The sequence below is a fragment of the Helianthus annuus genome, chromosome 4 (genome assembly GCF_002127325.2).
Source record: "Helianthus annuus cultivar XRQ/B chromosome 4, HanXRQr2.0-SUNRISE, whole genome shotgun sequence".
NCBI classification, from domain to species: Eukaryota; Viridiplantae; Streptophyta; class Magnoliopsida; order Asterales; family Asteraceae; genus Helianthus; species Helianthus annuus.
The window spans coordinates 56,702,632-56,774,720 of NC_035436.2; the positions used below are offsets into that span (position 1 = coordinate 56,702,632).

The following is a 72,089-nucleotide window of genomic DNA, read 5'->3' on the forward strand; positions in this document are numbered from 1 at the left end:
TTGAGCGCTCAATGAAATACCCTTTTGGCAACAATGACCCCCTAATTGAAGATGAAGATGAGCCACCCGATACAAGTGAAAAGATTGACCACTTTGTTGAAGAAGAGGTCGCCACAGAACAAACTTTTAAGGTTCTTGATCAAAATGAGCAACCAAATAAGGAGTCTCCTAAAGAACCACCTCTTGAGCTCAAAGAACTTCCAAAAGGTTTGGAATATGCTTTCTAGACAAAAATGGAAAGTCACCTGTAATTATTTCGTCTAAATTAAGTAGTTTAGAAAAAGAAAAATTAATTAAACTTTTGAAAAAACACAAAAATGCGATCGCTTGGAAGCTTGTAGATATTAAAGGAATAAGTCCTTCCATGTGCATGCACAAAATTTTAATGAACAATTACTACAAATCGGTAATACAACCACAACGTAGAGTAAATCCAAATGTGCAAGAAGTGGTTAAAAACGAAGTCATCAAATTACTTGACACTGGACTTATCTACCCTATCTCAGATAGTCCTTGGGTAAGTCCCGTCCAAGTAGTTCCAAAGAAAGGAGGTATGACGGTAATAACTAATGAAAAGAATGAATTAATACCAACGAGAACCGTCATAGGATGGAGAGTATGTATAGACTATAGACGATTAAATGAAGCAACAAGAAAAGATCACTTTCCTTTGCCCTTCATTGATCAAATGTTAGAAAGATTATCCGATCATAAATTTTATTGTTTCTTGGATGGTTTTTCAGGTTACTTTCAAATCCCGATAGCACCCGAAGACCAAGAAAAGACAACTTTCACATGTCCCTATGAAACTTTTGCTTATCGACTCATGCCATTTGGTCTATGTAATGCCCCCGCAACATTCCAACGTTGCATGGTGGCCATCTTCCATGACATGATAGAAAAAACAATGGAAGTCTTCATGGACGACTTTTCTATCTTTGGAGATTCATACGACCAATGCCTCGATAACCTTGAACGAATGCTATCCCGATGTGAGGAAACTAACCTCGCCCTTAATTGGGAAAAATGCCATTTCATGGTAACAAAGGGAATAGTACTCGGTCACAAGATCTCAAGCGAAGGAATGGAAGTTGATCGATCAAAAATAGACACTATTTCTCGATTACCTCCACCATCCTCCGTTAGAGCAATCAGAAGTTTCTTAGGACATGCCGGATTTTATAGACGATTTATCAAAGACTTTTCTAAAATTTCAAGACCTCTAACGAAATTACTTGAAAAAGATGCCCCTTTCGTCTTTGACAAAGATTGCAATCAAGCATTTCTTACACTCAAGGAAATGCTAGTCAATGCACCTATCATGATAGCGCCTGATTGGAAACTACCTTTCGAAATCATGTGTGATGCAAGTGACTTTGCAGTTGGAGCAGTCTTGGGACAAAGAAAAGAAAAGCATTTTCACCCAATTTATTATGCTAGTAAAACACTTAACGATGCACAAGAGAATTATACAACAACTGAAAAAGAATTACTAGCTGTGGTATTTGCTTTTGATAAATTTCGTTCTTACCTTGTTCTTTCTAAAACAATAGTCTATACAGATCATGCAGCCATTCGATACCTTTTCAAGAAACAAGACGCAAAACCCCGTTTGATCAGGTGGATTCTACTCCTCCAAGAATTTGATATTGAAATCAAAGACAAAAGAGGAGCAGAAAACACAACAGCAGATCATCTTTCGCGCTTAGAAGACCCAGCTTTGGAGGCAACTAGGGACGAGCAAATCAACGAAAAATTTCCAACAGAGTCCCTAGAAATGGTGGAATACAAGGAAGAACCATGGTATGCCGACTATGCTAATTACCTAGCTAGCGGTATAGTCACAAAAAGGATGGCCACATCACCAAAGAAAAAAATTCTTTGCTAATGTGAAGCATTACTTTTGGTAAGATCCTTATCTTTTCAAAATGTGTGCCGACCAACTCATCCGATGATGCGTACATGGTAGCGAAGCAAGGAGGATTCTCCGCCATTGTCATGAAGGACCATACGGAGGACATCATGGTGCCACTAGTACCGCACGAAAGGTATTTGATTCAGGATTTTATTGGCCGACCATTTACAGAGACGCACAAAGTCTAGTTAAGACATGTGATGCTTGCCAACGAGCAGGTAATATTTCTTCCAAAAACGAAATGTCACAAAATGGCATTCTTGTTTGTGAAATTTTTGATGTGTGGGGACTCGACTTTATGGGACCTTTCCCGCCATCAAAAGGAAACAAATATATACTTGTGGCAGTAGATTACTTGTCTAAATGGGCCGAGGCCGAGGCACTTCCAACAAACGACGGAAGAGTCATGGGAAGATTTCTGAAAAACTTATTCTCTCATTTTGGAACACCTAAAGCATTAATAAGTGATAGAGGTACCTATTTTTGTAATCATCAACTTGAAAAAATCTTAACAAGATATGGGGTCTATCACCGGGTCTCAACAGCATATCACCCTCAAACAAACGGACAAGCCGAAGTGACTAATAGAAGTTTTAAAACGAATACTTGAATAAAACCGTAGGATTAAATAAAAAGGAATGGGCCGATAAATTAGATGATGCTTTATGGGCTTTTCGAACTGTTTATAAAACAACAATAGGCACAACCCTATATAAGCTCGTCTATAGAAAAAGTTGTCATTTACCGGTAGAAATAGCTCACAAGGCCTACTGGGCAACAAAAAATGTAAACTTAGATTTAGAATTTGCCGGTAAAAATCGATTTTGTCAAATAAATGAATTAGACGAATTACGGAATTATGCATATTCTAACTCTGAAATTTATAAGGAAAGAATGAAAAATTTGCATGACAAACACATTAAACCTAATGAATTTCGAGTAGGAGATCAAGTTCTATTGTTTAATTCACGACTTCGATTATTTCCGGGTAAACTAAAATCTAGGTGGTCAGGACCTTTTTCCATCACCCATATTTTTTCTCACGGTATAGTAGAAATTAAATCTCGGAATGGGATTCCATTCAAAGTCAATGGCCAACGGCTAAAATTCTACCAAGGATTCATTGAGGATGAGGAGGAAGAAATCTCGCTTCAAACGGTCGAAGAGTAAAAGTATCAACATCATACCTGGTGAGTTACGAACAAGCAGATGAACATCGAGTTTTAGGAAAACAGGACATTCACACGAGCACTTTAATTTCTAAAAAAAATTTCAAAACTTTGCTCGGCACGGGGCCGTGTCCGCTGGACACGGGGCCGTGTCGGCGCAACTGTCGGGATAAAACCCTTTTCAAAATAGTTTCTTCATTTCAACACGCCCCGTTTCCCCATAAAACGCTCTGGTCCAGGCGATTTTCTGCAGAATTTCGACGTCTCCTCTCATTCTAACAAAATCAAGGTATGATTCTATCATCATTAGTAGTTAGATTAGTTACTTACATGTAGTTAAAACATTAAAAATTTGGGGAAAATTCTAGGGTTCTTGAAGTTCATCTGGACCGAACCTCAAATTTTTGTATGAATCTGTTAGCATTAGTATAGATTAGTGTTATGGGAAGTAAACCCACTTGTATTGTTGATAGATTTGCCCGATTTCTCACAAAAACCCCAAACCCTTGTTTTTGAACCGAAAAAGATAAAATCGAAGGGGTAAACGGTTTGTTTTGGGAAAAACGGCACTTGGGGTTTCATTTTCGGGAAAAACCGCACCTACTAGACCAAAAATTTTCAACTTTTTGGGACCGAGTCGAAAAATGAAACTTTTGAGTAACAGCAGCCTGGACACGGGGTCGTGTCCGCTGAACACGGGGTTGTGTCCAGCTAAATGTTTGCAGTTTTCTTTCGAATTCCACTGTTTCGTGCTGATTGTTTGTTGTATTCTTTCAGATGTCAAAGAAGTTCACAAGATTCAACGCCACTGGACTGAATGAAAGGGCTAGATTCGACGTGTTACAAACAAAACCGGAAGAATACCCGAGACAAGCATGTATGGAGCTTTTAACCATGGTGAACCAACTTGACCGGTTTAACAACCTCGTTACCGGCCCACTTAGAGTTGCACTAACTACTCGCCAACGCTCGGTTCACGAGTATAATTTGGAGTTCTATAGCACCTTCGTGTTCAACTCAAGATGCGACCCGTTTGACAATGATGGGGTGCAATTCCGATGCGGAGGGACTAAGTACTCAATTTCAATGGCGCAGTTCGGGTCTATGGGGCTATATCCGGAGGAGGATGCGGGAAATGAAGAAAACACCGGAGGGGTGCGAGAGTTGGATGAGAACGAACGCCAAGCCGCGTGGGCTCAGATTGGTGAAGGTCACTACAACCCAAGCAGCACCAAGAGTACTAAGCTGAGGGACCCACTCTACTGATACATCCATAGAGTCCTCTGTTACTCTCTTAACCAAAGGCATGATAGCGGTGGCGTTGTTGGGTTGAGAGATTTGATAGTCCGTCACTGCATTCACAACCGCAGACACCTCGATGTTCCTTTCCTCCTACTACGCAACATGCATTGGAACAAGCTTGCCACTCCACCCACCCCTATGAAGTGTTTTTATCTTATATAGTGTTTTTAATAAATCATGACGAATAGGATTGTAAATAAATAAAAATAAAACCTAATAAAGAATCTTGGAAATCCCGACACTCTATGACAAGTCCAAAAACCTTCTCTTCTACCCATTCCATTTGGGAGTGAAAAAGCCACATTATAAGGAGTTTTGCTTGAGGAAAAGCAAAGATTCAAGTGTGGGGGTATTTGATGTGCACAAAATGCAACATATAAATTACATCAATTGTGGCATAAAACTAACCCTTTTTTAGTACTAATGTTGGAAAAAGTGTGATTTTGTCTTCCTTTTGTATTTTCAGGATTAAATGAGCTCAAATAAACAAAAGAATAAAAAAGGCAGCTAAATCTAACATAAATACAAGAAAAGGAACAAACGTGGCATGCCCGGCCTCCCGACAGCATCTTCCCAAGCAAAACAAGAAGACAGAAGATTGAACATGCCCCGTGCTCAGTGAGCACGGGGGCGTGCCCAAGTGTCAGCAGAAAAGACAAAGTTGTAGAAGCTTCTATTACCCACCATGGGGCCGTGCTCGGCGGACACGGGGCCGTAGTCAACTATAAGATTCGCACAATCCAGGGACATCTTGATAGTACAGATACCATTCTGCACACGGGGTCGTGCTCAGCGGACACGGGGGCGTGGTCAACTAATGCAGACAAACTGCATTTAATGAAGAAAGAGAGGAGGATGGACACGGGGTCGTGCCTAATGGACACGGGGCCGTGCCCGAGCTTTTGTTCAGCCTATAAATAGGAGTGCTTGGAGCTCTTGCAACTCATCCCTTGGCACACCATCTCACTCACACTTCACCCACCACCCACCACCATCACAACACCATCATCCATTGTCCATCATAGAGTGTGTGAGTCGTCTCGGGATCCAAGATTGATCGTAAGAGTTCTTGACAATCAAATGCCATGTTTGCCTAAGTCTCTTACATCACTTGGTGAAGACATGTGTTTAGTGTAATACTTTTTATTTTTAATCTTTTGCACTTTTTAATTGGTTATGTATTAATGACTTTAATTACTAGTTTCTTATGTTGAAGGTGATTCTTCCTTATCGTTTGTCCGTGGTGTCTTGGCATTATTTTACTGTCTATATAAAATAAAAGATTTTCACCATTCATATCTCCACGGTCTATATGGAGGTATGTTGGCTACCTGGTCGGGGGTTAAGGGAATGGTTTGGTAAGAGTCTTGCCATTGTTCAGTGTATAGATCCTGCAAAGGACCTGGGTCAAATTTAGTAGGACCTCCTTCAATACCCACCGGTATTGGATAGCGGGGGTCCAAACTCTTTGATCCCCTCATAAGTAAACTACTATTAAAACTTTAACCCGGCTACTTAGGACTGTATCCCTGCTGACTCAGACTACTTAGCCGAGGGTAACGTCACCTTCAAAAGAGGGGCCTACCACATTATGCATTAATAACTTAATTAATTATCTTTCGATAATCTGACCCTTTAGGATTGTATCCTTGGTGACTCAAACTACTGGGTTGAGGGTAACGTCACCTTCAAAAGAGGTGCCTACTATAATAACTAAGATAATCTCTTAAACAAGTGCAAAAGTGCGAAAATAATCAAAGGTTACACTACATACGAGTCGGATCCAAGTGATTCATCTTGTCTATCTGTTTTTATTTTTATTTTTATTTTCAGCATTTTAGTTAGTTTTATTTTTCTAGTTTAAAAACCTTTTTTCTAACTTTTGATTTGATTAGACGTTGAGGATAAACCGGTACTAAAAGCTCGTGTGTCCTTGGACGACCTCGGTATCTTACCAACACTATACTACGTCCACGATGGGTGCACTTGCCCATATGTGTGTTTAGTGTTAGTAAATATCGTGTTTTATAAATTTAAAACTTGGCTAGAAAGTGTAAAAGGGCTTAAAATATACACCTAAATTATATACACACTGACACGCATCAAACACGATAACACTAAATTTGAAATAATGCCATATACGATCGTATAGGCCTAGGTTGTATCGTATAACAGCATAATACGAATCGCATAGGCCAATACGATTCGTATTAAAATTTGAATTTTCTCAAAAATACCCCTGAATTATCAAAAAAACCAGGGGTATTTCTGTAAAATCATCGATTAATACGCATCGTATAGGCCTATACGATGCGTATTGAACTATAAATTTCTCAAAAATGTTTTTCAAATCAAGGGTTCCATCATTACAACCACTTGTTTTCAACAGGGATGTAATGCAATGATTCCTCTCAATTGAATAGACAGACACTTGCTTCATAGGACTCACTTGAATTTGTGGATTTCGGTTGGTTCGGAAACTTAACAAGAGAAGCAACTAAAAAAGCGTTTGGTTCAGAAACTTAACAAGAGAAGCAACTAATTCGAAGATCCTTGCGTTAGACACAATTTGTTGGAATTTGTGGATTTCGGTTGGTTCAGATCACGATTCGATCATCTTTTCTCTCAAAGATGGATGAGATATCGTGTGATCTGTGACCGAAGAAAGTCATTGGACTGCCGCTGGTGAAGTCAAATGTGATCAAACTTGGACATCAGACGTAAATCTTGAAGAAACGGAATATAATTCCATATTGTCTAAAGAAGTGCTTATATCATGTGTGATCCAGAGGTCGGTCTCGGGTGGGCATAAGATCCGTGGGCCCTATTGTCGGATCTGTGACTCAAGAAAGTCATTGGACTGCCGCAGATGAAGTTAAATGTGATCAAACTTGGACATCAAACGTAAATCTTGAAGAAACGGAACATAATCCCAGATTGTCTAAAGAAGCGCTTTTATCATGTGTGATACAGAGGTCGGTCTCGGGTGGGCATAAGATCCATGGGCCCTATTGTCGGATCTGTGACTTAAGAAAGTCATTGTACTGCCGCCGATGAAGTCAAATGTGATCAAACTTGCACATCAGACGTAAATCTTGAAGAAACGGAACATAATCCCAGATTGTCTAAAGAAGCGCTTTTATCATGTGTGATACAGAGAAGACGTATCGGGTGAGTTATGGTTGATTTATAGGAGGAGGTTATGAAACGAATATATGTTTATGCGAATCTAAAGGACAATACTGACAGAGGTGCTGGTCTTTTCTCCCACTGTGCAAACTTGAAAAATCTCACCATAACACGTCTAATATGACACATGATAAAAGCGCTTCTTTAGACAATCTGGGATTATGTTCCGCAAATTGGGAACCACATATTCGTGTGTAAAAGCTTGGAAAGATGACCGAATAGAGATCTGTATACACCCTTGGTATTTGTTTACCACATGACACATGATAAAAGCGTTTTTTAGACAATCTGGGATTATGTTCCGCAAATTGGGAACCACGTTGTAGACTGGTTGGCTTGAATGGTTTTAATAATACTTGAAAATGGAAATAATCGTGTCAAGATAAAGATCATATCATCGACCAACTGCTCGAAATCCCTTTCGTTTCTCGGGTTCGCCTTCGACACAACACAACAAAAAATAAATTAGAAAAAAAAACAGTGGCCTGATACGCATCGTATAGTCCTATACGATGCGTATCAAGCCTGCCGCCAGACATAACCTGCACCTATCAGTCTGCCATGTTTTTTACTTTAATTCGATACGCATCGTATAGGCCTATACGATGCGTATTGAATTGAAAAAGTGTACAGGTAGACATCGGGGTGTGCCATTAGAAAACCCCTTAGGTTTTTGGGTGGTGATGGGGTGGGGTGGGGGTGGGTGTTTAGGTTTTGAGTGATGGTGTACTGGGTTTAGGTTTTAAGTTCTTGGAACTTATTACTCTATAATGTCTTCTTACACTTCTTATTTTTAGGAACATTTCTAGAATAACTTAACCCTATAAAATTACAAAATCTTATATAACCTAGTAACTTTTCGAAACGTGGGATTTGATAATCTATATTATGTTGCCAACAACCATGGTAGTATAATATCAAAATAACAATATAGAAGAAAATTAGAGATTTACACATATGATAAACCGAGCCAACGAACTCAACCTACCTTTGAATGTTTATATACGAGCCATCTAGCTCGATTCACACGTTACGAGTCTCGAGTTAGTTGAATCAGTATTTGTAGATATATAGCATTATGATAATTAAAAATATGGATATCTTGAGTTTATAAATAATACAAATGCATAGTAATACTCTGTTACATACCAAAAAAGAAAACGCAACTCAAAAAACTAGTCTGATGAGTGAGAGAGTACATCTGGTATATAATCACACTAGGTTATCACCCGCGAACTTCGCGGGTAGGAAAATTTACTTTATATTAATCAAACTATGTCAGAAAGTTGTTTTATAATTGTTTTGAATTGAAAGTTGTAGTCATTAGGGTTGCGAACAAACTTGTTTTTTAATTGTTTTGAATTGAAAGTTGTAGTCGTTAGGGTTGCGAGTAAGGTTAGAAACTTTGGGCAAGAACCGGAGGCAGGAATTTGCCTCACTGAATGACCCACGACAAAAAAAAAACTTTTATTTATTATAAAGATTATTAGAACTCTATTAATATTTTGTCCGTTCTTTATTATAACACTTAACATGTACAAAAAAATAAAAAAATAAAACTATAATGAATTCTCCAAGCCTTTAACATCACCATTGTCACCAATCTTTGAAACACACAAACACAATATCTTTTGATATGCACAATCACATTGGTTGAGTACCACACATATAGGCCAAACAGGTTGAAAGTTGACTGTAGTGCAATCCAAATTTCAAATGCATAGTTTTCAAATGTATTTATTATTGTTATAATATTATTTACGTAACTATATTTGACCTATTAATTATTATTTACAAAACATACTAAAAGTGGTTTTTGAAACTTTAAAAGTTAAACATATGAGGTTAAATCTTACTTCATAATAATAGATTGTCAATTTGTAGACAAAATTATTAACTCAAAATTATAAAATAAATCTATCTATGGAGTATGTATTGGTAAACATACACGACATTCTCAAAATTACAGAGACAAATTTCAATAGTTTGTTTGATTTGCAAAATATTTTATAAATTGATATTAACAAACGGGAAAAAATAAAGATAAAATATAAATTATTAATGTTTAGTTTATTAACAAATTCGAAACCTTAAATTTTTACCTACTTTGATTTTAAAAATATAAGAAAGTACTCACGGTTACGTTATTGATGGTTTTAAATTCAATTTGTTTGTTTTTAAAAATAAATTAATTTGGAAATTCAAATTGTTTGTGTAAAAAAATATTCATGTATTGATCAAATAAAACGTTGTATCCAAATGACTTGTTTTTGTATAATAAAACATAAATGATATTAGTTTGTATTGATACAAAAATTTCCATGATCACAACATCAAACAGAATTTGATCCATTATACGAAACACCTAGTAAAATGGAAACGTATAATAAAACATAAATGATATTAGTTTGTATTGATACATGAAAAAGAGATTGTGTATTACTTAAAAATTTTGCAAAGTACCTGGTTGAAGAAACCAAAGAATAGATTGAAAGTTGATATGTAATGGAGATGTATGTTGTAATTTATATAAAATGATATTATAAATGGAATGTTCTTTTATGATGAGAAATTTAATAAGATACATTTTTAAATCCTAGACTTAATAAGATACCTTTTTAGGTTTTAACAGCACCAAAATGAACAGATTTGACAACATGGGCTTCAAGATCTTGACTAAGCATGTACGAACACATGTCCTTCGCATAATAATCCCAAAGAGTTAAATCAACCTCAACATCTCTAAAAAAAGAATATGGGCAATTAATTTCAGATTAACAAAATTAGGTAATATTTATAAAATATAAAGAAAAAAAAATGTAAATTGTATTACTCGAGATCTTGAAGCTTAAGATTGAGGCGTTTTCAAATTAACATGAGATTTAACACTTACCTGCATAACCCAACTTTGATCAAAACAAAACCTCATTTTCAAATAGAAAACTGTGACAATAAAAATAAGGATTTTTTTTATTAGTACTCAACAAATGATCGTTAAATAATTAATTAAAAGTGTAATACCATAGAACAAAACAAATATTATATTTATTTTGATAAAAAATAAAATATCTACATCAAAATTATTTGTCATTCTATTGTAGTTTCCATTTTACTTAAAAATGATTGTCAATTAATAAAGAAACAAATTTATCTAAAATTAATTTGGATATGTTATTGCATTATAAATGGAAATATTAATTTACAAAACTTTGGAAATTACGAATAGACAAAATCGACCAAATAATTTAACATAAATAAATTATCATTGTTTTGTTAATTATTATAAATATTTATAAGTTTCCTAAAATAAATAATAAGTTAATAAAAATATAAGATATACATCTAGAAATAAGTCAACTTACAAATTCAAACATCAACTTATTTGGTAATTTAACTGTTATGTTTTATCGTGTGTAAGATATACTCCCTCCGTCCCATTTTAAATGTCCAAATTTCCACTTTTGGTTGTCCCAATTTAATTGTCATTTCCAAAAATGTAAATATAATTTCCAGTTTTGCCCTTACCATTACAAACTTCCATTTTTTGTTGTCCCAATTTAATTGTCATTTCTAAGGACATTATTTCATTTTACAACTCAAAAAATAAAATACTCAAATATTTCTTAAATTGTGTGAATGTGGGTCCCATGACATCTAAAATGGGACGGAGGGAGTATTCAATTGTTATATTTTTTAATAAAAATATATAAAACTAACATTCGTATTGAAAAAAATTATATATTCGTATTAAAATAATATATGTAGAGGTTCAGATGTTTGCGTTGGATACTTGGATATTAAAAAAGTAATATGATTGGTTATGCAAAGCTAATAATAAAATTGGAAAAAAGATTAGTACCAAAATTATGTTCTAAATTAAAACAAAAATTAACTTGTAAACTTTCTTACAAAAGAGGGCATGTTTAAGTACTAATTGTCCAAATAGAAAACATAACTGACATCCAACTTGGGCCATACGAAGATCAAGTAGAAACTATGCAAACAACTGTAAACCCACCATCAACTAATAACTACCAGTTCACGAAAACATATACAAAACCAACTAACAACCACAAATGCAAACAGTCACGGACGGCCTCTTTTCTTTGTCGTCTTGTGTACAAATTTGGTCAAAATCAAAAGCTGCGAAGACTTGACATATTTAAAGAAAAGAGTAGCGCCATGTGTATTTGATTTGATTTCAAGAAAGCTGACCACTTGGAAAAACCATACCTGTAACCATCTCCATTCTTTTCCGCTATCGTCTTCATGTTTGTTACCTCACATCTAATGTTTTGGATTGAAACATCACGGAGGTTGTGAAAAGAAAGAGACAACTCATCGGAAATAGCAGACGGTAAACGCTGAAAGTCACAAAACAAAAAATTGTCAAAGTAATCTAAAACATATGCTTATTACTTGAATAAAATATATAAATTTTAATAATATGAAAACACATACCATTCTGTTCTCGGCGACTTTGGTGAACTCAATGTTTGAAATTGTTTTCGACCTTTTCAATGTAGAACGTTTACGACTAACAGATGTGGTTTCAGCAGCCATAAACTTATCAACAACCACAGATTCATTTTTGTTTCTAAACTTTGAACGTGTACGATGAGCGATAAGAGACTCATCGGACACCAACATAACTGCTTTACATTTCTGAGTGGCCTAATAAGTTCAAATAAAATATTTCAATAATTAGTTCTTTTTTAAGAAATAAAATTAAAAGTAAAAAAGTTATATATGATACTATACCTTCCTCTTTATCGGCAAAACAATTTGACCAACATCAACTTTATATTTCGGAATGGTCTAAAACAGGTAAATAAATACATAAGTAACTATCATAATTCGAACAAAATATCGAATCAGAAATACTCACATCAGAAACAACTATGGAGGACAGACTTGGTTCAGAAATAAAAATATTTGTTTTTCGTGTAGGATCAACCTATAAAACAAAAGAGTATAAAAATTATTAATATAGAATGAATTAATACATTGAATTATATAATACTTAAGTAATCAGATATACATGGGAGTTATTCTTCGGTATCAAAAATTTGTCCAGGTCCATCTCAAAGTTGCTTTTGTCCTGAAAAAAGGTAAACGTATAAATAAAAAAAATGTAAAGTAATCAACTTAAATTCATAAAAATATAATTAAGTAACTGTTACCAAAACCTTTAAACTTAGATTTTCATCAACAACAACATTTGTTTTCCCTTTCGGATCATCGTAAGAAACATAAAACATTAACGGTTTAAAATGAAAAAATATAGGTAAAACAACTCAGTTAATTACAAACTCCTATAAATGAACACAAACTTTTAAACTTTGATTTTTATCACAAACAACACTTGCTTTGCATATCGGATCGGTTTTTTTTATCTCAATCATCTTTGAACTACATGTAAGGGAAAAGTGTTTAACAATATAATAAGAATAATAATTAAATTTAATAAAATACGAAAAAAAAAACAATGACAAAAAATTACCTTCTTCTTAAGGTCTTCCATTTCAAGTAGAGATGAGAAAAAATTATCAAACTTCGAATCATCAATATCCTACACAATTAACAATAAACAAATGTATAAATACAAAAAAAAATATTTATGATAAGTTTTAATAAATTAGATTAAAATATAGGGGTTTACATTGAACACAGACTCAAAACATGCCAACTGAAATTTGTCGTCTTCACATTCCACAACAACACTTTCCTGAAAGTCAGTTTCGGCAGTACTACACTTCTCCTTATGTTCGGACTACAAAAAAAGATAAAAAATAACAATGTGTGAAATTCAAGATCTACTTGTAAGCTCGCGTTAGTAACTAAATAATAGTATAGATGTATAATTCTAACCGCAATAACCAAATCATCACCATCATCACCATAGATGGAGTCATCCAAAACAACTAACTCAACCTTGTTGTTCTGAATTTGAGTACTGGTTTGATGATTAAAGACTGAAAGCTCGAAAATTTTATTTCCAACCATTGAAAAGACAAAGATAGATCGGCTGTCTAAGGCAAGATCGTTTACCATCTTAGAACATCCATGAGTAAAAACATAGCAGTCAGTTAATCCGTCCATCTTAACATTCCAAAATCTATCTCCTAAATAAAGAGTTGATTGGCCACCTTTGAAATTTTTCCCATAAAATTGCCTCCAAAATTCATCAGCCATGACCTGCATAGGCAGTGATAATTAAAAATTAATTTAAAAACCAATATACAGAAAGAAAACATTATTCATCATACTGATTGTATAATATACTACTTACAATAACGTCTTTGCCAGGTGTGATTTTGGATATAAAGCAGTATTGATGAACAAATGATTTAAACACCATTAGAAAGAATGATGATTGTCCAAATGACTGAAACATAAGATAGTTATTTTTTCTTATACAACTATCCCGAACAACTTTGGTGAAGCCATCAGCAAGAACATGGCCAACATCAGTTTTTTTCAGTCTTACAAACCATAACTTGTTGCCATCAACAATCTTAACTGAATCTTTGTAAGGTGGTTGGTCTCCCCAAATCATTGAAGCAAAGTCATTAGGTGTTTGCTATGAGTTTAAAAAAAATAAAAAAAAAAAAAGACAAACATCAGTTTACTAAAAATATGATTAGTATTTAGAATACCAATAACCGTACCAAAAATATCTGGTCATCTTCCCGAATAAGCTTTAAAAATGAAGGACTGTTGTTCATTGGATCCATATCTGAAAATTAAATATGAAGGTTTTTTACAAAATTAAACGGTAAAGTATTTATAGAAACACAATCAATATTTCTCAATAAGCTTTAAAACTTATCTCAATAGTTTTGTTATTACTGATTCACCCACTATTGTTGGTAGGGTAGCCAATGCAGATGCAGCTTGTATTCTTATCTTGAAAATAGAATAATTACTGAGCGAAGTAAAAGAATACAAAAAACTGAAGGAGCCCTATGCAGAGCAAAGTAAACACAAAATTCAAACACCTATTAGTTCATCAAAGCACTTATTCTGCAATCCAAATAAAAAAACTCGGTAAAATAAGTTTAAAATATACCTTCACATTATGTTTTATATCCAAGTCAAAACACAAAATAATACATTGAAAGAAATTATAAAGCAAGAGAATTCAAGTAATAGAAATATTGAATTTTGATGTTAATTACCTTAGCGCTATCCCCTGTAAGCGGAAGAGAATAATCAATTAACAAAGAAACCTTCTTATATCACTCCATCAATTCTGTCACATTAAAGATGAATTAAGTTAATTGAAAAGGGAATGGCTAAATGGATGAAACACATTAATGGTTTACTTCCAAATTTAAATTTAAAAAAATGATTGACTTCCAAATTTAAAATCAAACACATTAATGGCAAACTTCAAAATTTAAATTTAAGATAATGATTGACTTCGAAATTAAAAATTTAAAATCACACACAATAATGGTTTACTTCAAAATATAAAGAGTTAATTACATCGTTAGTCCCTATGGTTTATGTAAATTAACAACCTAAGGTATTAATAGTTTAAAATAACAATATGAGGTATTAACTTTTAATTTTTTAACAAGTTGAGGTACTAACACTAACCTCGTTTATTTTTAACTGATTTCAAACGTATTTTTGTCTTTTTGCAAACAATAATTAATTTTGAAAGATAAACTAAACAAATAACAAAATTTTCGAAAGATAATTATGTTTACCTACGATGGTTTGAAAGGTAATTTAAATCCAATCCACATTTGTCTTTGAAAATGAAAGATGATAGTAATAAAATATTATACACCTTTATGTTTAAAAAGAAAATCACATCTAAACAGTCATCTTCTACATCTCGGTGTTCATCCTTCCCCCACTGGCCTCTCACCTACTTGCCATCGCCCTCACTTCTCGCCAGAAAAAAAATCCGGTCATGCTTTTACTCCATTTTTAACGTAGTCACCATCCAAAAACACATTGATGTCACTCGAAAAACCCATACATACATCTAGGTTGCGGTGGGGGTGTTCTTGATATGGGGTAGACGGAGAGAGGGAAAGAGAGACAGAGAAGAAGAAGAAGAATAGGTTGGATCTAAGATCGAGTTCACCATTAGTTCTTGGATTGTGTGGGTTTTGGATTATTGTGGTTGATAGGAGACGAATGGAACTCGGACATAGTGGTGGCAAGTTATGTCGAGAGTGAAGGTGGTGTGTGGTGGTGGAGTTCTGGTGTTGTGGTGGACTAGTGGTGCACAAGTCAGGTCTTCTTTTAATTTTATTAAAATTACAAAAGAAATCCACGTAGAATTATTGCCCCTATAAAGTAATTTTTAAAAAAGCTGATTTGCACAATGATCCCTCAATGTTTCTATTTTATACCACAAATTAATTATTGTTTGCAAAAAGACAAAAATACCCTTGAAATCAGTTAAAAATAAACGAAGGTTAGTGTTAGTACCTCAGCTTGTTACAAAATTAAAAGTTAATACCTCAGATTGTTATTTTAAACTATTAATACCTTAGGTTGTTAATTTGCATAAACCACAGGGACTAACGATGTAATTAACTCAAATATAAATTTAAAATAATAATTGACTATCATTATACCGGATCAAAAAACACCAAAAAACGATAAAATTAAACTTACCTCTTGTGTTCGAAAAAGATTCAGACTCATGCAGTTGCATAAGTCATCATCAATAAGTTCAAGACATTGACCATATGGAACTTTTCCTTCCCACAATAAGCTTGCAAAATCATACGGTACTTCCTATGAATCGAAACAAAAAACATATAAGCCTAAAATTTAATTTTAATGATGTAAAACTTATATGTAACAACCAATAAATATTTTTAATATGATTGTTGAATAATTTGAATCTAATTAGCTATATAGAAACCAATAATTGTTGATTAAAGTTTATTAAAAATTAGGATAATAAACAATTATACAAAATGAATATAGTCAACTTCTATTTTAGGTAACTTTATTTAAAAATAAGCCAAATATAATTTAAATTTAAAATTACTATAATATGTTGGAAGATTTAATCAAAATTATATATAGAATTTTAAATTTTAAACCACTAACATGTCTTTGTACATTGAACCCACTTAAAAAGGAAATCCAATTAATGTTATTAACTCCAAATCGTTTACTTCCATAATATCCTCCAAATCAAAATTTGAATTTTAAATCAAGTTATTATCTATCATCTAAATAAGGAAATTATCAGCCAAATATACTAAAAACACATTTGTTGACGTTTTTAAAAAATATTAATATATTCTTAAAACAGGCTTCTAATAATTAAAACGATATTAGAAAACATACAAATGTTAGCATCTTGAAGGACATAATCATCTAAAATACAGTGAAAGTTCAAAACTCAATTCGGTATCTATTATTTTAATGATTTAAAGCATATACGGTAAAAACCAATAAATTTTTTTAATATGATTGTTGAATAATTTGAATCTAATTAGTTATATAGAAACCAATAATTGTCGATTAGAGGTTATTAAAAATTAAGATAATTAGCAATTATAAAAAATGAATGTAGTCAACTTCTATTTCAGGTAACTTTATTTAAAAATAAATCAAATATAATTTAAATTTAAAATTACTATAATATGTTGGAAGAATTTAATCAAAATTATATATAAAACTCTAAATTTTAAACCATTAACATGTCTAGGTACATTGAACTCACCTAAAAAGGAAATCCAATTAATGTTATTAACTCCAAATCGTTTACTTCCATATTATACTCCAAATCAAAAATTTGAATTTAAAATCAAGTTATTATATATCCTCTAAATAAGGAAATAAAAATTAACAATAATAATTTTGGAACAAACGGATGGATAGCACCGAACCGTCATCATGATCCGAAATTCAGTTGTCAAACATCAAGGATCAAACCATTAAACTCCAAGAACAAATATGATATTCAATCAAGCTTCAAACAAAACAATAGAAACGTGGAGTAAAGATTCTGACAAAACAATATTACAAACTTAAAAAAGAGAAAACAACTATAACATTCAACTAACCTCTGTTGCTTGTTGAATGATCGGAGTCCGATTGTTATCCAAGATTTAGGGATTCACATGAAAATCAAAATGAACAAAAATCAGTAAGTTTAATAAATGTCCAATACATGAGTTTGATAAATGTCCAATACATGATTAACGTTCATAGACACTACATAAATCAGAGAAGGTAGATGATGATAACAAAACCTATGATCTTGATATTGTTTGCAAAAAAAAAAATATAAACGTTCAATCGCTTAGATTAAAGATGCATAGTAGATAAACAACATCCTAAAACAACATACCTTCAATTTTATGATCGGATCTACAAAATTCAGAACAACATAACTTATTTTGGTAGACTAACAATCTGAGTCCGAATTTTCAAAAAAGATTGAGGGTTCACCATGAGAAAATACAAACCATAAATCATTCAGAACATATATTAATAAGTAAAAAAAATAATGAACGGAAAGGATATAAAATTACATATTACAAACTTAAAAAAGACAAAACAACTATAACACTTAACTAACCTATTTTGATTGACGAATTATCGGAGTCCGAAATCAGATCTACAGAAATCAGAACAAAGAAAAAGTTATTACAAATCAGAACAAAGATTATTAGAAATCCAAAGAAAGAAAAAGATAAAGTTTGATCGGATCTACTGAAATCAGAACAAAGAAAACGTTATTAGAAATCGAAAGAATCTTTATAAAATGAACTTTATATACAATTGAACAACATAAATAACAACATACCTTTAATTTCTTTAATCAGATCTACAGAAATCAGAACAAAAATGGTTTTTAGCAATCAAAACAATATTCATAAAAACAACTTTGTATAATACAATCGAATAACATAAATAACAACACACCTTTAATTTCTTTAATCGGATCTATAGAAATGAGAAAACAAATGGTTTTTAGCAATCGAAACAATCTTTATAAAAACAACTTTGTATATACAATAACATAAACAACGCAGATCTAGGTTCGATTAGGTATATTTACCTTTGATCTTGATAAAATCTTGAAGATTCGATGAGACGATGAATAATTGTAGAAGAAAAAGAAGATAGAGAAGGGAGATTCGGTAGGTATGATTTCGGTGAACAATTTTGGCCATTTTTGCGGGTATTATTTTAGGGAGATCGAAGATACCTTATAATAAAGATGAAGGAGAATGAAGATTATTGACTCGGAATGGCAATGCTTGAATCGTATGCTTGAACCAGAAGGGAGATGAAAGGAAAATAGAGATGAATGTGGTGTCTAGGGTTTTGGAAAATAACATATAGGATCCATTTTCTGTTGACCCGACCCAACTCAATTCGGATCCCGCCTTTTTTCCTTGGAATCGTGATTGTTGAAAGCTAATTGGGATTTCCCTCCTAAACCAAATTGCCACATCAGCCTAGATGGCCAAAGACAAAGGACACATAGCCCAAATCCATCTCATTTATATATATATATATAGATATCAGTTGCCTAGACAACCGATGTGGGACAAGTCTCATAACTTGCAATGGTATTAGTCCATAACAATCGATCCTCCTTAAGGGCCAACGTCTTCGTTGGTCAGGACTGGCTCTTTCCAGGCCACCACATTGGTCAGGGCTGGCTCTTTCCAAGCCACCACTCTGAGGCTCGTTGGTCACGGCTAGCTCTCTCCTGGTCACCACTCCATGGGCTACCACTCCGAGTTCTGGCTCTGATACCAATGTTACATACCAAACGAGAGAACTCAACCCAAAATTTGATGGGTGAGAGAGCTCATTTGGTATATAAACCCCACATCAATTACTCATACAACCAATATGAGACAAGCCCTATACCTTACAATGATATTAATCCATAACATAATACATATGAAAATAAATGTAAAAATAAAGTTTCACTCCACGTGGTTTTAATTTTTTACTTGCAAGACCTATCCTTGATCGGTTCTAACGGTCATAACATATAATTAAATTTTATCATACATATTTTTAAATTATTTAAATAAAGGGTTATTGGATGTTATCACCGCTAACTATTGGCCGATGCCACCCAACTATCACTTTGACGCTCGCCACCCACAACTTAACACTTAGTGTGTTCTGTCATCACGTCATTAACTGATCACTAACTTCTGATCATGTTACTATACTTTTGGGGGTGTCCAAAGATCCCTAAAACCTTTCTAAGATCCCTATGACACCCCCAAAAGTATAATAACATGATCAAAAGTTAGTGATCAGTTAACGACGTGATGACAGAACACACTAAGTGTTAAATTAGGGGTGACGGACATCAAAGTGATAGTTGAGGGTGACAGCGACAAATAGCCAATAATCAGAGTTGATAAAATCAAATAACCCTTAAATAAATAACTCAGTTCAACAATTACCAAGCTAGCAAATAAAAAAAATCAATTTTAGGGTTTACAAATTTGGGACCTAGGATTAGATATTTTGTAGGAAAAACTTCATAGAAATATAATGACGTTTTTAAAGTGTTTTAATTAGATAACTAAAACTTTTTTCCCCAATTTAATCACTAACTTATAAATAATGTTCTAATCCTATGTTTTTACCTATAATAATAAGTTACCATCCTACATGCCAATTTCTTTTCTTTTTCTTTTTTCAATATATGCTGACATGGAATTTGTTAGTGTAGGTAAAAACATAGGAGTAGATAATTATTTATAAGTAAAGTGACTAAATTTGGAAAAAAAAAAAGTTTGAATGCCTAAAAGTTGGTTACACTTGTATAAAGTTATCCCCCCTATTTTGTAACTAACACATGACATAAACCTTGCAAATATTTAAATTTAAATTAAATAATAAACGGAACATAAAAAATATAAACAAGAAATTCATTCAATTCAATATCTACAAAACTCAATTGGGGGGCAATAGTGATTGCCTTCTATTGGGTAAAATGGGCGGTAGGAGAATAGTGTCAGGCAACTGTCTGGCACTCTTCTATTTACTCAACAAATTTACGATTTTATTCCCCTTTAAATTTATGATTTTGTCATCAGTTTAAAATTATGTTTTTGCCCCCATTTAAAAATAAATTTACGTTTCTACTCCCAGCTAAAAAAATCAATTTTGCCCCCGGTTAAAAATTACGACTTTGCCCCGTTTCAATTTACAGTTTTGCCATTAGTTTTTTCACTTATAATTACGATTTTGCCATTAGTTCAAAGTTATATTTTTACCCCCACTTAAAAATAAATTAACGCTTTTGCTCCCAGCTAAAAATTCCGATTTTGCCTCGTAGAAATTTATGGTTTTGCCATTAGTTTTTTTTCTCACAGCCAAGTTACGATTTGCCCTCAACTTATATTTACATTTTCTCCATCGTTTTTGTTTGTTTTCCCGGTGAAACTACAATTTTGCCCCCAATGTAAAATTACAGTCATGCCGGCAGATTCCTGGCACTCCCACATTTGTCCATTAAATTTACGATTTTATCCCTGAATTAAAATTATGATTTCGCCCTTAGTTAAAAGTTACGTTTTCCCAATCGTTTTAGTTTTTTTTAGCAAAAATAGAAAACATTCTTTTAATTGGTTGATTTAATTTAATTTTTTTCCGTGTCAAGGAGCCGCCTAACACTCGCTCATTAGTCCTGAAAAATTACAGTTTTGCCCTGATCCGAAAAATATCGTTTTAGTTTTGTTTTTTCTAGCAAAATTAGAGTAGTGTTTTATTAATTGATTTAGAATTATTCGACTATCGTCCCGCAACGCGGGCGATGCATCAACTAGTTAATTACAAAACAACATCAACAACAAATAACTAAAACCCAACGATGCAATCAGCAGGCCCATCATACAGGTCCATATTACGGCCCAGTGGATCTTCTGTCTTGATAAAACTTTGAAGTAAATTATGTCATACATGTCTTCTCCACTTACTGGAGTTGGCACCGGCAATAAAGATACGAACTAGTCATTTTTGGAGGTCTCCAGTTCGAATCCAAGACACGCTAGGGTTTTATCCAACTTGCGTTACGTCAAAGAGTTTCGACTCTTGTGGTGGCACAACTGGTATCAAGTGATATCAGGGATTATGATTCCCCCGAGGACGCGGTTTGGGCCTGTTAAGCAGGTGTTATGCCCTCTATGAAGAAACCCTGTGGGTTCTTGAACAGGGGTCGGTCTCGCAAGCCAACCTACAATCACTCAAAATCGCCGTTCTAAAAATAATTTTTTTATCATACATATTTTAACTTGTTGAAATATATAACTTAGTTCAACAATGTCCGAGTCCCTGAGCTAGCAAATAACAAATCAGTTTTAGAATTTACAAATTTAGGAAGATATTTTAGAACAATAAAGACAATATTAGGAAGATAATTTAGAACTAACAATAAAGACAAAAATTCAAATATAAAAATTAATTAAAAGGAAACAATGGAAGGATTAAAAAAACACGAATATAATTACAAAAATAACAATAAATAAACTAAAGCCCAACGACCCAGTCAGCAGGCCCATCGTACAGGCCCAATATACAGCCCAGTGAATCTTCTGTCTTGACTTTTGACTCTTGATTGCTGCTAAAATAATAATATTTATCCTATTAGGCTTCATGAAAAATAAGAGTAAATTAGTTTTTGAGTCACCATATTTTAATAGTTTTGACCACTTTTTGAGTACCAAATCAAAAAGTTTAACGTTTCGAATTTTTAACCGTTCATTTTATAATGTTTTGAGTCCCTTTGTTTTAATGGTTTTAATAACTTAAGTCCAAAAACAAAGTATAAGTGTTACAAAATTGGGCTCAAAACGTTATAAAATGAGCAGTTAGCGACTCAGAGTATTAAACATTTTTATTTTGGATTCAAGTGGTTAAAACCACTAAATAAAGACTCAAAAAGTAATTTACTCCAAAAATAATACCGTCTCCTTCTCAATGATAATACCGCAAGATATGGATGTCTAATCTTAAGAATGCTTGATTTGCTTCATGAATATCTTAGAGGGTATGTACATAAATATTTTCGATGTATCGTAAATACTAAAATCTTTCATAACATCACATATACAAATAAAAATGCATATCGAAAACTATAACCCAAACCGTTTGTGATCAACTTTATCGTTATGCTGAATGATAAGTTTACATATTACATTCATCATTATATATATTACTATAGCATCAAAAAGGTGATTTTTATAAATATTTTAGGATGATATGTTACAAACATATGATTTCCAAAAAAAATAATAATTGTTGTATCATATTTGGGATGAACGTACTTTATCGTGTTTAAGTACGAGATTGGCGGATACGAACGACCCGATGACACTCGGACATGGAAGTTCTCGACCACAAATTTTCTCCTAATCTTTCAATGAAAAATTAGAACCTTTTTAACAAAGTGATATTTTTATTGTTAACGTGTTATCAACTTATTTGGATGTTATTGGTCCATATAAAGACGAAAAAAAATCAAAAGTAATCAAGTTTTCTAAATGTTTTACTAAAGTCGATTAAACATTCTATGTAAAGAAAATCACTTAACTTTCCTATTGTGTGTCATTATTGTGAAATTTAAGGGGTGTTTGTTTTTTGTCCGAAGTAGTTCTGGACCTCTTATGTCTGCTTCACGCAGACCACGCGCAGACGTATGAGTCTGCAGAGTGTTTGCTTTTTAGAAGTACTTTCGTTAAAAAAGGCCTTTTAGACCACTTTCTGGTGCAGACCTGGACTCACATCTTCAAGGCTCTTCTCATCCTCTATCCTTTGCTCTTTCAAAACATCCCCTCTAGCATGTTCATGTTCTTTCAGATATCGTCCGCAGACTGCAGACATTTTACCTCTGAAAAAACAAAAAGCACCTTAGTATCCTTTATATGTTACCAGCGTGCGAATTAATGATGTATAAATTTTTTTTGTAACAAAGCCGGGACAAAAACATTACATTCATTCGTTGTGGAATATTGCAAATTCTAAATGTAGATATAACAAAAACATAATGTTCGGTCCACTTATGGACTATGTGGCTCTTGTTACTTTTGTGAAGACTTCTTTTGAGCTCTTTAAGTATGCATACTGAACGATCATGCATGATATGGATGCGGTATCAACCGTAGACCTTCTGCGTAAGAATCTAACGATATTCTTGTTGATTTTGTATGCTTTAAGCTTACGCCATCAAAAGGATTAACGATAGACTATGAACATATGATTATTTTAACTAACATTTTCATTAAATGTTATGTTTATCATCAAATTGGTTCAATTATAATAATGATTAGGTTAGTTATCCATGCCTAGCTTTGTGCATTGCAATTATAATACATTTCTCATAATGCTTCATCATCAACTACTTATTTCTTGACTAGTTCAAATGAGATTTAGGACAGGGGTGTGTTCGAGATTTTGGTCAAATTTGACCGTGGGCAACGGTCTCGTATAAAAAAAACTATTAAATATCTAATATATATACATATATTTACACAAACCAATTACAAACTCAGACACACACCCATCACAAAAACACACACATTCTCTCCAATCATTTTTAATATCAAAAATGTCATCCCACTCTTCATCCGATTCGTCCAGCCCTTCATTTGACGGTATTGTCGACGATATGATTATCGCAGTGACGCGGGAGGAGATTAATTATTTGCGAGAAGAAGCCCAATCGTCTACAGCGCGTACCAGACAAGCGCCGCTTGAACGAAATCGGTTAGGTGCTCATGAACGTTTAATGCGCGATTATTTTGGTGAAAACCCGTTGTATAACAATGCACAATTTAGGCGTTGGTTTCGTATGAGCCATCGTCTTTTATTAAGAATTTCTAATGATCTCGCGGACGAATATCTATTTTTTCACACAAAGAGAAAGTGCTAGTCGAAAAATTGGTTTCTCTGGAATACAAAAGTGTATTGCCGCAATTCGGCAACTTGCGTACGACACAACGAGTGATGTGTGGGACGAATATTTAAGGATGTCGGCCAGAAGTTGTCGTGACTGTCTTGAAAATTTCTGTGAAGGTATTATTGTTGTTGTCGTTGTTGTTTATAGTTTATTAACACTATTATATTAGGTGTTAACTTTCTTTATGGGAGTGATATTTGAGGATGCCAACCACTACCGATGTTCCACTTTTATACAAGGCTGATCAGCGGATACACGGGTTTCCTAGGATGTTGGGTAGTCTTGATTGCACGCATTGGGAGTGGGCAACATGTCCAACCGCTTGGAAAGGGCAACATGTCCAACCGCTTGGAAAGGGCAACACCATCGTGATGACCACGAGGGCCCCACCCTAATATTACAAGCGGTCGCGTCTCAAGATTTATGGATTTGGCATGCGTACTTTGGCATGGCTGGTACGAACAATGACATCGTTGTTTTACAATCTTCGGATCTTTTCGACGATGTCATAGATGGTGTTGCACCAAATACTTCATTCTATGCAAATGACGTGGAGTATAAGTATGGGTACTATCTTGTCGACGGTATTTATCCGGAGTGGGCGACGTTGGTGAAAACTCTTTCATGTCCAGATGACGAGAATAGATTGTATTACAAGAAGATACAAGAGTCGGCAAGAAAAGATGTCGAGCGGGCTTTCGATGTATTAAAAAACAGATGGTCAGAGCGTTTTGTGGAGAAAGTTATGATGAAGGTAACCAGCCGACGGACCCACTACTCACATACGCTCAAAAAGAAGTTCTCCGAGTGAGTATACGTGACCGGGACACACACCTTAACCTTCGAGCTGGTCTGACCAAGCACCTATGGTTTGATCGTGAACAAGGAGGAGACGACGAGTGATAATGTGTATTCTTAGGTTAACCAATAAAAAAATAATTAGGTAATGATGATGGAGGCTTTAAACCATTATATGCAAGTTAAAGGAAGGTGCTTTAAAGCTCTCTATGTGACATGACGCTGATGTAACGCTGATATGGCGTGATAAGCCCCTAGAGGCTTTATACCATACCCTAGCCTTATGATATGGTACACTACCGATATGACGTTTTCACTCAATTAACAATAACTTACAGCCTAACTACTAAATTCCAAATAGTTTTCGTAAAGGTTGTTCTATTTCCACACCCCTGTAATCTTATTTTCACATCCCTATTTGTATATGAGCCGTATAGAATGTTTATGCGCAGAATTTAATGCGGTGGAATGTTTTTTTTGTTTTTATATGTATACGGGACGTATAGTTATATACTGGTCGTATACATATTTGCATAATTTTGTTTCGAAGGTTTGAGAAGGGTTTTTAGTTTTGAAATCTGTATACGGGCCGTATAATGTTATACGACCCGTATAGAAAAGTTAATTTTTTGTTGCAATCGGGAAACCGTTTAATAAATTTTGTAAATTTTAAAATAGTGTTGTATATATCGGATTATGTTACGAGTTTGTAGTTAAACATATTTATTATGTTTAATAAGTTTCCACTTTGTAAAACGATAAATATGTATAGAAAAGTTAATTTTTTGTTGCAATCGAGAAACCGTTTAATAAGTTTTGTAAATTTTAAAATAGTGTTGTATATATCGGATTATGTATCCAAGTTGAAAGAGATAAATTGAACAAGTATGGTCGTCCCCTGTTGGGATGTACTATTAAACCGAAATTGGGGTTATCCGCTAAAAACTACGGTAGAGCTTGTTATGAATGTCTTCGTGGTGGCCTTGATTTTACTAAAGATGATGAGAACGTGAACTCCCAACCATTTATGCGTTGGAGAGACCGTTTCTTATTTTGTGCCAAAGCTATTTATAAAGCACAAGCTGAAACAGGTGAAATCAAAGGGCATTACTCGAATGCTACTGCGGGTAATTGCGAAGATATGATGAAAAGGGTTGTATTTGCTAGAGAATTGGGAGTTCCTATCGTAATGCATGACTACCTAACAGGTGGATTCACTCCAACCTAACCCCAATCAAGTCTACAAATCTAATAGTAATTTACGTCGGTATTGTGCGGTATTTGTGCACAAGATAAATAATATCTTTGCTAATGTTAAGTTTCATTGTAAACATTGTCAACAACGTAAAATAGGCTTTTCTTAGTATACCTTACTTAGACCTAGTCTTATCTTTCGATAGAAAATCCTCCATTGGGATTGGATTCTAAGAAAAGTACCAAGACCCATCTATTCTAAATAAAATTCCTAGACATTCTCTTACATCTGACTACTTGTGACTACTTGTTCTATTCTAAACCACTAATAAAAAGAGACAAATGTACATATTCAGAAAAAAATGAAATTCAATATATTATATAAAGATAATCTTTTATGTAAGTAAAATCAAAATTTGACTGGATTCTTTTTCTGGAGTTGAAACTCAAATAGAAAGGAGTAGGTGATAAAGTAGCTGGAAGACATGGAAATAAGGGTATCATTTCAAAAATTTTACCTAGACAAGATATGCCTTATTTGCAAGATGGAAGACCTGTTGATATGGTCTTCAATCCATTAGGAGTACCTTCGCGAATGAATGTAGGACAAATATTTGAATCTTCGCTCGGGTTAGCGGGGGATTTGCTAGACAGACATTATCGAATAGCGCCTTTTGATGAGAGATATGAACAAGAAGCTTCGACATTTGTGGCACGCAGGAAGAGCTCGTGCAGCTGCTGCAGGAATTGAAAAAGGAATTGATTGTGATTTTGAACCTGTTCTTTCCATGACCCCTCTTAATTGAGACAGTTTATTGAGGCAGTTAATTGAGACAGGAGATCAAAGACTTGAAATAGGAGTCACTTCGGTTCCCTCATACATATAGGATCATGTCATAAAAAAAGAATCTTTTTTCAACTCATTTATATTTAATCCATTTTTCTGGCTTGGCTAGGCGGGATAGCCGAGCCACTTCCCTTTCTTTATGATAATGAAACCGTCCGGTCAAAACCAATCCAATAAAGAAACAAATCTATTCAACAAGCAAAAAAGGAGAGAGAGGGATTCGAACCCTCGATAGTAAACTATACCGGTTTTCAAGACCGGGGCTTTCAACCACTCAGCCATCTCTCCAAAAGACAATTTTATTTTATTCCTCCGAATAGAACATCGCCATATGAGTGGATACCGCCACTATCAAAGATCTCGGGTTAAGTTGTAGTTAAACGTATTTATTATTTTTAATAAGTTTCCACTTTGTAAAACGATAAATATGTATAGAAAAGTTAATTTTTTGTTGCAATCGGGAAACCGTTTAATAAGTTTGTAAATTTTAAAAATAGTGTTGTATATATCGGATTATGTTACGAGTTTGTAGTTAAACGTATTTATAATGTTTAATAAGTTTCCACTTTGTAAAACGATAAATATGTGATATGATTATGATAAACTACGCAATAATTATTAAACAAACAACTTAGCATCTAAACATAAGATTAATATTTAGAATGTTTTACATCTAAAACAAACAAAAAGATAAATTTTTACAATGTTTCCAACGTAAAATAACAAAAAAAAAAAAATACAATAAGCAGCTACGGCGGTGGTGGTGGTGATGGTGCAGCGCCAACTCGTGGAGGTAGGGGCGCGCCAGAATGCATAGCCACAATCGCCTGGACCATCCACTGTACATCCCCTCTGACTGCAGCTACATCCGACTCGACCTGACCGGGTCTCGACTCGACCTGAACAAGTCTCTCCTCCACCTGAACGAGTCTCTCCTCCACCCCCGGTGGAGGCATCACACGCTGTCTCACGCTCCGTCGAACGTACGGACGATCACCCTGTAAATCCTCCGCAGCTACCTGTGATCGATCGACAGCATGATCGACCCCCTCATGTACCCCGCCTCCCTCTCCGTCGCCTCCCTCTCCATCGCCTCCCTCCCCCTCGCTTCCCTCTCCCTGGGGTCCCTCATCCACACCATACGCCCAGACCAGCCGCCCTCCCTCAACCTCGTGAGCCAAACCCATCGATTGGGTTGTGTCCCTCCCAACCCTGTTAAGCTGGAGTGTCAGGGTCATACCCATTGCCACCTGCAGGGACAAGAGGCGAGGGAAATGCTTCGCCAGACGGGTGACGAAGCCCCCACAGCTGATGTGGGTAGAGGTACGCTTAAAAGCATACTCAGCGAGATATGCGGCCAACCTGTACGCCAAGTTACCCCCCCTGCCGGTAAGTAAGTCGTGCATGTAGAATAGGTCACTTTGGGTGACCCATTCCCTGCTATCATGACGACCGGCGATCCTCACGGCGATACACCGATGTAGGTATCAGTGTAACGGGCCATAAAGGCAAGTCGACCGTGCCTTCGGGGATAGCGAAGTTGGTATCGCGAACTCCTCGGACTCAATAGTGCGTCACCAAGGCCACAACACGTCACTGGACGTGCTGATGCGTGCATCAAAAAATGCCTGGGACACTGAGTACTCCTGTGAGTAGAGACCCAAGGCAACGGCGAACTCAGGAAGTGTCATCCTCTGAGTCTTGCCGCAAATAGTAAAAGCTACGGCGTGTGTCATCAAAAATGTTGTAAACCCCCACCCCGGGTGTCCGTAAATGTAAAAGTAGATAAAAACTCTAAAGTAAACTCCCTGTGGGCCCGCTCTGCGGCGACACCAAATAAGCGGTCCCACGCGGAGTTAGCTGCCATGAGCTCCCGGACCCAACCGATCGATCCAATATCGGTCAAAAACTGAATATCAATGGTCCGAAACGCATCCAGCACCATCTCTCGTAATCTGCCCAAAACCCTATAGGCAGCCGTACCTTGGGGGATTTCGCAAATAAACTGCCCCGTCTCAGTAAAATCGGGTACAATCTCCTCCTCCTGTCCACGTCCACGTCCCTGTCCCTGTCCACGTCCACGGCCCGACCCTGACCTCGACCTCTACGGGCCGCAGCAGCTGCTGATGACTCAGCCATATCGTTTGTAAAAATAACAATTACAACTTAGCAATCACTATACGATTAGCGTTAACGTATTATACGACTACTGTTCTTGTATACGAACGTATTGTACATCTCATATACGCTCTGTACACATCAAGAATAGGTTTCGTATACTCACGTGTTATACATCTTGTACACGATCCGTAAACATGAAGTATACGACCGTACTCGCAAGTATTATACGCACGTATACGCTACATACACCTCAGATATATGTTTCCTATACACACGTATTATACGTCACGGATACGCTAAAATATAACAAATTGGGAATAAAATATAAGTTTATACGATCGTATACAATGTTTACGATCGTATATAGTTAGAACATGCAAACATTATACTAGCGTATATAGTGTATACGATCGTATACAGATTGAATATTCAACCTGTATACGATCGTATAAATTGTATACGACCGTATACACTTGAATAATTAGGGCTGGCATATCGTGTATACCCGTAAACGATAAGACACGACACGACACGATAAGACACGATACACGAAATCCCATACACGAACACGACACTATAACTTATAGTGTCCTATTTTTCAAACACGAATACGAACACGAACACGACACGATATACACGAAAATTACCTGTTAATACGACTGTTCGACTGTTATACACGAAAATTACCTGTTAACACGAACAAAAACACGAATGCGACATGCTATCTGAGAATTACAGAGGGAGTTTAGGGTTTTTTTTTAATTGAATGAGGAATGAAAATAGAAAGGAATAAAGAAACCCACACGAACATGGCTGATGAGTTTTATTTAATTTAATTTCTTATCATGTACTAACGGGTATTAACAGGTAAACATGTATTTAACCTGTTTATACACGAAAATTAACAGGTAATCTCGTGTCTACCTGTTTGGTACACGATACCTGTTTGCCATACACGATACCTGTTAATTTCGTGTAGGTTCATGTCGTGTATTCGTGTATTCGTGTAAAATTGCCAGCCCTATGAATAATCAGTTACAATTTACCGTTTCAATTTTTTTTTCAAATTTAATTATACAATCTTAATCGTTACGCCTATCTAAGCTATTCGATCCTTTACTATACAAGACCATAATCTAACATGTTTCGGAATTTGAAAGTATACTATATGAAAACGTATCGTATAGGAAGACCGAGAGGAAAACGCCACAAACGCCGAAGAACGCTATCCAAGAACGATTCGAGAGAAAACCGAGAGAATTTTTAGAGAATGTTGAGGCCGTATGGTGGAAATGAGGTCGTATAAATCTTATACGATCTTTTTTCTATGTACACGGGCTGTACAAACGTATATGACCCGTATACAATAATTTAATGTTTTTTAATTCAGTCGTATACTTCATATACGGTCACTGTATACGAGGCATATACATTTATACGGCCCGTATACAATTGAGTATTTTTCATTTTTCTTAAATTACTATATGCGGATGTGATGAAGATACAGTCGGTATGTGTTAACGAAGATACAGTCGTATACTTCATGTACGATCATTGTATACGAGGCGTATACATTTATATAACGTGTATGTTCATCATTACAAATTGTCAAAACATGAAAATAACATTTTATATTCATAGGCCACCTAAATCCACGTATGCCCTGGTCCTGTATTCATCAACGATCCTATTATATTGGTCAATATGTTCCTTGTAATAGTGATACCAACTTTCTGCTGGCGTATCCCGTGTCGGTTGTCGCCAGTATCCTAATGGGGTTGGCATTGGATATTCCCCTTCTAATCTGACGTGAATAAAATGGTTCCTGTGTACATGTACAAGCGCGACTGTTCGATGCGGAATACTTTCTTCGGCTGTTCTGAGCATGGGAAAAATGAAGCACAACCAGTGTCACTTAATAAGAGGCAAACAACATTCCACCGGTTTGCTATCAGAAGCCCCGTGAAAGGCATTTGTAGCCACTTATGTCCAGGTGCTGCGTCTATACCAGACCAAACTAATGACTCCAGAACATTTTGATACTCAGGTTCATTTATAGTTTTCCATAATTCGTGGAACCTGTTACACTCAGCATGAAGCTCCTCCCGTATTAACGGCCACTCCCGCTCTTTAAGCGATAAGCCGACCGCTATAGATCGAAACCCACAATTACCATCACCCTGCGCATTTTGTATGAGACTGAGGTGTGGATAGAAGCAAGGTGGAATGAACTTTTTGAAGTGCATGAACACATTAACTTCTGCGACAGGCAGCAAAGGTAAGTCTGGTTGCTCTTCCTTTGATTTTGCGACCTTATTTTTCGTTTTCGAATTCATAGCGCCTTTTGCAATCTTTCCGAAGAACATAGGTGTTTCAGCACAATAACTTTGTGACTCGACAAACGAGTTGTGCCTGGTAGGTTCGATGATCGACTCTTGTGTGCCAAACCCAACGGGTGAATCACTATACTCGTCCTGCGTTATAAAAAAGCTGTGTCTTGATGGCTCCGTAAACGAATCATCCTTCCTTTGTTGCTGAGCTTTTAAAGTTGGAAGACCCCGTGTGTTTTTTTGCACAACTGGCTGTTTGAGCTTCGTCTTATTGAGTTGTACCAACTCCTTCATCTTTTGAAGCAGGTTTTTCTTGACTTCTCTCGGCTGGGCAATTAAATGTTGTTTGGGAAGCGTAAGTTCGCCGTCTAAGTCGAAACAGTCCACCTCGCTCGGTTTCAGTATGGAGTCCAAATTTAACTTTCTCCAAAAAGGGTCTATCAACTCCAACATGATCATTTGACCTAAGAAACATATCAACAAACAACATAAAATGTGAATAAGATTTTGAGTGATGAAATGCTATGATTATAAAATGTGGTTGGTCGAAACAAGTATTACCATTCGTTGTATACGGTTCCAACCGACACACGCACGACAACCCACAGCTTGTATACAAACGGCACACGCATGTACCGTTAGATAACTTTATGTTTTCTATTTCATTTACTTCGGCGGATATCAAGTCTCGGCAGGCATGTGAAACCTTCTTTCGTAGGAGATCAAATAGTGGTTTGTTATGTGGACCCAATGTTCGGCTCCTACTTGTTTCAATGCTGCTTTTGATTTCTGTCACCTGGTTTCTTATGAGCTTATCAATAAGTGGTACTGATGTGCACAAAATGCAACATATAAATTACATCAATTGTGGCATAAAACTAACCCTTTTTTAGTACTAATGTTAGAAAAAGTGTGCTTTTGTCTTCCTTTTGTATTTTCAGGATTATATGAGCTCAAAATAACAAAAGAAGCAAAAAGACAGATAATCTAACATACATACAAGAAAAGGAACAAAAGTGACATGCCCGACCTCCCGAAAGCATCTTCCCAATCAAAACAAAGAAGACAGAAGACTGAACACGCCTCGTGCTCAGTGAGCACGGGGCCGTGCCCAAGTAGCAGCAGAAAAGACAAACTCATAGAAGCTGCTTCTACTGCCCACCACGGGGCCGTGCCCAGCGGACACGGGGGCGTGGTCAACTTCCTGCAGGCGCATTTATTGTAATTGCGAATTACAATTAATGAAGAGAGAGAGTCAGATGGACACGGGGCCGTGCCCAGCGGACACGGGGCCGTGCCCGAGCTTCTGTTCAGCCTATAAATAGGAATGTTTGGAGCTCTTGCAACTCATCCCTTGGCACACCACCTCTCTCACACTTCACCCACCACCCACCACCACTATAACACCATCATCCACCACCATCATCCATTGTCCATCATAGAGTGTGTGAGTCGTCTCGGGATCCAAGATTGATCGTAAGAGTTCTTGACAATCAAAGGCCATGTTTGCCTAAGTCTCTTACATCACTTGGTGAAGACAAGTGTTTAGTGTAATACTTTTTATTTTTAATCTTTTGCACTTTTTAATTGGTTTTGTATTAATGACTTTAATTACTAGTTTCTTATGTTGAAGGTGATTCTTCCTTATCGTTTGTCCGTGGTGTCTTGGCATTATTTTACTGTCTATATAAAATAAAAGATTTTCACCATTCATATCTCCACGGTCTATATGGAGGTATGTTGGCTACCTGGTCGAGGTTAAGGGAACGGTTTGGTAAGAGTCTTGCCATTGTTCAGTGTATAGATCCTGCAAAGGACCTGGGTCAAATTTAGTAGGACCTCCTTTAATACCCATACCTAAGGTATTGGATGGCGGGGGTCCAAACTCTTTGATCCCCTCATAAGTTAAACTACTATTAAAACTTTAACCCAGCTACTTAGGACCGTATCCCTGCTGACTCAGACTACTTAGCTGAGGGTAACGTCGCCTTCAAAAGAGGGGCCTACCACATTATGCATTAATAACTTAATAATTATCTTTCAATAATCCGACCCTTTAGGATTGTATCCTTGCTGACTCAAACTACTGGGTTGAGGGTAACGTCGCCTTCAAAAGAGGGGCCTACTATAATAACTAAGATAATCTCTTAAACAAGTGCAAAAGTGCGAAAATAATCAAAGGTTACACTACACACGAGTCGGATCCAAGTGATTCATCTTGTCTATCTGTTTTTATTTTTATTTTATTTTTCAGCATTTTAGTTAGTTTTATTTTTCTAGTTTAAAAACCTTTTTTCTAACATGTTGATTTGATTAGACGTTGAGGATAAACCGGTACTAAAAGCTCTTGTATCCTTGGACGACCTCGGTATCTTACCAACACTATACTACGTCCACGATGGGTGCACTTGCCCATATGTGTGTTTAATGTTAGTAAATATCGTGTTTTATAAATTTAAAACTTGGCTAAAAAGTGTAAAAGGGCTTAAAATATATACCTAAAACATAATACACTTCACACACATCAAGTTTTTGGCGCCGTTGCCGGGGACACAAGGATTTTAAGAAAGTTAGGAATCAACGGCCTAATCATTTTTTTTATTTTCTTTTCATTTCTTTAGGATTTTCTTAATTTTTCAACTTCTGCAGAACTCAGCACGGGCCGTGCCCGCTGAACACGCCCCGTGCCCAATCTTTGGAACTGGCAATCTTGTTTTAAGTCAGACAGTAAGCTGAACACAGGGCCGTGCTCACTCAACACGCCCCCGTGCCCAAGATTCAGTTACTGAAAACAGAACCGTAAGATCCCGACGGTTGGTAATTTCTGACACAAAAATGAGTGATAATGATTTTTTTTTACTTTCGGCACTCTTATGGTACGTGGTGTCAATTATGTGGAGGCGGTCATGAAGAATTAGAATGTTATTTTCTAAATTATAAGCCCCACTATATGTTACGGCCCAATTTCCACTTAATTCGACGTATAAAAACAATTTGGAAAATTGTTGAAATTTCGACAGGACCTATTCGTTTATCACCATTAACAACCTGTTTTACACATCAAACTTCAACGTTTAACATCCTTGACAAAATCCCAAAACAAACAAAGTCTACACTAGACATGACATGACTTCGACTACCGAGTTTTACCCTACGACAAAGATGTCAACATACTACATAGACTTAAATACATATGACCAAGACTTATCCCATTTCAAAAGACTTAATAACGGAAGCGTGAGGCGGGCGTAAACCAAGTGTGCACGTTCCAAGCCGTCCAATCGCCTAAGTCGAGGATTTACCTACATTAAACATCAAACTTTAAGAAGTTAGTAAAGGTACTTATTTAGTCCACAATACCAACATGGTAATTGCAATCAACTATATACTTCCATTTCTCATACGCATTCGATTTACCCATTTTAGTGGGTATGGCGTACAATCTCATAATGAGATTCAAGCGTTTCGCATACGACCCGTTAACATCGGGTTAATTACTTTCAACTTAAAAGTCTCTCGTTCTATCCGTATAACGGATTGAACTTCATGCATACAATTTGGCTTACGTAACCATTCGTTCTAGACGGATGGTCTCATATCCTTACTCAACCTAGTTACAAGAACCGGTCAATTTGCATAACTTAGCATAATTCTTCTTTAGCATAAACAAATTCGCAAAGAATTTGCTAATCATTCATTAACACCATAATCACTACGACATAGTATGAACAATATAACAAGAGTTGTCCAATATAGATGTTAACAATTATAAGTAAGTCTTCGTATGTAACGGAACATACCTCGGTCTTGTGATCCTTCCGGTTTCTTAGAATTCGAACCTTCTTCCTTCACACCTAAATCAACATGATCATTCATTCATTTAGTACCCTAACTTTCATTCCATCATTTTCTAATTTACACATAACTATTCATTCAAGCATTTCATCAAACACCTAGCGTGCGTTACTTTAATAAAGCGTAGTGTACAAACATTTTAAGCATGACTTGCTATTCCATCCTATATATCATCATTACTCAATCTAATTCTTACAATTCCTTTAATCTACATCAATTTATCTAGCATTCGGGTACTACAAGCTGATTTACATGTAAAATTACATCTATTCATCATTCCTAAAATTTTCATATTCATAACACAAATTTCACGAAGTGGGTTTATAGAGGCTTTCTTTCAATTAACCAAAATCAAGCATGATTTCTACTCTAGGGAGTATTCTTATCATCTATACAACACAAATCATAACACGATTTCATGATGGGGTCGAAACCCTAATTCTACAATCTATCAAATCCAGAAATTCGACTTACCACTTGATTGGGTACGGGTAAATGATCGAAATTCTACCACATGCAACTGATAAACATCGATTTTCCCTTGTCAATTTGGTGAATTTGGTGAGAACAAGGGTGAGCCCTTGTTTTTCTTTGTTCCTGGTCGATCCACACACGTACAGTGTGTGGGTTTTGTGGTTTTCTCCTAATTAACCCTCACTAATTTAATATTTACATATTACCCCCTCATGTCTTGTTACATTTGTAATTATTAACCTTAAAATCCCCTTTTAGTATCATATTACCATTCACCCTTAATCATATTATGTTTATTATTATTTATCATGTTTTTCATTTTTGGGGTGTTACACTATATAGACCCATCGTTTGCCTGTAGCCTTAAGAGGGGCGAAAGTAAAAATAATCCTTATCTCTCCCTCGAAGGCGCCCACCAGATGTTTTAGGAGAAATGCTTCTTGATGAACTATTTCAACTAGAAGATCTGATTCTTAATTGGTTAGAAGAACTTAAGATGGATTTCCTTAATTCATCTCAAGACAATGACCAAGAAGAAGTGTTCGGTTCGCATTCAAACAACCTCGTTGCTCCCGATAATACCTTCAACTCTAGCGAAGACTTGGACGATAGTCGTCCTGTGCCGATTGTGCCGTGAAGGACTCCCCATCGACTTCGTTCGATGCATACATAGACCCGAGCGATTCGGCATACACCTTATTTAACAAGAGCCCGGAAAAGGGTTGGACTTGTCCACCTACATTTAGCATAGGAATCACCCTCACCGACAACCTCTTGTGTTCTCGTCTTAATCTAGATCAATTAAGGTATCTTAGGCACTTTGGGGTTGTTCCATCCAGTAAAGAACCACCCGATCCGGGTAAGTTCCTTAAAAATAGACAAACTTCATAAATCAGCCTTTCGACTCGGGGCCGTGCCCAGCCAACACGCCCCTGTGTCCACCAAAAGATTCCTTTTTGACTTCGCGTCAGAATACGGACAAACTGTGTCAGGATTCTGTCTGTACACGGGGCCGTGTCCAGCCGACACGGGGCTGTGTCCAGCATACTGTCGTTTTATATAAATGCAGCCAAGAATCCTGCACATTTGGACCATCCAGGGACAGAGATTTGAAGGGATCTTCTCTCCTACCATCCTAGGTATGTTCTAAAAGAAGGTTCCAACAACCATTTTGTCCTTTCCGCTTTTATCCATTTCCTTCTTCTTCATCTTTCTCCAAAAACCTCCATTAAAGTTTGAGATTTCAAGCTTTATTGCAAGGATTATTGAGTTTTGTTCAAAGAATCTTGTTAAAAATAAGTTGTATAACATTGTTTTAAGTTACTATTGTTCAAAAAGGCTTCACGAGTTAGAAAAACAACTTAAAACTTCAAGATTCCTTGTTTCAAAATTCTGCAGAAAGGTGAACACGGGGCCGTGCTCATTGAGCACGGGGCCGTGTCCAAGGTACTGTTTCATTAAAATAAGCTGTTTTTTCGGTTTATTTTCTTAGAATGTCAAGTGAAAACAGTGGAACATCGTCCGTGCATTCAAGAAACAGTAGAAGTGGAAGGAGGCCTTCCATCGAAGCTACCCTTGTACACTACGTCATGGCGCTACGAGAAGCTCTCGATGAAATGACTTCGGTAGGGGAGGTCCTAATAGACCGTATAAACTATCTTACGGTGGGGCTGGAAAATAGTTTTCAAGTAATTAACCTCTTGCACCAGAGGTTAAATATTCTTGTAAGACCTCCCATGGAACCCGTCCTCCCTCAAGAGGATTGGAACCTAGCACTTGGAGTCAACAACCCTACCGGATGGGATGACATTCCAGTGGAGCCTCCCCTTGAAAATTTACAAGAAGTCCCGGTGGAAGTTGTACCTCCTCAAACCGACGCCAACGAGCCCTCCTTCCTCCTCCTAAGGGAGATAGAGGAATGGCTCGCCGATATATGAGGAGTCCATGCCCGGAGGAAGGAGTTCTATGAAGCCGCATCCAACCAAGAATATTATCTTCTTGGAAATTTTGCTAATTAAAATAACTTGTAGGCTAGAACTCCTTGGTTTAAGCTTCTTGTGCTTACTTATCTAACTTACTAGCATTTTAGGACTATGTAATTCTCTCTATGACGGTTTTAATGAAACGATGGTTTTAAGGTTTGGATGATGTTGTAATAAATAAAACACACTCGTGATGGTTAAGGATAACAAGGGAAACGAGAAACATCGCCCCATGCACGAAAACAGGGCCATCCGACAACAATTTCTTCATTACAGTAAGCTCAGCACGGGCCGTGTCCGCCCAACACGGCCCCGTGCTGCACACTCTGCAGAAAATTGCCCAGTTCAGGTAACTGGACACGGGCCGTGTTCGCTGAACACGCCCCCGTGTCCAGGCTTCTGTTTCTTTTCTTTAATTTTTGTCGCTGGCACCTGAACACGGGGCCGTGTCCGGTCACCACGGGAACGTGTCCAGGATGCCAGTAACATAAAATTTTGCTTTGAACACCATTTTACACATCCAATCAACCTAAAAACTTATTTTTGGGACATATTGAGGACAATGTGTAATTTAAGTGTGGGGGGATGCTAAAACCTTGAATCTTGCAAGTCCTAATAACAAGCCTTACACAAAACTCTATTGGAACCGCTAATCACCCCAAATTTTTTGTCCAAAAATTTTAATTTTTTTTTTGTCTAAGTTTAAGTTGGGAATTCAAGTTCTAACAAGGTTATATTTTTACAAGTTTACAACCGATAGCGTCGTGATAAAAAGAGCCAACATAAGAAAATTATGAAAAGGCATGACAAACTTAGTTAAAATCTGATTATATATACTTGATCATATAAAAACCCTTTCCCACAAAAGTGAGTTTTGAGCCTTTAATGAGCATACAAATATATATCTTTACCCTAAATGCTCATTTTTCGTTTCTTGTGTGAATAGCCGCTTGGTTCGTACGACTCTAGAACTTGCCACAACAATACATTCCCGGTCCTTACTAACTTAAACCCGAGTAAGTAAATGATGGTGGCATTAGGAGTAACCCTTTTTCTTTCTACACCATTATTTTTCATTTTTTTACCACCTACCCAAAATCCCCCTTTGAGCCTAAACCTTTTCATTTCTTAACCCAAAACAATCACCCTTTTTAGCCACCTAAACCTTTTTATTTTTAACCCTTTTCTTTTAGTAACAACGTTCGGTTTTCTAATGACTCTTCTTCTTCAAAAATAAATAAATAAATAAATAAATAAATAAATAAATAAATAAATATTTTGATGAAACCAAATAAACAAACAAGTTCATCAAAAATAACTTTGTTTGAAATGAATGGTTCATCAAAATAAATAAAAATGAAAAAATAGAAAGTCTTTCAAAACCCGACGTTTGTTACGCTTTTCGCCCTTTTTACTAACTACTAACCCAACCACCCACCTTTAGCCCAAGCCTAACCCTTCACCCAAAAGTCCTCTTGATATTTACAAAGGTATATAGTTAAAAAGGAGGAGGATTGATTGCTTGGCAAGCTTATGGTAGGAGTAAGTTCCATGCCGTTCTCGAGTGATTCACTAAAAAAATACACCTTCGGCCGAGTGTAGAGTGATCCCCCGTAAGGTATGTGAACTTGTATATAAATGGAATTTTAAAAAGGTATGTTATGCCCTAATAAGTAATTTGTCTTAAGAAATGTTTTTAATAAATCATGACGAATAGGATTGTAAATAAATAAAAATAAAACCTAAATAAAGAATCTTGGAAATCCCGACACTCTATGACAAGCCCGAAACTTCTCTTCTACCCATTCCATTTGGGTGTGTAAGCCACATTATAAAGAGTTTTGCTTGAGGACAAACAAAGATTCAAGTGTGGGGGTATTTGATGTGCACAAAATGCAACATATAAATTACATCAATTGTGCATAAAACTAACCCTTTTTTAGTACTAATGTTAGAGAAGTGTGCTTTTGTATTTTCAGGATTAAATGAGCTCAAAATAACAAAAGAAGCAAAAAGACAACATAATCTAACATAAATACAAGAAAAGGAACAAAAGTGACATGCCCGACCTCCCGACAGCATCTTCCCAAGCAAAACAAAGAAGACAGAAGACTGAACACGCCCCGTGCTTAGTGAGCACGGGGCCGTGCCCAAGTAGCAGCAGAAAAGACAAACTCATAGAAACTTCTACTGCCCACCACGGGGCCGTGCCCAGCGGACATGGGGGCGTGGTCAACTTCCTGCAGGCGCATTTATTGTAATTGCGAATTACAATTAATGAAGAGAGAGAGTCAGATGGACACGGGGCCGTGCCCAGCGGACACGGGGCCGTGCCCGAGCTTCTGTTCAGCCTATAAATATGAGTGTTTGGAGCTCTTGCAACTCATCCTTTGGCACACCACCTCTCTCACACTTCACCCACCACCCACCACCACCATAACACCATCATCCACCACCATCATCCATTGTCCATCATAGAGTGTGTGAGTCGTCTCGGGATCCAAGATTGATCGTAAGAGTTCTTGACAATCAAAGGCCATGTTTGCCTAAGTCTCTTACATCACTTGGTGAAGACAAGTGTTTAGTGTAATACTTTTTATTTTTAATCTTTTGCACTTTTGAATTGGTTTTGTATTAATGACTTTAATTACTAGTTTCTTATGTTGAAGGTGATTCTTCCTTATCGTTTGTCCGTGGTGTCTTGGCATTATTTTACTGTCTATATATAATAAAAGATTTTCACCATTCATATCTCCACGGTCTATATGGAGGTATGTTGGCTACCTGGTCGGGGGTTAAGGGAACGGTTTGGTAAGAGTCTTGCCATTGTTCAGTGTATAGATCCTGCAAAGGACCTGGGTCAAATTTAGTAGGACCTCCTTCAATACCCAAAGGTATTGGATGGCGGGGGTCCAAACTCTTTGATCCCCTCATAAGTTGAACTACTATTAAAACTTTAACCCAGCTACTTAGGACTGTATCCCTGCTGACTCAGACTACTTAGCTGAGTGTAACGTCACATTCAAAAGAGGGGCCTACCACATTATGCATTAATAACATAATTAATTATCTTTCAATAATCTGACCCTTTAGGATTGTATCCTTGCTGACTCAAATTACTGGGTTGAGGGTAACATCGCCTTCAAAAGAGGGGCCTACTACAATAATTAAGATAATCTCTTAAACAAGTGCAAAAGTGCGAAAATAATCAAAGGTTACACTACACACGAGTTAGATCCAAGTGATTCATCTTGTCTATCTGTTTTTATTTTTATTTTATTTTTCAGCATTTTAGTTAGTTTTATTTTTCTAGTTTAAAAACCTTTTTTCTAACATTTTGATTTGATTAGACGTTGAGGATAAACCGGTACTAAAAGCTCTTGTGTCTTTGGACGACCTCGGTATCTTACCAACACTATACTACGTCCACGATGGGTGCACTTGCCCATATGTGTGTTTAGTGTTAGTAAATATCGTGTTTTATAAATTTAAAACTTGGCTAAAAAGTGTAAAAGGGCTTAAAATATATACCTAAAATATAACACACTTCACGCACATTAGGTACCACTTTATCCACGGTGTAATTAGAGTCACCTAGGTACTGCTTCAAAAGGGCATGTTGACCCTCTGCCCTGTTCATTGTACATTGACCGAAGTTCAGATGTTGGTCGCTCCAGAACGAAACAAACTGGTCTCTATATGGTTGTAACCAGATTGAATCCAAATAGTCCATAATCACTGTAATCAAAGTCAAGTGCAGTTAAGACAAGTCAAATAAATACGATTATTAAACAAAAATAATATAAAACTTACCGTCAGTTTTTTTGCTTGGCAACTTTGATCGTATTCGCTCGTACCAGTAGTTGTAGTCAAGATCGGTCGTTGAGTTAATTAGCTTGCGCCACTTGTAAAGAAACCTTTCCCAGCTTTCTTCTGTTTTAAAGCTTGGCCTGCAATGTTTGAGGATGTTTTGCTGTATGTGCCACCTATACAATGAATGTATAGCCCTGGCAAACACGGTTGCACATGTGTTCATTAGGGCTCGATCTCTATCCGTTACTATTACACGGGGTTCCATAACACTGTCTAATGAGTGTTTCAACCTCTGTAGAACCCATGTGAAGTTTTCTTGTTTCTCGTTGCTTACGAACGCATGAGCAATGCAAAACGACATCAACGTGGATGTAACACCGATAATCTGGACTAGCGGCATTTTGTACCGATTCGTCTTGTAGGTGGAGTCTATAAGCAACACATGGGGAAGGCGCGCCACAACATGTTCGACTCCGGGTGGATGAAGAAAATATCCTCGACCCGTTCGCCGTTTTGAGATGTTCTATGGTAAAAAAAAAAACCCAACCCTCTCCAACCGGTCGAAAAGTATCTGCATTGGAGTCTCGCCGACTTGTTCCATTCGACCCAATTTGGCCCGAGCGTTGTATATGGTGTTTCTTGTTGAGACATTATGGGGGGGGTTCTGTTCTTTAATGGCAGCAAGAATGTCTCGTGGTTTTATGTTCTGATGCGTCATTTGCTCCACCGTCCTCTCTTCCGATCGAGTCAGCCTCATTAGGGACGGATGACCCTCTGGATACAGAAATGGTTCATGGTTATGTTTAGCTTCCTCAACCCTTGGATCCCAATAACCTAACCTTTTTCTGTATGTCCCGATCAGTTGGAACTTGCAACCGGTTTTCCTAGTCCCGCTGCGTCTGACCGTGGTTGTTGGTTTGTGCTCGCCAGCACAATCACACGTAAGCCAAATTTTTAACGGCTGACCGCTTGGGGATTTATCGTAGATGGTGCGTTTGGTGACGAGGGCGTAGCCATTTTCGCATCCGACGTATCTACACCACTCTACCAATTCATCCATGCTAGCGAATTTCTAACGAAAACACTTATATGTGTCAATTAATGATTAAATCAAATGATTAACCTATTGGTTTAGTTTTAGTATAAACGGGTTCGGGTCAGTTTCAGGTTGAACCTGCGAACCCGTTTGGGTTAACGGGTCGGGTTCGGGTCAACATGGTCGGGTTGGCGGGTTGACCCGTTACACATTTATACTATATTATATTTTTTACAATATATTTTACGTCATAAATTAAATGGAGTGTGTATTTTTATGCCATGATTATAATTTAAAAAGAGAAATTAACATAGATTTTATAATTTAAATATGATAATATATATATATATATATATATTTGTGTTTTTTAAGTAAATTTTAACTTTAATATATTAATTTCAGAAAAAAAATAAAAAAATTCGGGTTGAACGGGTCGTGTTGGGGTCAACCCATGAAACTTCGGGTCGTGTTCGGGTTCTTATGTATGATACGATTTTCAGGTTCGGGTCGGGTTCGGGTTTGTGTAAAATTTTCAGGTTCAGGTCGGGTTGAACCCACTAACCCGTGAACACGACCCGTTGAGCAACCCTAATCTAAGATTTTAATAAAAACAACATCAAACGTAAAAACACTAAAATAGTTAACGTACAACAAATTAACGTATAATTAAATGTTATACCTGCTTGTTTTGAAACTCACTAGGTTCCTGGTCAGCATTTGGACCCTCGGGCGGTCCACCACTTATGGGAGGAGAATGAGAACTATCAGTCGGCGGTCCAACACTAACAGGAGGGGCTTCAAAATTAATCGGGTGTTGCGATGGATAATAACCAGCATAATTAGGCTGAAAGGCATCCAAACCCCAAGTATCCTGACCTGCATCAGACGCAAGACTGGGATCGAACAGAGCATTCAGATCAAACACGCCCGCTTTGTTATCTTGATTGTTATCATAACTCCCCTGATTCGCCTCGTTATCAAACATATTTAAAAAGTCACGCCAACCCGACATTATAGCGTAAATAGTTTGAATACAGAGAAAAATAGAAGAAACAAATAGAAGTTGAATGAAATGAATGAAACTAATGTCGTTTATATAGAGAATTTTACGGAATATTACATCGTTTCAAATGATTAACACGCGAATCGAGGAATCTAACGCCGAATCAAATAACTCACACGAATATCGAGGAATCTAACGTCTAATCACATAACTCGCACGAGAATCGAGGAATATAACATCGAATCAGAGAATCTTACGTCTACTCGCACGTGAATCGAGTAATAATACGTCATGTCAAATAGTAATAAAACAATAAAATAAACGAAATTCAATGTATACGGCCCGTATAATTATATAAGACCCGTATAACATCGTCGTATAATATATATACAGGGGTGTACCCACCCTAAGCTAAGGGTGGGCGGGCGCACCCCATGAAAAAATATTTTTTAGTGTTATTTTTCGCCGAAAATCCCGACCGCACCCCTTGGAATTTTTCATCCGCACCCCTTGAAAATTTTCAACCGCCCCACTTAGAAAAAAAATAATTATTAACCACTTATTCACTTAATTATTTAATTCAATCAAAGCCCAATCTGCAATCAATTTTTATTAACACAAGCCCAAACCCAACATAAAGAAATTTGAAATAAATAAAATAACCTAAACTCATCCACCCATTCCATTTCCAAATCCCGCCCCCAAAAAAGCTCCCAGGGACTTGACGCCACTGCTCACTACCTGGTGGCTTTTTTTATCGGAAAAACCAAAATTCCGGTTGGACCGTCCCATATTACGTCAGAATTCCAATATAGAACTAGTATGGTTTATTTATTTATTTATTTATTTTGTTTTATGTGATGATTACAAGAAAATATAGATGTGTAAGGGTTTAATCTTTTTATATTTTTTTTTTTGATTTTTTTTGTTGTTCTAGACTTGTAGTTAAATGATTTTTTTTATTTATAGCTTTGTTTGTTTAAATTATTAGTTACAAGTAATCAATATTTAATATTAGGGCTTGAATGTTTAAAAATATAATTAAAAGTTATGGGCTATGGTTGAACATGATTGTTTATTTTGTTTAAGTGTTTAGTGTTGTTTTATGAACTTATGGAGCAAATTATATGAACCAATGGGGTGGTGGACCATTGACAAAGGCAAACCTTTAAAACACCTAGGTTTGGAAGGGGAAGGACTAGGGTTCAAGTCCCAGAGATGACAGGGGATTAAAGAACTTAGTCATTCAGAAAAAAGGAACAATGAGTAAGAATGTACACTACGTCAAAAATGGCTTACGGCCACATAAAAAAAGTGTGACCATACGCCTTTCGCCACACTTTTTTTCCAACTCAAGTGTGACCAAAGGTCGAGTCATCGTAGGCATCATACGACCACATTCACTTATGTGTGGCCATAGCAACTTAAACTGTGGCTAAAAGGTCTTGTTGAAATCAATCATTTTGTCAAATAAGTGTGGCTAAACGGGGAGCAACAACCACATGAACTTAGGGGAGAGTTTTAAGATGAATTTTTTTTTTTTTTTTTGGGGGTGGGGGGGGAGTTTTTAATTTTTAGGATGAAATATTTAGGGGGGGGGGAGGGATTTTTAAAGATGTAGTAAGTTAAACATTTGGTCACACATTTTTTCCATGACATTTTATAACATTTCGTCACACAAAATAACAAAGTGACGATGATTTGATGAATGTTTATGTAACACCACATGAAATGTTGTAATTTTAAGTGTGGCTATTGTCTATACTTTGGTCACAAAAAATAATATATGTGGCCATATGCGTGAGATTTCTGCCACATTATTAAGCATATAACAACGTGGTCATAAATCGCATTTGGCCACAGTTTTCTAGTCTGGTTGTTTTTACTTAACGTGTGGTTAAAGGTTCGAATATATCTATTTTTAGTCAAATGAAACAAATATTGTGGTTGTAGATCACATTTAGCCACACTTTTTTAGTGTGGCTAATAAATGCCACAGTTTTTTCTTAAAAATGTGGCTAAAGGTTTTATATAAATATGTGAGTTAATTACATAGTTGGTCCCTGTGGTTTGCATAAAATAACATACTTAGGTACTAATAGTTTAAAATCACATTCTAGGGTATTAACTTTTCATTTTGTAACGTTTGGAGGTATTAACTTTTACGGTATTAACATAGTTAGTCCTTGTGGTTTGCACAAAATAACGTACTTAGGTACTAATAGAATGTGATTTTAAACCTACAAATAACGTTAATACCTCCAAACATTACAAAATGAAAAGTTAATACCCTAGAATATGATTTTAAACTATTAGTACCTAAGTATGTTACCTTGTACAAACAGCAGGGACTAACTATGTAATTAACTTTAAATATGTTATTGGTCACATGAAAACAAACACTGTGATCTTAGATAACATTTGGCCACACGTTGCTACTATGGCTAATATATGTCACATTTTTTTTTTCTTAAAGTGTGGCTAAAGGTGTCAAATACATGAGTTTTTTGTCACACGAAACAAAAATATGTGGCTATAGAAAACATTCGGTCACATATTTCGATTTGTGGCTAATAAATGTCACATTATTTTCTAAAAGTGTGGCTAATGATAATGAACTGGTATAAATGGTCACATTAATAATAAAATGTGTGGCTAAAGGTGTTTTAAAATTTTATGAATGACCTTTAGCCACACATTTTTTTTCAAATGTGTGGCAGGACAGTTTTGCCAAAAGTGTGGCCGTAGACCCTTTTTCATGTAGTGGTATTGAACTTATGGCGTGTTTAGTATCCTTAGATGATATTTTGGATATATTTAAAAAAAACCCTGTAGGGCACAATTTTAAATACGTTTGTAATTTGTAATGACGTTTGACGTGTTTTTGATGATTTATAAATTTTAATTTGATATTCTTTTGTCTTACATGATCCGACCCGACCCGCTATGAACCGATATTTTTATACAGCTAGAGGCCTAAAATATTTAAAAATATTCCGCACCTCTAGAGAAAAATTTCTAGGTCCGCCACTGTATATATACGACCACATTATCATCTTATTCTAACATGGTTGATACGGGCCTATAAGGTTATACGGCCCGTATAAAATAAAATGAACTGACAAAGGCTACCGTATAACCTTATACGGCCTGTATCAACCATGTTAGAATAAGATGATACCATGTGGAATTATTAGGCCCCTTTCGTAAATTAGGATATGCTAACATGTCAAATCACATTATTGACATTCAGACAAATTTAGAAATTTACACTAATTACAGTTCTAGTTTAAATTTCACTTGTTGCAATAAACATTTCAAATACACCTTTAACTCACAACCTTATATTGAAATGTTATTTTACCCATTTCTCATAATTCTATAAACATGCATCACTAAATCCGGAAAAGTGTCAAATTAAAACAATTTCTAAACATCATTTATACCACTGTCGAGCTATGCACAACATAACATTTATATTAGAATGTTCTTGTTCACTTGCAACACTCCTAACCCTATCCTCTAATTTTCAGAATTTTTTGTTCTTTCTTTTTATGAATATCTGAAGTCTGAAATATTATATACATAAAAACGACTAGCAAGATACTAGCCAGAAAAATCAGAACAACTAGAAAATCATGACTGGGTTTTGAAACAAGGCCACCCAATTGACGTTTAGGTTACGATTCCTGTTCACCCAAATCATTTGGATTCGAATATTCGAATCGAATCGGTTAAAAAAAACAAATTCGAATTCAGTTATTCAGCCCCGAGTCTATTTTTAACAACTCCGCACTTCTTAAATGTACACACACATTAAATTAATATGTGCCTTTCTAATGTACTTGTCAATGAAGGTGAAATAGTATCGTAATCGATCTATTAATGCTAATGAGACATATGTAGGTCCCCGTAATATTTGTAAGAACACATATCTTTCTAATGGAATGACGCAAGAGAATCCATAACCAAGAATTTCGATCAAACTTTCCACATACTATTCAAAGCACCAACACATTCCAATTGTAACACCCACAAAAATATAGACCATTAATTTATGTTATCGGTGTCCCACACAAAACTATTGGTCATATTATTTTTTTAAAGTACAAATGGAATAAGATATTATTTTTTTAAGGTACAAATGGAATAAGCACTATTATACAAGCCCCTTAAGCATGATTATGAAACTTACACTTTAACCCCCTTAAACACGAGCGAATCCAGGAATCTATTCTAATGGAGTCACTGTTTTTAGATGCTCCAATTTCTTAGAACTTGACATAAAAATTAAGGGTTGATTCAACGATTTGGGTTGGGTTAGATTGGTCACATAATAAAAATACAATACAATAGTAAAGATAACAATGTCATTAGAATTTTAAAAACACATAATATAAATACGATCATCTTTACCAATTATAAAAAACGACCTATAGTTGTTCGTTACGAGATTTCATCGTTTGAAAGTGTTGCATTACATCTTCGACCGAACTTGTTGAAAGAACTATTGTTCAACGTTATAATTAGAACGTCTTTTGGATTGTTGGGGCTATCATTTGTCTATTCCCCGAAGCATTACAATTACAACGTCTTTTGGATTGTTGGGGCTATCATTTGTCTATTCACCGAAGCATTACTTAGTATAACTTTACAAAGTAACAATACAAGCAATATGCTCCATCTATTTTGACACTTTATGAGTTTATTCTAACTAATTTACATGTTGTTGAAACCGATCTGATTTAAGACGTCTTGTGGAAAATCATGCCCTATTGGTTGACATAGATATCTAGGTAAATAGTCTTGTCTAGTTTCATCTTTTCGATTGGGGTTATAAGATGAAATTGGTCCCAATTCGGAATGATTTAATGGAAGATCATTCAAATTAATTTTTAAGAATTCAATACTGAATCAATGTTTGAAGGTTCTCTTTGAAAAAATCTCTCCATACATCACAAATTTAGTTTCACAAAATCATTACATTAGCAATTTACAAAATTTATATTCACAAGATTCCAAAACACAAAATTCATATTTACAAATTCAAGCTCATAAACATATTAATAGGTGAAAGAAATCTAAAGTTTACCTCCCAAAACCCGTGTTCAAAATCAAAATTTGTGTTCTGAGGAGTGACATCGCGTGTGGCAAGGCTGAAAGGTTAAAATCATGTTTAAAATCAAAATTCAGCGCTGAAGCCTCAAGGGTAAGGACTTCAATCGAGTCAGAAAGGAGAGGGCCAGAGTTGTCATGTGAGAGGGGTTAAAGTGTTGTTTGGTATAGAGAATAATCTCTGATTTGGGTTTGAATTGTATTGAGAAATTGTGTTGTACAAAATTAGGGTTACACAAAGATGGTGTTTATATAGACCACCATATTACACAATAGCCCCTATACTATTTGTTTCCTTCTTTCCGACATTCCCCCTCAAGTTGAGTAGTGGGATCTCCAATACTTAACTTGCTCAAACAGCTACTAAAAACATTTCCGTTGACTGCTTTTGTGAGAATATCTGCGAGTTGATATTTTGATGATATATACGAGAGCTCTATGATCCTTTCCTCCAGTTTTTCCTTGATGAAATGTCGATCTACCTCCATGTGTTTTGTTCGATCATGCTGAACTAGATTTTCTGAGATTTGTATTGCAGCTTATTGTCGCACATAGTTTTGACGGGTGCTGCCCTTTGGGAGAAACCAATGTCTTCTAGAAGTTTCCTAATCTAAAGAACTTCGCTTAACCCTCGAGCTATGCCTCTGAACTCTGCTTCTGCACTCGACAAAGCGACCACCTTCTGTTTCTTACTCCTCCAGGTAACAAGGTTTCCACCAACCAAGGAGAAGTACCCTGATGTTGACCTTCGATTTCCCTTATCTCCTGCCCAGTCAGCGTCAGTGTAGAGCTCAATATTTAAATGTCCATTTGCTTTGAACAACACTCCATGGCCTGCGGTTCCCTTTAGATACCTTAGAATTCTCTGAGCAGCTTCCATGTGGGCAACTTGCGGTTGGTGCATAAACTGACTTACCACTCCAACAGCATAGGCTATATCAGGGCGAGTGTGAGAGAGATAAATTAACTTGCCCACGAACCGTTGATACCTTTCTTTGTCTGCAAGCTCGCCATTAAGCTTCATGTGAAGATTGTGGTTCACCACCACTGGCGTATCTGCTGGTTTACAATCAATCAAACCAGTTTCCGCCAGGAGATCAAGGACATACTTCTTTTGGCATATGAAAATTCCCCGTTTAGACCTGAGAACTTCTATTCCGAGAAAATACTTGAGATTCCCAAGGTCTTTCATTTCAAACTTTGAAAACAGAATCTTTTCCAGCTGTGCTATCTCTTCTACATCATCTCCGGTGATAATCATGTCGTCTACATATATGTGATCATGCAAGTTACGAGACCGTTTCTTCTTTTGAGGAACAGGGTATGATCAGCGTTACTTTGGTAATAGCCGTATTCTTTCATGGCCAAGGTGATTTCCAAACCAGGCCCGAGGTAACTGTTTTAGCCCGTACAGAGATTTTTTCAACCGACAAACTTCCCCATCTTTAAAACCCCCTGAAAAACCTGGAGGTGCTTCCATGTAAACTTCTTCTGCTAGGTCTCCATGGAGAAATGCATTTGTAACATCAAACTGATGGAGAGGCCAATTCTTATTGGCTGCCACAGAGAAGAGGACTCTAATGGTGTCCATTTTTGCAACCGGAGAAAACGTCTCAGAGTAATCGATCCCATACGTCTGAGTGTACCCTTTGGCTACAAGTCGAGCTTTGTATCTTCTAATAGAACCATCTGGTTTATACTTAATTGAATACACCCAACGACAGCCAACTGTTTTCTTTCCTTTTGGGAGAATGCACTTTTCCCACGTATTGTTTTTCATAAGAGCTTGCATCTCTGTTTCCATTGCTTCTTTCCAGTTCTTCTTACCTTGTGCTTCCTCTAAAGAGCCAGGTATTTGTTCAGAGTATAGAGAGGTGACAAATGCTTTCGCACTGTTAGATAAGTTCCCATTAACTATATTGGCTACAAGATACCTTGAAGTTCTGGTTTCCCTGTCACACCCCCAAAATCCACCTGCGGAGTATCACCGCTTGGGAGCGTGACTGACCAGGATCAAGCCACCAATCATATTGAACATGCATTTAATATTAAGTAAAATAACTGAAAACCATCCATTCAATACAAAAGGTGATCAAACAAATCATCGTTTCAAAATGTAGCGGAAGCATAGTAAATAAACCAGTAGTAGTTAACAGTTTTAAGTGTCATAATAGCTCAACAGAAAAGCCACGATCCCTGTCCACAACAACCCGCTTCTCCAGTGCAAGCTCCAAGTACCTAACGATCTGCAAGGCATGTAACAGAATGATCAACAAACTAGTTGAGCGAGTTCACAGAAAGTAAATGCGTAATAGTAAGTTCGTTTGTAACAGGTGGCTCTACAGGGCCGTTTGTATGTTCTATTGGTGGTGGTGTTCCACGTTACTGGTGGTGGTGTTCCACGTTACTGGTGGTGGTGTTCCACGTTACTGGTGGTGGTGTTCCACGTTACTGGTGGTGGTGTTCCACGTTGTATAACCACTAGACTACTCGTAACTATAGGTATCCTTCACAACCGAGGATAGTAAAGTGGTAGTCTAGTCATAGTGTCAATAGAGTATCTAATCAACCTTACAATCCCATTCCCAACACCCCGGGAATCCCATGCCTTGGTAAGAGTGTGAACTCACCTTGGTTTGCTCGGTATGCTAAGTTATGCACTCACAAGTGATTAATCACGTCCTATTGTATGCACGTATAACAAATCAGTTCATGTTCGCAATTACACGCATGCAAATTAATGTTCACATAACAGTCAGTTTGCATATCGGCATCACACATATTATTTCACGTTAACTCATCAGCTAGTGCACGGATACAATTATTACTGTTCATCACCAAGCATAGCATGCCAAATAAATCAAACATTTGACCCATTATTTAGATCATATACCCTAATATCTTTCGGTTACACTATTATCCTTTGACTCATTTATGATCCTTCGACTAGCAGTTTTTCACAATTATCATTCGGACCAATCATTATGTTTCGAACAATGTCATCTTTCGGTCAAGCTATCCTTCGGTCAAAACTATGGTTCGGTCGAGCTATCCTTCGGTCAAAACTATTATCTTTCGGCATGTAGTTATCCTTCGATGCTTATCAGTTACATTTTATTCAAAGTTTCCAAGTTTTATCTGATTTTCAATTAACACAACTTTCAAGTATTCGGTTACCTAAAATCGATCAAACAGTCAATTTCGTATAAAATCTCATGAACCCTAATGAACAATAACAACACCTATTCATATATGATCCGATTTTAAAACAATGAACAGTAACAAATCCGAGTTGTATAATATGACAACCAGCCCACAAACCTTATCATCATACAACATCACAACGGATCCGATTTGCTAGCCGATTAATCAACAGAATCTTAACAATCATGGCAGTTCACTTTAATTATTCTTGCTAAACCATTATAACATTCATACCGTACGTATCCGATCATATAAACACATATTGCAAGACAATTAGACAATTATAACATTCATACCGTACATTTATTGACAAATCATATACACTAGACACTAACCGGGATAGAAAGCAAAAAGAGTTGATCAGCAAGTAGTCTCCGCAAATTCGTGGTTGCCGTCACACACACACAATGGAGCTAGGGTTTTCAGAAAAACTCCCGACTTCGCATGCATTAATCGTATATAAACATATTACAGAAGTGGGCCAAGCCCATAAGAAAACTGGGCCGAAAGATGTCGAAGGACCTCTTCTTGGTCCGAAGGATATGTTTCGAGACCCTATCCATGCTTCGCGGACATCCTTCGAACCTAGAGTTGTCTTTCGTGGTCCTTCGATCTGCTTAACATGTTTCGTGGACCTCCTTCGAAGGTTGGACATCCTTTGAAGGTTGTTTGTGAAATGTGTCTCACACTAACTAGTTTACACATTTACAAGTTTCACAATGTAACAAACAAACAACTATGTACAGTCAAACAATCAAAACGTATAAAATTTCATGGCAACCAAATGTGCAAATAAACAACTAGTCAATACATGATCGTGTAATACATATGAAATCGAATCTTGGAAATTCGAGTTGTCACATTATCCCCAACTTGAAAGAAATTTCGTCCCGAAATTTGGTACGCACTCACTGAGGAAGCTAGGTAAGTTATATCGTTCGCTGGTTTTTTTTTTTTTTTTTTTTTTTTTTTCCTGGGGTGTCACATCCTCCCCCCGTTGATTTGGAATTTCGTCCCGAAATTCAGTAGCAGTAGCTTCAGTCTCAGTAGTGGTTGCATTGGTTTCGAATAACTGGGGTACTTTTCTTTCATCTGGTCTTCGCGTTCCCAGGTATACTCTGGGCCACGCTGGGAGTTCCAACGAACTCGAACAAGAGGGATTCTCTTGTGTTTGAGGACCTTAACATCCCGGTCCGTGATTTCAACTGGTTCCTCGACGAACTGCAACCGCTCGTCGATAGTGAGTTCCTTAAAAGGAACTATGAGGGTCTCATCTGACAGGCACTTCTTCAGACTCGACACGTGAAATACATTGTGAACTGCACCGAGTTCAGCTGGTAGGTTCAATCTGTAGGCTACTGGGCCTATTCTTTCAGTGATTTCGAACGGTCCAACATACTGTGGATTGAGTTTGCCTCGTTTACCAAATCGAACCACACCCTTCCAGGGTGAGACTTTTAATAATACCCGGTCCCCGACCTGAAATTCCAAGGGCTTGCTACGCTTGACCGCGTAGGCTTTCTGACGGTCGCGTGCTGCCGCCATGCGTCGTCGTATCTGTGCAATCTTTTCCGTGGCGTCCACTACCATCTCTGGACCCGTAATCCGACTATCCCCCACCTCTGCCCAACAGAGAGGCGACCGGCATTTACGTCCGTACAATGCCTCGAATGGAGCGGCTTGTTTGCTGGTAGGGTAACTGTTATAGCTCTGTCGTGAATCGTGCATCTCGATCGGTGGATATGGAGATGGGCACCCCGTGCCTAGAAACAACTTCTTTAAGATGGATGTCTGCGGGAGTGGAGAACTTATCCGTTTCCTTTACAGCCAGGAAATGTGCAGACTTGGTGAGTCGATCCACGATCACTCATGTAGTATCATTCCCACGTTGGGATCTAGGTAAGCTCGTAACAAAATCCAGGGAAATCTCTTCCCATTTCCACTGTGGTATCCCGAATTGCTGAAGTAAGTCTGAGGGTTTCTAGTATTCTGTCTTGACTCTCGCACAAGCCAATCATTTGTAATGTGGGCCTTCATGCTAGGCCACCAATATGTAGTTCTAATGTCGTGGTACATTTTATCCGACCCTGTATGTACCGAGTAGCGAGACTTGTGTGCTTCATCCCTCACAAGTTCGCGTAGATCGCCATAGAGAGGGACCCAAATCCGGCCCGTTACATAGTAGGCGCCGTCTTCCTTTTGTTCCATTTGTTGTCGTGAGCCGCGTAAGGCTTCAGCCTTGACGTTTTCGGGCTTCAATGCTTCTATCTGAGCATTTCGTATCTGTGCAGGAAAGCTAGACTGGATCGTGAGCTATAGCGCTCGCACGCGCCGAGGTAAAGTGTTTTTCCGACTGAGAGCGTCAGCCACAACATTGGCTTTGCCTGGATGGTACTTGATGGCGCATTCGTAGTCGTTCAGAAGTTCAACCCATCTCCGTTGACGCATATTTAAATCCTTTTGCTTAAGAATATGCTCGAGACTCCTGTGATCGGTGTAAATCGTGCATCTGGTACCGTACAGGTAGTGTCGCCATATCTTAAGCGCGAAAACAACAGCTCCCAGCTCTAAATCGTGCGTCGTGTAGTTCCGTTCATGAACCTTGAGTTGCCGAGAAGCGTAGGCTATCACTTTATCACGTTGCATCAATACACATCCAAGCCCCTGTATCGATGCGTCGCAATAAACCACGAAGTCATCCGTGCCCTCTGGCAATGAGAGAATAGGTGCGCTGCAAAGCCTATCTTTTAAGTACTGGAAAGCAGTCTCCTGGGGTTCTCCCCAGCGATAGGTGACACCCTTCTGTGTCAGTAACGTAAGCGGCTGAGCAATCTTGGAGAAGTCTTTTATGAACCGTCGATGGTATCCTGCCAAACCCAAGAATTGGCGTATTTCTGTTGGTGTATGCGGTGCTGGTCTGTTCCTGATCGAATCTATCTTGGATGGATCAACATGAATCCCATCCTTGTTCACCACATGGCCTAAGAAGTGGACTTCACGAAGCCAGAAGTCGTATTTAGAAAACTTGGCGTATAATTGTTCCTTTCGGAGGAGTTTCAAGATAAGACGTAAGTGCTGCTCGTGCTCCTCCTGACTCTTGGAGTAGATCAGAATGTCGTCGATAAAGACAATAACGAACTTGTCAAGATAAGGTTTGCGCACCCTGTTCGTAAAGTCCGTAAATACGGCAGGTGTGTTCAATAATATCAAACCATTCATCACATCAAACATAAAATATAGTAGTTAAAATAATTCATAAAACCCAAGACATTTGATGTTCAAACCAAACTTTGTTCGAATAGCGGAAACATAATAATGAAAAACCCAAAAAGAAGTTATAAGTTCAATTAGCGTTCATTGCGTCTCCTCCTCCTAACATGAAAACTCGACCTCTTGCCTCGTTGCCATTGTTATTGTTGTTTCCCCCGTTGTTGTCGTTGTTCCCGTTGCCCTGGTTATTGTTGTGGTTCTGATTTTGGTTCAACTGAGGGCAATCGCGTTTGTAGTGTCCTTCTGCCCCACACTGGAAACATCCCCGGTTTCCACGCTGTGGTTGCTGCTGCTGGTTCTGTGGAGTTGGCGGTGGGAGTTGCTGGTTCTGATTTGCAGGCCATGGACTCCTACAGTCTTTGGCCTCATGACCCATCTTGAGGCATCTTTGACAACGAACCTTATTACACTGGCCACTGTGATGTTTGTTGCAGGTGTTACACTTCGGAAGGTTTCCTCGATACCCTCCCTGTCTGTGGCTGCTAGAGGAGTGCTGACTGGGACTCTGATAACTGTCTGTCTTTCGCTGCTGGGCTTGTGACTGTACTGATGCTGACCCCTTGCTAGAATCCCCATCCCATTTTCTCTTACTTTCACTGGGAGTAGCAAGTGTAGTAGAAGCAGTAGCGGTAGCAGTAGCACTGACACGCTTAGGCAGTTTATTCTGTTCCACTGCCTGATCGGTGATGCGATGAGCGAGACGCTGGATTTCCTGGATGTTGTTGAGGTTAGCCGAGGTAACGTGGCTCTGTATTTCTGGTGCCAAACCTTTGAGATACAACTCAATACGCTTGTATGGAGGGTCCACCATAGTTGGACATAACACAGCCAACTCATTCGATCTCTTGGTGTAAGCTTCGATTTCCGAACCCACCATTTTTAAGTTATACAACTCGTCCTCCAACTTGTGAATGTCTTCTCTAGTGCAGTATTCCCTCTTGATCAGTTCTTTGAAATCATTCCAGGGTGTGGCGTTAGCAGCTGCCAACCCTAAGATCTGCACTTGTGCGTTCCACCAAGTGAGCGCAATCCCTTCAAGTGTGCCAGTGGCGAACTTCACCCTGCGAGCCTCAGGGCATTCACACATTTCGAAAACCGACTCGAGCTTTTCAAACCAGTGGAGGAGTCCAACTGCTCCCTCCGTGCCACTGAACGAACTAGGACGACAATCCATGAAATTCTTGAAGGTGCACCCAGGTTGTTGCTGAGCGGGTTGACCTGCTTGGGCGGCTGCAACTGCCGCAGCAACGAGAGCCTCTAGCTGGGCTTGAGTCATGGTAATTCGTGCGGCCATTGATCTTCACATCAAAGGCAACATAAGTGAAAAAGGTTCGCGAATAGTGCGATGACAGAAGAGTGTAAGCACATAAGTATTCTCATGCAATGACAAGTTGTGAGCAAGGTAATGTAAGCATACTACGAGCAAAGTTCTATGCAAATTCTAGCATGTAGGCAATAAACATAAACCTTATTACCTAGGAAGTTGAGTCTTGCACGTGGAGCGAAGCGTCGTTGTGGATCGTTGAGAGCACTGTTCTGGTTATAGTCTGGTTTTAATAAAAACGTTTTTCCATATTAAAACCAAGTTCTCTATAACCAATGGCTCTGATACCAATCTGTCACACCCCCAAAATCCACCTGCGGAGTATCACCGCTTGGGAGCGTGACTGACCAGGATCAAGCCACCAATCATATTGAACATGCATTTAATATTAAGTAAAATAACTGAAAACCATCCATTCAATACAAAAGGTGATCAAACAAATCATCGTTTCAAAATGTAGCGGAAGCATAGTAAATAAACCAGTAGTAGTTAACAGTTTTAAGTGTCATAATAGCTCAACAGAAAAGCCACGATCCCTGTCCACAACAACCCGCTTCTCCAGTGCAAGCTCCAAGTACCTAACGATCTGCAAGGCATGTAACAGAATGATCAACAAACTAGTTGAGCGAGTTCACAGAAAGTAAATGCGTAATAGTAAGTTCGTTTGTAACAGGTGGCTCTACAGGGCCGTTTGTATGTTCTATTGGTGGTGGTGTTCCACGTTACTGGTGGTGGTGTTCCACGTTACTGGTGGTGGTGTTCCACGTTACTGGTGGTGGTGTTCCACGTTACTGGTGGTGGTGTTCCACGTTGTATAACCACTAGACTACTCGTAACTATAGGTATCCTTCACAACCGAGGATAGTAAAGTGGTAGTCTAGTCATAGTGTCAATAGAGTATCTAATCAACCTTACAATCCCATTCCCAACACCCCGGGAATCCCATGCCTTGGTAAGAGTGTGAACTCACCTTGGTTTGCTCGGTATGCTAAGTTATGCACTCACAAGTGATTAATCACGTCCTATTGTATGCACGTATAACAAATCAGTTCATGTTCGCAATTACACGCATGCAAATTAATGTTCACATAACAGTCAGTTTGCATATCGGCATCACACATATTATTTCACGTTAACTCATCAGCTAGTGCACGGATACAATTATTACTGTTCATCACCAAGCATAGCATGCCAAATAAATCAAACATTTGACCCATTATTTAGATCATATACCCTAATATCTTTCGGTTACACTATTATCCTTTGACTCATTTATGATCCTTCGACTAGCAGTTTTTCACAATTATCATTCGGACCAATCATTATGTTTCGAACAATGTCATCTTTCGGTCAAGCTATCCTTCGGTCAAAACTATGGTTCGGTCGAGCTATCCTTCGGTCAAAACTATTATCTTTCGGCATGTAGTTATCCTTCGATGCTTATCAGTTACATTTTATTCAAAGTTTCCAAGTTTTATCCGATTTTCAATTAACACAACTTTCAAGTATTCGGTTACCTAAAATCGATCAAACAGTCAATTTCGTATAAAATCTCATGAACCCTAATGAACAATAACAACACCTATTCATATATGATCCGATTTTAAAACAATGAACAGTAACAAATCCGAGTTGTATAATATGACAACCAGCCCACAAACCTTATCATCATACAACATCACAACGGATCCGATTTGCTAGCCGATTAATCAACAGAATCTTAACAATCATGGCAGTTCACTTTAATTATTCTTGCTAAACCATTATAACATTCATACCGTACGTATCCGATCATATAAACACATATTGCAAGACAATTAGACAATTATAACATTCATACCGTACATTTATTGACAAATCATATACACTAGACACTAACCGGGATAGAAAGCAAAAAGAGTTGATCAGCAAGTAGTCTCCGCAAATTCGTGGTTGCCGTCACACACACACAATGGAGCTAGGGTTTTCAGAAAAACTCCCGACTTCGCATGCATTAATCGTATATAAACATATTACAGAAGTGGGCCAAGCCCATAAGAAAACTGGGCCGAAAGATGTCGAAGGACCTCTTCTTGGTCCGAAGGATATGTTTCGAGACCCTATCCATGCTTCGCGGACATCCTTCGAACCTAGAGTTGTCTTTCGTGGTCCTTCGATCTGCTTAACATGTTTCGTGGACCTCCTTCGAAGGTTGGACATCCTTTGAAGGTTGTTTGTGAAATGTGTCTCACACTAACTAGTTTACACATTTACAAGTTTCACAATGTAACAAACAAACAACTATGTACAGTCAAACAATCAAAACGTATAAAATTTCATGGCAACCAAATGTGCAAATAAACAACTAGTCAATACATGATCGTGTAATACATATGAAATCGAATCTTGGAAATTCGAGTTGTCACATTCCCTCTCTAGCGAGTACCGTTTTGGAGGGACCCCTCTATTGGCTCTAGGAGGGAGAGGGTATCTTTCGGTTATCTCTGCTGCAAATGGTTCCACATGTTCAACGACTTGTTCAACCTCTTCCAAGTCTGGTTCACCCTGTTCCACATCTGGTTCAACCTGTGGAGTAGGTTCCGTTGTTGTCGGTTCAATGTGTTCCCCTATTGTCTCATGGTTATAAAACGTAGAACGTCCAGGGTCCTCAGTATTTCTTACCTCAGGTATCATGTTGGATGGACTTTCTTCAGTGGTACTGTGCTCCTCAGATTGTGTGGCTGTGTTTGAAGGACTCGCAGTACTGTCACGGCCCCCGACCCGGTTTGACCCGTTTCAGGAGCCGCGGGACAGAAAATTCCATGGTATTTAATTTCGGCGACAGCGTAAGTCTTTTTAAGACAGGATCTTTCAATATTTAAAATTGCCCGTTTATATAATTTAGGGGTGAAACCCCATAATTTACAATAAGGTGATTTCACTGGGAAATCTTTATTTTACAAAACATGTTTCTTTTATTAATTTACATTGAGCCACATCTCTAAGTTTGCAGTGCTTCACGGCACTTTTCTTGGATCACAATAGATCACCTGAAACATGTTTGAAAAAGGTTTTGTCAGCAGGGAAATACTGAGTGAGTTCATTCAGGTTTTATAAAATGACACTTAGTTATAAAATTACAGCATAAGAGCGATTACAATGGTTTATATCTTATATTTATTTGGCGCTCTGTCACAATGGTGACAAGTCACAATGGAGACGATGGTCATACCACTATTAGGTCAATGAACCCAAATAGTGATGACTATCCCTAGTAGGTCAATGAACCTAACTGGGAGAAAATTAGTAATGTGCACAATACCCCACTAGCCAGTGATTCAAGATAACCACGACTTAATCCCTGTAATTATAACTTTTGAAAATAACTTGAGGTATTGTAAAACAGTTGATAAAAAGAAAGAATGACTCACATTGCAGATTTAACGAGCAGTGTATAAGCCTACTGATTTAGCCTTGTTTAACCTAATTTTAATAACAGTGCACACACAAACGGGTTAGTAACTAATACAGCAGTAACGACAATTCACGAGATTAAACCCTCACAACGATTTACAAGTGCAATACTTAACAATTCAGCGGATTCACAACGATGACAGAGTATAGTCCGAGTTCGAACAACATTCAAACATTCAAGTCGAAATCACGATGAATAACAAAGTATAAACTCAATTTGAGCAGCACTTAAACAATCGTTGGATAGTTACAATCGATCGGACGTTGAATCGTAATAGCGATCGAGTTATTACCCTGATTGCGGCAGCGATTCGAGATCTGTGTGTGTTTTAATAGTATACAGGCGATATCTCTATGTGTATTTGGAGTTTTAACGTCGTTTCAGTGCCCAAAATCAAGTCCCAGACACCCCTATTTATACATAAAATTTGGACCCCCTCGCGTGACGCGAGGGGTACCCCCCTGAGCTTCGCGTAGCGCGAGGGGTCACCTATTTTCTATAGGTAGCCACGTCCCTAACTAGGCTTGCTGAGTCGACAGTTTCTCAAAATTCGATTTTGACAGACAGTTATTAAGATAATCGTAACTAGGGTTTTACCCCCCTGAGTTTTAGGGGCCCTGATCCTGATTCTGATGATTCTGAAAATTTTAGGGTTTGCGTAGAATCACTTGGGTGTCTCAATTAGGGTTTTCTTAATAGACCACTAATACACTAAGTATTGGTTTTAGTGAGAGTTGTTACATCCTCCCCACCTTAAGAAAAATCTCGTCCTCGAGATTTACTGGAATAGATGAGGGTATTTCCACTTTATTTCTGATTCTAGCTCCCAAGTGTATTTTGGTCCTCTCTTTGAATTCCATTTGACTTTGACTAATACTAGTTGTTTGTGTTTGAGAAATTTGACTTTCTTGTCTTCTATTTGCAGTGGTTTCTCTACCATTTCTGCTTTTTATTTACCTCTACATCTTGAAGAGGTACTACCAGGGATTCGTTTGATAAATATTTCTTGAGATTGGATACATGAAACACATCATGTATTCTACCTAATTCTTCTGGTAGTTGTAAACGATAAGCAACTGATCCTATACGTTGGATCACTGGAAATGGTCCTACGTACCTTGGACTTAGCTTTTCTTTCTTACCGAATCTAACAACTCCTTTCCAAGGAGATATTTTTGATAGCATTTTGTCTCTAACTTGAAACTCTAACGGCTTTCGTCTATTATCTGTATAACTCTTCTGGCGATCTCTAGCTGTCTTCAGCCTTTTCTTCGTGATACTGAATATCATAGTCGTAGTCACTTAGGATTTTTATCCATCTCCCTTGCCTTATGTTTAATTCTTTTTGCTCAAATATATATCTTAAATTATTATGACCCGTATAGACAGTAAACTTACTTCCATACAGATAATATCTCCAAATCTTAAGGGCAAAATTATGGCTCCTAATTAATTCTAAGTCCTGAGTGGTATAGCTTTCTTCGTGCTTTTTCAATTGCCTTGATGCATACGCAATTACCTTTTTGCGTTGCATTAACACGCATCCAAATCCTAACTTTGAAGCATCACCATATACTTTAAAATCTTCTGTTCCTTCTGGTAAGGTTAAGATTGGGACATTTGTTAATTTATACTTTAAGATCCTAAAGGCTTCTTCTTGTTTAGGTCCTCATTCAAACTTAATTGTTTTTACAGGTTAGCTTAGTTAATGATATAGCTATCTTGGAAAAATCCTTAATAAACCGTCTATAGTATCCGACTAAACCTACAAAACTCCTAATTTCCATTGCGGATTGCGGAACCTGCCATTTGATAATTGCTGCTATTTTATCAGGATCTTATGTGAATACCTTCATGATTCACCATATGACCCAGAAATTGTACTTCTGGCAGCCAAAATTCATACTTCGAGAATTTAGCGAAAAGCTTCTCTTTTCTTAACAAAGTTAAGAGTGCATGCAAGTGCTGATAAATAAGTATATCGTTGATGAAGATAATTACAAATTTATCCAAATATGGTTTACAGATCCTATTCGTTTTGTCCATGAATGGTGCAAGTGCAGTCGTTAATCCGAAGGGCATGACTGTAAACTCGTAATAACTATACATAGTTCTGAAAGCAGTTTTAGGTATGTCTTCCTCTTGTACTTTAAATTGATGATATCCGGAACGTAAGTCGACCTTAGAAAAATATCTAGCTCCTTGAAGTTGATCGAAAAGATCATCAATCCTAGGTAATGGGTATCGATTCTTAATTGTAACTTTATTCCATTCTCTATAATTAATACATATTCTCATCGAATCATCCTTTTTCTTAATAAACAACACTGGTACTCCCCAAGGGGATGAACTATGTTGTATGAAACCTTTACTTAATAATTCATCTAATTAATTTTTCAGTTTTAATATTTCTGTGAGTGCTAACTGATAAGGTGCCTTGGCTATTGGTATAGTTTCTGGAATTAGATTAATCCTAAATTCTATCTTCCTATCTGGTGGTAATCCTGGTAACTCTTCTGAGAATACATCTGGGTATTCTGAAACTACAGGAATTTCCTTAAGTTCTTTACTCTTAGTACTAATGATTACTGAAATCATATAGACTAATCCTTGCTTTCGTTCATAATTAGCAATTTTCATTACTGATATGAACTTCATGGGTTTACGTGGTTTATCTCCTGTAATTGTGATTATTACTTCTCCAGTGGGTGCACAAATTTCTATGGAATTCTTATCACAGATAATTCGAGCATGGTTGTTTACTAACCAATCCATTCCTAACACATTATCGAATTCAACTAATTTCATAGATAATAGGGTTGCAGAAAATTTATGACCTGAGAGTTCTATATTTATCCTTTTGCAAAACTTTATCTATGCTAACAGATTTTCCGTTTGCCGTTTCGACTGTAAAGATTTGCCTAATGCTGGTTAAAGGTAAGTTAAGAGCTTAACAAAATGAAGTATTTATAGAACTTTGGTTTGCACCAGAGTCAAATAATACTTTTGTGTAAACGTTGTAAACTAAGAACGTACCGGCTATCACATCTGGAATGAGCTCTGCTTCCTTAGCAGTCAGTTGGAAGGCTCTTACATTCCTTTTTGCTTCTTCTGCAGGTTTAGCTTTATTGTTAAATAGTTTGTTTAGTTTTGGACAATCTGGCCTAAGATGTCCAGCTTCTCCACAGTTGTAGCAGACTGAAAATCTCTTCCTCCTGCAGTCTTCTTCTTGATGCCCCGGAATTTTGCAAAAATTGCAATATCCTTTGCATCTTCCAAAATGCTTTCTTTTGCAAGAATTGCAAAATGGGCTAGTGGAAGATTGCCCATTCCCTCCTTTCTTGAAATTGTTATGGTTACCCGGACGGAATCCTTGGGTAATCTTTTGGGCTACTTCCTTCCTTCTATTTTCTTCTCTTGTCCGTATTAGTTCGTCAGTCAGAGTATTGGCTAAATCCACCGCATCATCAATCGTGCGAGGTTTCGCAGCCTTGACGATATTACGGATTTCGGCAATCAATCCCCAAATATAACGAGAAATAAGTACCGGCTCTGGCGAAGCCAGGGTTGGTACTACTCGAGCATACTCGAAGAATGTCGAAGTATACTTTCGACAATCTACATCCACCATCCGGTGGGTTAAAAACTTATTTGTCATTTGTTCCTTTTCATATTCCGGACAAAATTTTCTTTCTACAAAGCTCTTAAACTCTTCCCAGTTCATAGCATACGCCATCCTTCTTCCTTTTGCTTGTAACACCGTATTCCACCATTCTAGCGCCCCTTCTTTGAAAAGGTTTGACGCGTACATGACCTGATCATCCTGAGCACATTTACTTATGGCAATTACTGCCTCGGTTTTCTCTAACCAACGCAGTGCCGCAGTTGCTCCTTCATTGCCTGCAAACTCAGATGGTTTACAAGTAAGAAATTCTTTGTAAGTGCAACCAGGCGTTGCAACTTTCATTTTCTTAGGGAGCGGAGCTTGTCGTGGTTCATTATCATGATTAACATGATTATTGCCTCCGTTTACGCTATTACTGAAGTTATCTTCAGAAATACGTTTGCTAGGAACGATTTGTTGTGGTTCTATTGGATTTTTAACAGCAGCAACGATTGTTGGAATAGCGTTGGCTATCCCTTGAGCAATTATTGCTGGAATAGTGTTGGCTATCCCTTGAGCAATGATATTTTCTATATCCTGCCTAGTCATATATTGATCCCCCGGTTGTTGCTTAGATTGATTAACCTCATTAACTGGTTCATTATTAGCGTTTTCCATCTGATAACTAATTTATAGATAAATAATTAGTATACAAGAAATAATCCAATGTCACACTTAATTGCACATAATCACGTAAACGAACAAAATTTGTAAATTTTCTAGAATTTCATTTGTTTTATTGATTATATCATGCTTCTATATACAACCATTTTATTATTTATTTTACACATACTGATTTTACTATTACTATTACACAACCACAGTTCCATAAATCCCCTATCCTTTGTCAGATGATATTCTAGTAACAGCGTTCCCTCTCATCGTATTTCCAGGAGATCTGTCCCCCAATCTCTTGGATCCTATTCCCAGTATCCATTAGTTTTTCACCAAAGCGAAGTTCAGCTGTATTCTCGTTACTTATTGGTGGATTTGGTAAGGGTTCTGAATTGAACTGAGGAAAAAGCTTATAGGGGTTGTTTTGTAACTGTATTTCATTAGTCAACCATTCGTCTATTTGTGAGTGGATTGAAGGGTTTGGAATAGCTGGTTCTAAGTTCATTGGAAGTTGTGTTTTAAGAAAGTGAATAAAAACATTTTCATTAACAGGCTTAATAGTATTATAGCTTGCCAATATAAAATCTAGCTCTTCCTGAGATGGTAACCCCTCAATTTGCCTAGAGCTTTCCCTAATTTCCATTTTCTTAGGCTTGGGTTTCTCGAGAAGTAAAGCGTCGAATTCTATAGGTTCTTCTATGTCTGGTATATACCTATTAAATCTCTGGAAACCTCTATGCTTACCGGATAGAGATTAAAATTCTGAAGGGCGTGAGACAAGTTACTCATGCTGTTTAGCAAAATACACACAATTACTAAGTTAAAATTTATAACAAAATTTTATAGAAAAACTTTTAAATATTATTTCATACTGGGTAACTATCAAAACAACTGAAATTTAAAACACGCTGGGTTTTATTTGTAAATTTATTTATTTACTGAATAAGGCTTCGAGACGGTAGATAATAAAGGTACTAAAACTTGGGTCAAATTATTTAAGGATTTGCATTAATTGCTATATGGGCTAGCATATGAAGATCTGTCCATATTGTACACAATTAGTCAGATAATAAATCACATAATCATAAAATAGCAACTTAAGTATTCTTCAAATAATTTAAAAGACTTAAATCAGTAGTAAGCTTATATCAGTGGCTCTGATACCACCTTTTTCTGTCACGGCCCCCGACCCGGTTTGACCCGTTTCAGGAGCCGCGGGACAGAAAATTCCGTGGTATTTAATTTCGGCGACAGCGGAAGTCTTTTTAAAACAGGATCTTTCAATATTTAAAATTGCCCGTTTATATAATTTAGGGGTGAAACCCCATAATTTACAATAAGGTGATTTCACTGGGAAATCTTTATTTTACAAAACATGTTTCTTTTATTAATTTACATTGAGCCACATCTCTAAGCTTATAGTGCTTCACGGCACTTTTCTTGGATCACAATAGATCACCTGAAACATGTTTGAAAAAGGTTTTGTCAGCAGGGAAATACTGAGTGAGTTCATTCAGGTTTTATAAAATGACACTTAGTTATAAAATTACAGCATAAGAGCGATTACAATGGTTTATATCTTATATTTATTTGGCGCTCTGTCACAATGGTGACAAGTCACAATGGTGACGATGGTCATACCACTATTAGGTCAATGAACCCAAATAGTGATGATTATCCCTAGTAGGTCAATGAACCTAACTGGGAGAAAATTAGTAATGTGCGCAATACCCCACTAGCCAGTGATTCAAGATAACCACGACTTAATCCCTGTAATTATAACTTTTGAAAATAACTTGAGGTATTGTAAAACAGTTGATAAAAAGAAAGAATGACTCACATTGCAGATTTAACGAGCAGTGTATAAGCCTACTGATTTAGCCTTGTTTAACCTAATTTTAATAACAGTGCACACACAAACGGTTAGTAACTAATACAGCAGTTACGACAATTCACGAGATTAAACCCTCACAACGATTTACAAGTGCAATACTTAACAATTCAACGGATTCACAACGAATGACAGAGTATAGTCCGAGTTCGAACAACACTCAAACATTCAAGTCGAAATCACGATGAATAACAAAGTATAAACTCAATTTGAGCAGCACTTAAACAATCGTTGGATAGTTACAATCGATCGGACGTTGAATCGTAATAGCGATCGAGTTATTACCCTGATTGCGGCAGCGATTCGAGATCTGTGTGTGTTTTAATAGTATACAGGCGATATCTCCGTGTGTATTTGGAGTTTTAACGTCGTTTCAGTGCCCAAAATCAAGTCCCAGAAACCCCTATTTATACATAAAATTTGGACCCCCTCGCGTGACGCGAGGGGTACCCCCCTGAGCTTCGCGTAGCGCGAGGGGTCACCTATTTTCTATAGGTAGCCACGTCCCTAACTAGGCTTGCTGAGTCGACAGTTTCTCAAAATTCGGTTTTGACAGACAGTTATTAAGATAATTGTAACTAGGGTTTTACCCCCCCTGAGTTTTAGGGGCCCTGATCCTGATTCTGATGATTCTGAAAATTTTAGGGTTTGCGTAGAATCACTTGGGTGTCTCAATTAGGGTTTTCTTAATAGACCATTAATACACTAAGTATTGGTTTTAGTGAGAGTTGTTACAAGTACTGTGATGATTTTCTGTTGTTACTTCTTCAGATGAGGGAAGTTGGGTTAGCCAACTCAGAGTGTCTATACATTCATTCTCCCCCTGACCACTGAGTTGGGTGTCATAAAAGTATTTTGTTTCAAGAAAGTCAACGTTCATTGTGGTGAACATTTGATGAGTTTTTGGATTATAACACCGGTAACCTATTTGGTCGATCCCATAGCCGACAAATACACATTTCTCAGCACATGGGCCGAGCTTGTTTCGGTAGATTTTGGGTATGTGGACAAATGCGGTACATCCGAAGATTCGAGGTTCAAGTGTAAGAGGATGGGAAATACTGGCAGACTTAGACAGACAATCTAAGGGAGTCTGAAATTTAATAGCTTTTGTGGGAAGCCGATTCAGGAGATATGCGGAGGTTGCAACTGCCTTCGGCCAGAAAGATTTAGGAACCTGAGATTCGATTAAAAGGGCTCGAGTCATTTCAAGAATAATACGGTTTTTCCGTTCGGAAACACCGTTTTGTTCAGTGGTATGGGAACAAGAGGTTTGATGAATTAATCCTTTGGTTTTAAAGAATTGTTTCATGGATGTATTGACAAATTCTCCCCCCCCATTGTCGGATCAAAGGATTTGGATTTGAGTTCGAATTGAGTTTGAATCATAGCATAAAACGTGACAAATTTTTCGTAAACTTCGGCTTTGTTTTTTAAAAAATATACCCATGTCATGCGAGTGCAATCATCCACGAATAGTATAAAGTACCGAAGACCGTGCCCCCCCATCACAGGAGCAGGACCCCACACATCGGAATGGAATAGTGAAAAAGGTGAAGCAACTTTCGTATTGCTAGGTTTAAATGGTTGTCGATGGCTTTTAGCACGAAGACAAGTTTCACAATCTATTTTTCCATTTGAAGGGAAGAGTTTTGGAAACAAAAGAGCACCATTCATCCCAACCTACCCCTTTGTGCTTCGACCTATTAGCAAACCAAAGAAAACCTAACGCTTTATTTCGCTGAGAATACAATCAATCTTGATCGGACAATTAGAGAAAATCAGGTAGTTCCTGGCTCTCCATAAGCTCCAACAAGCAATTAAAATAATACCCTGAACCGCATCTTTCTTTTTCTCCGAACTCCTAAGATCCGAGTGGATGCCAAAAAGATCTTTAAGAGAGAAGGCGAATATGCTAGGAAATTTACACCATTCGCTAATTCCATTCCAAATATTAGTCGCTACATAACAACCGATGAAGACGTGCTCAACTGTATATGGAGTCACTTTAATTTTATTTATGGGTTCAACCAAGATTTCTTTGTAACACTCAAGCCGCAACGCATGGGTTTCAGCACTAGTTGTTTTTGTAAACACTACCATTCTTAAATATCATTTACAGAAAAAAGTCTCTTTTATGTTGCCCTCATAACAATTTACAAATTAAAGTTTAGTTATGGTGTAGAAGGTGATCTCTATCCGTGGTAATTACAATAAACAATATTTCAGCTGTCAACAACAACTTGTACCATCAACGGTAACTAATAGATAAATTGACAATAGTAACCAAGTTAATGCTAAATGAGTTATTACTTACAACTTTTACTAATGACGGTAATCGAATAACTGTCAAACACTAACGTTGTCGCTTCAAGTCAAACGTGTCACACCCCAACCGATGGCGGAAACATCGGGATGAGACGAACAAATTGCTCAAAACAACATAACACTAAATGTGACAATAATTTATTTAATTCATTTCATAAACTTTAAAGTGAAATACATAGTTCCAAACAACACAACATATTGTTCAACAATAATTCAAATGTTATGTGGGTTTCTAGAGTTCATCCTAGCTTGATTCTTGAATCTTGTACTTTCAACCTGCAATATGTATTAAAATAATGTCAACAAAAACATGTTGGCGAGTATACAAGTTTTCATACATAGTATATACATGTTTAAAATGTTTACTCAATTCCAAATGTGAAATACCATACCATATTGACAGTATATACTCGAAACGATGTTACTCTATGTGTCCAAACCAAAGTTTAACGCAATTAAAGTGTACCCAAACGAGTTTGAGTAGGTAACCTAACAATACCTGCTCGTAGAACAGGAGGGGCGTTTCTCAACCTATAGCGCTACCATTGTTAGGGGAGGCTTGTACGAAGTTAATGAGCACATAGTCATTAGGTGTTTACAGTAGCATAACATGTCTAACATGAATAGAGTGTGTCACATAGAATATGGAATGAGTGTGCATAAAATGTTTAATGTGTTGTGATGTTTGATATGTAATACATATTGCACCCAAAAGTGTAAAACGAAAATGGGTCATGTATACTCACCTTAGTTTGCGTTGCGTTTTCTTGGAAAGTAAGAGAGTTGGATCCAAAAGAGTTGCAACAAGCACGAGAGATCTGTGACGAGCGCAAGAAGATTACCCTATTGTGTTTGGGAATTCATTAATTATTGTTGGTGAACATGATAAAAATTAATGGGGAATTAATAATAATGTTTTGAGACTAATTTTAGTATTCTAAGATTTCTAATAACGATGTTAATATTGATGTCAATTTTAATAATTATAACAACAAAAATAGACTAGTAATAATAACAATAACAATATTAAAATTTCTGATTATAAATCTGGGTTTAATAATAATAGTGATAATAATGATAATTCAATACAATCTTGATATATAAAATTTCTGATTAATATGCATATTAATATTACCGTTTAATTACTAATAAAAATATTAAAATTCTGATTTATAATCTGGTAATAATATTAATAATAATGACTGAGTTTTTATTAATAATAATAATATTAACAATAATAATATTAATGGCAGAATAACTGCATTTTTCTGGATTTTATAAGAAATAATATTAAGTGTTCATTTACTTAATAAATAAACTAAATATTAATAATAAATATGTTAACAATAACAATAAATAATTTCGTTTAATATATATAAAATAGTAATCATGATATATATACATATATACGTACGTAACCGGACTAATTAAAAGAAACAGGAAGGTCGAGAGAAAGGAGGTTATACCGATCCAGAGAAAGGAACCGTGGTTTCCGTCGAGTTCTCCGGTCGTCTTCTTCAGCGGGTCACGGTGGTTCCGGCGAGTTCCAACAAGACAACCTTCGAACCGCTGGATTGCAGGTCTCCGGTGAATGCCGCGAGGGAGAGAGAGGTTGCAGGTGAGGGATGGAGGTGTGTGCGGTTTCAATGGAAAGGCTTCGTTTATATAGGGGGAATCGATGTCGGTTTAAAATGGAAACGGTTCCGAAATACGGAAACCGAATCAATTCGGTTAATGGCAATCAAGGATGATAATAAGGAAAAGAAATCGGAAATAAATCACGAAGTGGAAAGGAAAGTTGACTGAGAGAAGAAAGGAAAAAAAGACGTGTTTCTGTTTTGGCGGTTAATTAGAATTCGGTTCGAACGATTTAGTGTTTAAATATAACGAGTTTCCTAATATAGTCGGATGTGGCATGCCCGGCCGAGTGGTTGAGACGTTGCTTTGTGACACGAGAGACCCGGGTTCGAGTCCCGTTCAGGCCGGTTCCCAGGGGTTTTCCCCTTTTTATTTCTTTTTTTGACCTTTAACTGGACTAACTGAGTTCTTTAACTCGGTTAGTGCCTCTTTTGTAATTTCTAACTAGGTTAGGCTTTAACTATGTTAACTTCAAGGTTGTAAGGAATGAATTAACTTAGTTTGTTTATACTAACAAAATATCAATAAATTTCCTTTTATTTATAAAGTTTGATAAATAAACAAATAAAATAATTTATCTATTTAGTAAAATAATTTATTTAATTAATTAAAATATTAACTAATTATTTAATATTAATAAATATTGAAATTATCCGTTTCAACCCAACTTTCTGGTAAACTACCGAATTAACGTACGAATTCCCGATTTTGTCTGATTTAGGGTAATCTCTTGATCACACTTGATTTAAGAGTTGGGATTTGGATATCTTTCAATTTTTTTTACGTGTTTGACATAGTTTAACGTGTAATAACATAACATAGTATTAAAACAAGCATATGATCAAAACAATGCATTTTTCATTATGATCCACGTCTCGAAATACAAAATAGGGTAAAATGAGAGTGCACTGACTGAAATTAGAAAGTTTAATACGACTTGCTAAAAATAGAAAGTACAAAAATACGAAACGTTACAGTCTCCCCTACTTTAGGAGATTTCGTCCTCGAAATCTTAGAGGAAAGACTTTAGAAAAGATGAATATTTTTTTTTCTTTTTTTCTTTTTTAAACGAGAATAGATGAGACCTTGATCATAATGTTTGTTTAGGAAAAACTTGTTTTCATGAATGCACCATATAGCACCTTGTTTCACATAGAATTTCACATAGTATAACATGAATAAGGTGACATGAATTTTCACATAGGGTAACATGTAGGAAAAGCATGATAAATTTAATTTGTTCACGAAAGAGAATCATTAATTGTTTTTGATTGCGACGATAGTGTAAATTGTGACTTCCTAACTTGAAATGAAGATAACGCTCAATGTAAAATCACATTGAAATTGAGATAACATAAAAGAGATTTAACATAAAACATGGATTGTCACGGAACGTAACATATGACACTTCCAAAGTGAATCGAAGTCCTTCTCGAATTAAGGAAACGTGCTTTGGCCTAATGGACAAATACTCTCATCGAGGAGCGAGTAACGATATTTGTCCTTCCAGTTACTACACGTCCTTAATCGATTGGGAAGTCGAAACTTTGGCGAGAGTGAAAATCGAGGAGTGGGACTAGTTAACAAGATGCGAGTATCACCTCTAACTTGGTAACATCGTACCCTAA

The 72,089-nt window shown here is 36.9% G+C and overlaps 6 protein-coding genes, 1 long non-coding RNA gene and 1 other non-coding gene across 9 annotated transcripts; 1 reads left to right on the plus strand and 7 right to left on the minus strand.

Annotated features, from left to right (window-relative positions):
* Window positions 1–11,525: 11,525 nt before the first annotated feature.
* Window positions 11,526–13,114, minus strand: LOC110934848. Its single transcript, XM_035988907.1, has 6 exons — window positions 13,079–13,114; window positions 12,617–12,676; window positions 12,464–12,532; window positions 12,337–12,393; window positions 12,037–12,249; window positions 11,526–11,939 (listed from the first exon to the last, which is right to left on the minus strand). Exons 1-6 carry the CDS (start codon window positions 13,097–13,099, stop codon window positions 11,712–11,714), a joined length of 648 nt encoding a protein of 215 aa, XP_035844800.1. The 5' UTR covers window positions 13,100–13,114; the 3' UTR covers window positions 11,526–11,711.
* Window positions 13,115–13,213: 99 nt separating this feature from the next.
* LOC110933672 lies at window positions 13,214–13,776 on the minus strand. Its single transcript, XM_022176882.2, has 3 exons — window positions 13,725–13,776; window positions 13,447–13,629; window positions 13,214–13,348 (listed from the first exon to the last, which is right to left on the minus strand). The coding sequence occupies exons 1-3, from the start codon at window positions 13,761–13,763 to the stop codon at window positions 13,214–13,216; spliced, it is 357 nt and encodes a 118-aa protein (XP_022032574.2). The 5' UTR covers window positions 13,764–13,776.
* A 528-nt stretch (window positions 13,777–14,304) lies between these two features.
* On the minus strand, window positions 14,305–16,324 carry LOC118491280. Its single transcript, XR_004891124.1, has 3 exons — window positions 16,219–16,324; window positions 14,757–14,830; window positions 14,305–14,601 (listed from the first exon to the last, which is right to left on the minus strand). It is a non-coding gene; the product is annotated as an uncharacterized LOC118491280 (long non-coding RNA).
* Window positions 16,325–24,815: 8,491 nt separating this feature from the next.
* Window positions 24,816–25,316, plus strand: LOC110933673. Its single transcript, XM_022176883.1, has one exon. The coding sequence runs from the start codon at window positions 24,816–24,818 to the stop codon at window positions 25,314–25,316; it is 501 nt and encodes a 166-aa protein (XP_022032575.1).
* Window positions 25,317–27,549: 2,233 nt separating this feature from the next.
* Window positions 27,550–27,632, minus strand: TRNAS-UGA. Its single transcript has one exon. It is a non-coding gene; the product is annotated as a tRNA-Ser (tRNA).
* Window positions 27,633–34,823: 7,191 nt separating this feature from the next.
* LOC110934849 (protein FAR-RED IMPAIRED RESPONSE 1-like) lies at window positions 34,824–44,430 on the minus strand. 2 transcript variants are annotated; one of them, XM_035988909.1, is made up of 6 exons: window positions 43,832–44,430; window positions 43,635–43,737; window positions 41,920–42,991; window positions 41,638–41,844; window positions 35,596–35,649; window positions 34,824–35,097 (listed from the first exon to the last, which is right to left on the minus strand). In XM_035988909.1, the coding sequence occupies exons 3-6, from the start codon at window positions 42,317–42,319 to the stop codon at window positions 35,081–35,083; spliced, it is 678 nt and encodes a 225-aa protein (XP_035844802.1). In that variant the 5' UTR covers window positions 42,320–42,991; window positions 43,635–43,737; window positions 43,832–44,430; the 3' UTR covers window positions 34,824–35,080. The 2 variants fall into 2 exon arrangements, with proteins under 2 accessions (XP_035844802.1, XP_035844801.1); XM_035988908.1 differs by having other exon boundaries at window positions 43,635–44,430.
* Window positions 42,443–43,967, minus strand: LOC110933675 (PKS-NRPS hybrid synthetase CHGG_01239-like). Its single transcript, XM_022176885.1, has 2 exons — window positions 43,635–43,967; window positions 42,443–42,991 (listed from the first exon to the last, which is right to left on the minus strand). Exons 1-2 carry the CDS (start codon window positions 43,965–43,967, stop codon window positions 42,443–42,445), a joined length of 882 nt encoding a protein of 293 aa, XP_022032577.1.
* A 5,253-nt stretch (window positions 44,431–49,683) lies between the features above and the next one.
* Window positions 49,684–50,334, minus strand: LOC110933676 (uncharacterized mitochondrial protein AtMg00810-like). Its single transcript, XM_022176886.1, has one exon. It carries the CDS (start codon window positions 50,332–50,334, stop codon window positions 49,684–49,686), a length of 651 nt encoding a protein of 216 aa, XP_022032578.1.
* Between the last annotated feature and the right edge of the window lie 21,755 nt (window positions 50,335–72,089).

Bases quoted from the DNA above. Each gene is read 5' to 3' on its own strand.
- LOC110933673 (XM_022176883.1), top strand. From the start codon at position 24,816: ATGTCCAACCGCTTGGAAAGGGCAACATGTCCAACCGCTTGGAAAGGG.
- LOC110934848 (XM_035988907.1), bottom strand. From the start codon at position 13,099: ATGGAAGACCTTAAGAAGAAG. The intron at 12,250-12,336 runs GTATAGTATCAT...TGAACTTATTAG, and splicing joins TTTTGCCGATAAAGAGGAAG to GCCACTCAGAAATGTAAAGC. The intron at 11,940-12,036 runs GTATGTGTTTTC...TGTGACTTTCAG, and splicing joins AAGTCGCCGAGAACAGAATG to CGTTTACCGTCTGCTATTTC.
- LOC110933675 (XM_022176885.1), bottom strand. From the start codon at position 43,967: ATGTCGGGTTGGCGTGACTTTTTAAATATGTTTGATAACGAGGCGAAT. The intron at 42,992-43,634 runs GTATAACATTTA...TGTTTTCGTTAG, and splicing joins GTGAGTTTCAAAACAAGCAG to AAATTCGCTAGCATGGATGA.
- LOC110933672 (XM_022176882.2), bottom strand. From the start codon at position 13,763: ATGAATTTTGGAGGCAATTTTATGGGAAAAATTTCAAAG. The intron at 13,630-13,724 runs GTGGCCAATCAA...GGATGTTCTAAG, and splicing joins TTATGGGAAAAATTTCAAAG to ATGGTAAACGATCTTGCCTT. The intron at 13,349-13,446 runs GTTAGAATTATA...CTTTTTTTGTAG, and splicing joins GTGATGATTTGGTTATTGCG to TCCGAACATAAGGAGAAGTG.
- LOC110934849 (XM_035988909.1), bottom strand. From the start codon at position 42,319: ATGCCGCTAGTCCAGATTATCGGTGTTACATCCACGTTGATGTCGTTT. The intron at 41,845-41,919 runs GTAAGTTTTATA...CTTTGATTACAG, and splicing joins GCCAAGCAAAAAAACTGACG to TGATTATGGACTATTTGGAT. The intron at 35,650-41,637 runs GTATATATTTTA...ATGTTGATTTAG, and splicing joins TGAAGTGTGTTATATTTTAG to GTGTGAAGGAAGAAGGTTCG.
- LOC110933676 (XM_022176886.1), bottom strand. From the start codon at position 50,334: ATGATTATCACCGGAGATGATGTAGAAGAGATAGCACAGCTGGAAAAG.